The sequence below is a fragment of the Micromys minutus genome (assembly GCF_963924665.1).
Source record: "Micromys minutus genome assembly, chromosome: 2".
Taxonomy (NCBI): Eukaryota; Metazoa; Chordata; class Mammalia; order Rodentia; family Muridae; genus Micromys; species Micromys minutus.
This window is the reverse complement of record NC_137971.1, coordinates 71,603,202-71,663,441: the sequence shown is the minus strand read 5'-3', so window position 1 is coordinate 71,663,441 and position 60,240 is coordinate 71,603,202. Positions and strand designations below refer to the sequence as shown.

Sequence of the window (60,240 nt, the reverse complement as noted above, 5' to 3'; positions counted from 1 at the left end):
TTAACAGATCCATGTCTCGGCTTCTTCATCTGAGATGAAGGGATAGTTACACTTGGTAGCAGCAGCATGGAGTGCATGAACCAGGCAGGATACACTGGCTGTTAATTGATGAGCTGTTTTGGCTTTCTAATTTCTCTGGCACAGGCGCTGAGTAAACAAGAAAAAAAAAAGCAACCGCCGCAATCATCAGCCAAGCTGGTCTATAGGGAAAGGGCAAAGATTTGAATCCTGAAGTCTTGGGACTCACACGCCCCAGCCCTAGAGGGGTGCGGACGATTGGGGTGGGGCATGCAAATAAGCCGGTGATCAGGCAAGGCCGGGAGGACCGCGGGTGAAAAGGAGGTGGCGGGGGCGGGGCATGTAAATGACCATGCACGGGGCGGGGCGTCGCATGTAAACGAGGGGCACCAGGCTGCGTAGGAAGCGGGGCGAGGTCCTTCGCGCAGGAAAGCCCCGCGCGGCGCGTGGAGCCTGAACGCACAGGTAGGAACGGGCGGTGGGGAAGGCTGGGGACCGGCCAGTGGTGGCTAAGGAACCGATCTGGGCTGGAACCAGAGCCTACGGATCCTCGGGTGGGCGTGGGGCTCCTCTCTCGGCAAGGGTCGGCTGCCGTCGGGCGCGGGTCGAGCAAGTGGACAGCTCACGCGCTGGAACTCAGGCAGCCTTGGCGGTCCCCACAAAGACGGTCCAGGGATCTTCTAGAAGCCGAGACTACCAGGCTCCTCCCAGGTTCCGGTTCAGTAACCCAGGAACCTGAGTATTTATTGTGGCAAACTGGACGTTGTATAAGTCTGTGTTTCAGTCTGTCCCCAAACCAGCACTCCTGGGCCCTGCCCTTCTCCAGCCCTTTGGGAGGTGTGAGGCTCACTGAGTCCTTCCCCTTACAGGTAGTCTTTTGAGAGTCATCGGGCATTTTCTGGGGCATTTGTCCCATTCTGTAGTCTAATGGAGAAATTGAAACTTGAGGAAATATTTGGCCAGAAGAGAGTAATGAGATTCCACAGTCCTGGTAAGACCTCTAGGAATCAGCCAGAGGCGTCATGACCGCTTACAGGGACATTGAGGCCGAGACAGGAGGTGCCCACCATGTCATTGTTCTCCAGCTCATCTGTGATCTGCTTTCTGTTTTAGGCTATGCCCTCTGACTGAGGGAATCTCTCTCTCTCTCTCTCTCTCTCTCTCTCTCTCTCTCTCTCTCTCTCTCTTCTCTCTCTTCTCTCTCTTCACTCTCTTCTCTCTCTCTCTATCTATCTATCTCTCTCTCTCTCTCTTCTCTCTCTTCTCTCTTCTCTCTCTCTCTCTCTCTCTCTCTCTCTCTCTCTCTCTCACACACACACACACACACACACACACCAGGGAGTATAATGGGCAAACAGACACCTCTTTCTAGGTCAGTGGAACCCCTGAGTCAGTTTGGGGTGTGGGACAGAGACAAGAGAAGGCATGCTGAACTGTGGGTACAGCATGGGCAAAGGCTAGAAGGTAGGACAGCTCAGTATGTCACCTAGCTATCATAGAGGGGCTAGATATGTGGAAAGTTAGACAGTGCCGCAGGAGCCCCTGGATTCCCTGCTGTGGGGCTCACGGGGAAGTCACGGGACAGATTCCTAGTCCTGGCCCCACTCCTGGATCTTCAGGGTACAGATGGGGAAACCCAAGTGAGCTGCACAAATGACCACACTGGTAATTGGGCAGGGTTGCAACCATCTGTGAGCCTGCAGTATCTGGGATGGCACTGCCATCTTAGACTGAGGAAGGCCAGGTGGCCAGGGAGGGTGTCCTTTAGGCAGGCACAATGACTACTGCCACACTTGGGGGTGAAAGAAGAGAGTGCTCTGGCTCATTCACACCACACCCTACTTTTCTGCCTTTGGGACCTGGGGCAGGGACCTAGCTGGGGCACACATTCACACTTGGCATGTGTAAAGAGAAACTTACATGGTCCCCATGGCACAGGAGGTCTACATGGGAAGCGAGGCTTGGAGGTTGGAAGCCAGAGCTCCTGACCCAGTAAAGGCTTCATTTGTTGCTTATGTGTTCTAAGCTCGGTCTCTGACCTAAAGTTCTGAGAACACTCAAGCATTGTAGTGAGGGTCTGTGGAGTCATGTATGCCCTATTCAAAACTACACCTAGGGGCAGTAGGCACACAGGATTGTTAGATGAACAAATCTTTATTGTTATCCCCAAGGATTCATTTCAAGAACACTGACAACCAGGGGTGTGTTCAGTGACCTTTGCTAGGGGTCCTTTATCAGGGAGTGACAGAGGCAGGGGCTGCACTGTGACTGCGCCTGCCGTGACAGGACCCTGTTGAGCATTCCTCCGGTTCAGCCTCTGAGACCAGCCTAGCTATGTCTGGCTGGATTTTCATCTGCGTGAGGCTTGCCTGGGTGTGCACAGACTTGAAGTGACCCAGGTTCAGATACCCAGCGCGGATCAGAATCCATTGCTCTGGTTCTCAGAGCCTGAGGCAGGGGGATGAGGGCAGAACTGAAGATGGGGTTCCAGGTTCAAATCTGTGTGATCTCAAGAAAACCACTCCACATCCCCACACCTCCCGTTAGTCAGGGCTGCCTGGGATGAGAATGTTCATGAAATGGCTGTCCTAAACCATTGCTCATGGAAGGGCAGGGCACTTGGTATCTCCTCCCACTTAGGATGGCACTGCTTTTCCAAGCTGCCCCTATCGCTTCTTGCTCTGAGAGACTAGGAGTGCCAGGTGCTGCATCAGGCCAAAGATGAGGTATTTGATCTCTCACCACATTCACAGCCAGGCTCGCTGTCCTGAAGAGTGGCCAGGGTCATGCTGGAGGCCACCCTTGCAATCGATTGACCCTGCTGGGTCATGAATTAGCATCTTATACAATGAGGTGAGATAGTGTGTCTAAGCACCTGGGGTTTCACGGGCACCACCAGTCAGTGACGGGACCAGGACAGGGAGGAACACAAGGTTAGTAGGAGCCTCGTGGGGTGGTGACCCAGGGCTTCCTGAAGCCTGCGTGCTGCGGGTACGGTGCAGTCTCTTAAGCGGTCTTTCTAAGAAGCACTGATGTGAAGCAGTTCCAGGTGCTGCCACCACTGATTCACGCTGCCTCTGGGGCCCACAGCCTCCTGGAGACGACGGAGCTTAAAGTGGGGCCCCAGCCGAGGGACTTGAGTTTCATGAGGTTTGTGGGAAGGTCCCGCAGAAGTAGTTATAGAATGAATGGCAATACTCGGGTGTTGGGTGCCAACCAGTGTAGGCCAGGGTCAAAAGCATGAATGACACAGCAGTAGAGGTCCTCAGGAGGCTGACAGTCCTGAGGAGAAGGTGACTCCAAGGAGTTAGCCTTGGCGTTGAGACCACAAGTAGAGAGAGCCGATGCAAAGGCTCCAGGCGAGGGAACTCCTGGTGTTTTGCCCACGGCAAGGAAGCAGTGGGGTTGGTTGGGACTGAGGGAGCAGCGAGGAGCAGGAGTCAGGGGGTTGGGCAGTGCCTGATACCTGTATTATCTGAGTTTGTTTAAGCCCTGGGAGGCGAGGGCTGTAGGACACTCCAGTTTTCTACATGAAGTGACAGAGAAATCCAGTCACTTATTTAAGGTCACATGTCAAGCCTCCCATCGTCACCATTGGTTACAAAGAATGAAATTAGGTCACAAGGTGAGCCACCACCCCCTACGACTAAGATCACCTCTCTGCTCTGCCCAGTAGACTTGTGAACACTGCCAGCCTCCATGCCGATTGGCAGACTGTTGTTAATGAGCCCTTCCTCACAGTCCCAGAGAGTGAGGAAGGGAGGGTCAAGTACATAAGGAGCCAAGTGTTTGTTGGTTTGAACTCCTATCCCCAAGGAAGAAAAGAGGCTAGTGTAGAGACCTGCCAGGCGACACTCTGACACCACCGGTCACCCACATGCCTACATGCTTAGCTCCCGCCCAAGCTCCCTGACTGAAGAGGAGAGTCTAAAAGATTGTCTTGGCTGGATCTGGGAAGCATCATTCACAGGTCTGTTTTGGAGAACTTGGGCGGCCTGAGGTTTCCTAGGGTAGTCAGAGGGGTGTCTGCCTTTTCAAAAGAGGAAGTGAGACCATGGGAGGAGGAGATCCACGGCCGTGGCGGTGGGTTGGGTGTCCTCCCAAACCCAGAGCCCCGGTCTCTTATCCACTTGCCTCTGGGACAGCAAGATCCTACTCTGTGCTCACTCTGCGGATGATCTCTGGGACTGCCTTTTTGGGAACCTATGTTCCTGGCCTTAGCTCGTTCCCCCATCCCCCGCCCGGAGGTACTAGCCATTGCTCCACTCCAGCCCAGAGGTCCTCCAGGTCAGGCTGTTCGGCTACAGTTATTCTTAGGTGTTCCCTCTACCTATGGTGACTTTGGAGTTCAGTCGGGCTTCAGACTTGACTTGACTGGGGTCCTGTTAGAGCCAAGGAAGACTTTGGGCTCCTCGTATATTTCTGGAGTGTATCATATCCCGTGCTGTCTGCAGCCATAGTTTGGGAGACCGTTTGGCATTTGCAGTGGTTGACCTGAGGAAGCCTCCCGTCTTTCTCTTCAGCGTGTCGTCTCATCTGAAATGTCCTCGTCGAGGTAACAGTTGTTTTCAGTCTTTCTTGTTTGCCAGTATGCTTCTGGTGACTCTGTGCTGTCACTGCCAGGGAGTTGCTCATTTCTTATGTCTGCCATGGGAGCTTTTGGAAGTGGTGTGTGGTTTATTTTTGAGGTGGGTGGAATTTTCTGTTATCTCTGTCGCTGGATTCTATGGCCGTTCAGGCTGTTGTGGTAGGCACATGTGGCTTGTCTCAGTGGTAGAGAATGTGTTGCTCTTTCAAAAATGATTTTTTTCGTACATCCACGCATAACAGCTGGAATCTGAAATCCTCAATGGTCACCCAACTTGTATGCACAGGCAGGCTTATTCCCCAGAGTTAGCAGTGTTAGTCTCCCAAGCCAGCTTGACTTGTAGATACCCCGTCTCTGCGTTCCTTGTGTTAGGATTATAGGTGGGTCGCTACATCCACCCAGCATTTACATGGGTCCTGGGGATCCAGACTTCAGTCCTCATGTTTGCATCGTAAGCACTTGAACTACTGAGCCATCCCCAGCACCAACGAGAGGTGTAGCTGAAGTTCACCACACACACACACACCTGTAATCCTAGAACTTGATAGGCTGAGGCAGGAGGAGCCTGAGTTCGAGGCCAACCTGGATGGCATAGCAAGTGAACCTGTATTTTTTTAAAAGTGTGTGTTTTATTGAGAGCGAAGTCCTAGACAATGCAGCTGTCAGTGCGAGCCCACTGGCTCTGCCCCACCCCCACACAGACACCCCAGCTCAACACTCTTCTTCAGTTCCTCTGGGTCTTATCCTAGCTTTTGAAGCAGAGTAGTTAGATGTCAGCAAGCGGGCACCGCAGACTTTGCGCTGTCATCTTCCCTCCCTCTGTGTGAATCAACCTGGATTCCTCCCTGTCACATTTTAACTGTCCTATTCTCTGCCAGTCTCTGCTTGCCCCACCCCACCCCCAGTGACTTCATGTCACTTTGCTTCTAGGAGACTAGCACTCCACTGTGCTCAGGAAGCAGGATCCTAAGCATGTTGCTTTGCTGGTCAACAGTGGGGTACGGCTTGCCCTGCCTGTCTGTGGTAGGGTTGTACCTCAATGGTAGAACACTTGCCTCCAGTGTGTGCTTATGGGCCGGGGTCAGGTCCCTAGCATTACAGGGGAGTAAAGACGGTCCTGAAGAAGTCAGACATCACACACCCACTGAACATATGTTCATCCTCAGGCTCCTTGGCTGGAATCTCAGACAGGGAAGCTGGCCCAGGCACAGGCCCTGTCTCGGAAAAGCACCTGACCAGGATGAATGCTGTGAAACAGCACATCACTCAGTCTGGCGGCCTCCTCTTGTGGAAGACATGTGAACCTTGAGAGACCTTGGGGGAGAATTAGCACAGAACTAGCAAAGCTCAGGAAGCAGGAGGGGAAAGGCTGGGTAGACTGTGGAAGGCAGACTGAAGTGGGAGTGGCATCGCCCAGGGTGGTGGGGTGGCAGTGGTGAGGACTGTGCTGGGAAGGAGAGTGGGAAGTGAAGGGGACAGTGTAAGTGACCTAGCGAGTGGGACTGCCCAGGGTGTACTTGGAGACCTGGGTGGCGGGGGATGTAGGCCGATGAGGACAACAGTTTGGCTCCTCCTCCTCCCAGCATGGAAGATAGTAGTGAGGGCTGTAGACATTCTAGAATCTTCTCTGGCTCTTGGATGAGCAGGTGAGGAAGCATCTCCAACCCACCTCTCATCCCCACCTCCCATCCCATCACAGTGGAATCCAGTATTGGGATATGGTGGTAGTCATAGCAACAAAGAGGGTGGACTCTCCCTGGTGGGGCCAATTCTGGAGCAGGGACCCCTTCTACCGTTCTTTTCCTCTTTCTGGGGTCTCCTAGCATCTCAGGTCTGCTCTTACCCACTGGATACCAGCTAATGATGGTGGCCACATGGGGACCACAAGCTTAATTTAATTATTTATTAGTTATTTCTTTATTGTTGGGCACAGGGTCAGGCACAGGCTAGGCAGTGCTCTTTACAGATGTAGAGAGCCTACTGCTGTTCTGGGTGGGCTCTTAGGTTAGTACGGGGAGCCTGGGGTTCTCAGGCACGGTGGGGTGGCTGTACAGTGTAAGAGACCTGTATGAATGCTCGAGGGACCTAGACAACACTAAAGGGTTCTAGGAACCCCACAGGCCAAGCACTTTGCTGTGTGGTCTTTGTAGCCTGACCCTGGAGAACTGTTTGTTTTTCTTCACTTTGCTCATTTCTATGAGATCACTGTCACCATAAGGTTTAGGCTGGCCTCGAACTCCTGTCTCGGGATGTCCCTGTGGCTGGCTTCAGGGCACTCCCCTCATGGCCTTTCTTGTCAGCTCCCGGCAAACAATGCTCTGGCTAGTAATGTAGTTGGCACCTCCACAGCTGGTCACTCCATCTCCCCAGGACATGGTCCTGACTTCTCACCCTGAGACTCTTGCCCCACCCCTACCCCATGCTGTGTTCTATGGAACTGGAGGTCCTGTGCTTCTAAGTCCACAGTGGGAAGGAAGCCTGTGCCCCTGAGACTTAGCCCTGCTATCATGTTTGTTTGTTTGTTTGTTTGTTCTAAGGGGTTAGGCTTTTCTCAGTGGGTGGAGGTAGTAAACCTTACTCACTGCTCTGCAAACTGTCCCCGGGCCATGGTCAGTTTCTTTGCTTTCGTGAAACTGCTCACTGAGACAAGTAAACCTGTTCCCATTTCCCAGAGAAGGACACTGCACTCTGAGAGGACCTCAACCTTCAGGTCTGGGGCAGTCGGGGTGGAACTGCACTTTGCCCCAGAGTCATGACCTAGATCTTAGGTACTCTGGGGTCCCTGCCCACATGGGAGGCCCTCACTGCCAGGCTCATAGCAATACAGGGTTGAGACAGCAGGAAGAATGCAGACGTGTGCCTTTTGGCCTCACCACGCCTGTCTGCACAGGGGAGTTAATTATGCCCAGTGTCGCCTGCTGTGGGTGTGGGGGAGGGGCACAGAGTCCCAGTCACCACTAGACAAGTTGCCTGTTGAAGGCTCAGCAGTCAGCAGCTGTGCATCCTTAGACAGGTTCAGAACCTCTCTGTCAGGGTTCATGGTGCGGGCTTCTGCAGATCTCTGGCAGGAGCCTAGCAGAATCCAGACCACACTGGACAGAATTTAATCAGTGTTCAGGAGCCTTGCATCCTGTTTCTGGAACAGTAAGTAATGACCACAGCGGTGCTTCATCACCGCTCGCTGGCCAGAGACAGAAAGTTCTAGAAGAGGACGGGGCATCATGCACCCACACGTCTCCATGGAAACCCTTTACACCCACTGTGCATGTGCACACAGGGTGTTGGTGATGCAGAGGTCCTGGCTGCTGGGGGCTGCCATGCAGCAGGGCCAGCATGGCACAGAGGTGCCACCAGAGTTCACGAGGAAAGGGGTCCGCAGCCAGAGTGGGTGATGAAAGGAGCTGGATCTGGATGCTCTCTTGGGCTTCCAGAGTTTTCCATAGAATGGGCTTCGGGGATCCCATGGAACTACATGAAGGCCTCCCCGAGGGCACTGTTGTCTGCCTTGTGTTCACAACTGTCAAGTAATGCTTGCATTTGGTAACTCTGTCCCCACCATGGTTTCCATCTTCAGGGCCTTAGAGTCCTGGCCCACAAAGGGAGCCCAGGATAGCCCCGTCCCTTCTGGAAGAGGCCCTAGTCCTCACAGTCTTCCTGGACCTCAGCACCTCTCTCCTCAGCACTCTCCATCTCTCTCCAAACCACTAGAACATTCTGGCCCTAGGGCCTGTGATTCATGCTCACAGTTCATGACATTCCCTTGGCTCTTCCGTGTCAGGGTGCCCAAGGACACTCACCTCTGCACCAGGCATCATAGCCCCGCTCTTTCTCCTCCAATGGGGCCTGCTTCTTGCACTTCTTTAGAATCCCAGATGGCTCCCCACTGCCCGCAGACTGCCCCGGTCTCTCCCAACTGGTAGAAGGTGGTGCCATCACCTGGGCCTGCCAGCCTCTCTCTTCTTGCCAACCACACCTGCATCCCAGCACAGCCAAGATGCCCTTGCTGATGCCTGGTGGGTTCAGTCACCTTGAGAGTTTTCAGAATCTGTGTGATGGGCGTGGAACTGCGCTGCCTTCTCAGGGAGCTTTGAAAGCCTGTTTGGCTCACAGAGACCTGCCTGCTTCTGCTTGCTTCTGAGGTCAAAGACCTGTTCCTCCACAGCTGGCCTTCGTGTTAGCAATTCCTACTGGGGAGGTCCTCAGCTCTCCCCATCATCTCTTCACGCTGGTGGGAGCCTCGGAGGCTTTTGCTGGCACTGGTGCCGTGGCTTGCTACCTGGCCTAACATTCATCCCTGGCTCCTAGATCCTGCAGAGCCACAGCCACAGGATCACCCCTAAAATCTCATGTCTGCCTGAAACTCGGCACTATCTTCTTGTCTCACTCGGGTGTTTGTTAAAAGGATAACGGGGTGTAGCCAGCTGGTGGCGCATGCCTGTAACCTCTCAAGAGTAGGGTCCAGAAGGATCCCAATTTCAAAGCGTGCCTGGGTTACAGAATGAACTTCAAAGCCAGACTCGGCCATGTAGTAAGGCCCTGCCTCAAAATGATGCACACACACACACACACACACACACACACACACACACGCACATGAGTGGACAATACCTCAGATGTAGTGCTTGCTTAGCATGCACTTGGGCTCAGTCCCCTGGAAGGAAGAGCAGTAAAGGATGTGAACAGCGGTGTTTCCAACTGTAGATGGTATACAGTAGGTGGCTTGAAGTACTTCTGACGGGAAACGGTACACAGGGAGGCAGGTAACATCCATGGGCTTCTCGCTCCACTATAGGAGCAGGCGCGGGCTGTGCCAGCCTCTCCCTTGGCTGAGCCAGCACACAGATAGGGGCCCTGGCCTGCCCTGCCTCCCTGTCTGAGGTGGGGCTGTTGACGTGGCCATCATTTCTGGGAAACCCCAGTGACTGCTGCCTAGAAGCAGTGTGTCCTTGGCTCCCAGCCAACCCAGCTGTCTTGAAGTCGGGAGGCCGACTTAGACTGGAGTCTTGGGTCGGTCGCTTTAGAAGCCACCACACCCCTTTACCCTTGGCCTTTCTTCCTCTGCATGTGCAGCTTGTCATACTTCTGTTTGCCCCGTGTTTGGAGTGCATTTGCAGGAAGAGGCACAGTGGTCAAGCCCACAGATTGTGGGTCCCGTTCTAGCTCTGGGACCGCAGCAGGCATCCTACCAATTCTGCGCTTCAGCGTGCTTGTCTATGGATGGCACCTGGCTCGCAGGGTGTCTGCAAAGTAAGCTAAGGTAGCCTGTCACCGTCACGTACAGCTATGTAGGCAGATGTCAAAGGTCTGTGTTTAGATTGTTGAATTTGTTCTTGTCTAATTTTTACCGCTCACCCTCTAACAGTTAGTTACTGAACACCCACAACGTAATATGCCAGGCCGTGTTCTGGGCACTAGGGACCAAGTCATGACAAGGACAGACGTGAACATGACTTCTTATGATTAGCGCTCATGGGAACAGACCCTTAGCTCTGGTGACAAATGCATGATTGAAATGATCAGTCCCTTCTTCAGGGAAGGATCGAGAGTCTTGCTGTGTTGTGCTGGCTGGCCTTGAATTTAGGATCCCCCTGACTCCACCCTCCAGATGCTGGAATTACAGGCATTTACTGCCACGCCTGGCCACAGGTTACCCCTTACACTTCCATTTCTTAAACCAGGAGCGTCCTAAGGGGGTTCCACACCTTCCTTCTGTCCCGACTTCTTTGTTAAACCACTTGTATACTTTGCTTGTTTTTCTCAAAGCAGCGTCACACTGGCCTGTCTTTGTGCATTAATTAACACTATGTTTTGTATGTTGGCAGCTTCTTCCGATCTTGTTTTTATTCTTTCCCTTTGCAAGGTGGGGGAGGGGGATGGAACTTAGGGCCACATCTTCCAGCCCGTTCTTTTTCCATTCTCTCTCTCTCTCTGCCACCCATGCTGGAGCCAGAGACATTTTTGTTTAGCCTCCCATGTTGGGGTGGAGGCTGTGCCAGGCTGAGGCCGGGTGATAGCTCTGGTGACAAGACAAGGAGAGCACATGGGGAGAGCCAGATGTGACTCAATGGGGTCTTTCTGGGCTGTCAGCAAGAAGGGAGCTGGTGGCCATTGCTCAGATGGCCCTGGAGGCTGGTGGGGCCTTGGGAGGGTGAGTGGGGTCTCAGAGGCCATGTCACAGGGGCTTGAAATTTGCTTGTTTTTTTTCTTCTCAATTTAAATTTTATTTTTAAGTAATTGAAAATGTAATGCAGTTTTAAAAATAATAGAGAATCAGAGAGGACCCCTCAGCCCTCAGTTTCTCCCTGCCGTGTGTGTGTGTGTGTGTGTGTGTGTGTGTGTGTGTGTGTGTGTTCTCGTAAGCGCGCGCGCATGCGCATGGAGACCAAAGGTTGATATTGAACGGCTTCCCCTATCTTTTAATGATTTATTTGTTTATATTTTGTGTATGAAGCTTTTGCCTGCCTCTATGTCTGTGTACTTCATGCATGCCTGGTGTTGTTGGAGGCCCAAGGAGAGTGCTGGGTCCCTTGGAACTAGACTCACAGAAGGTTGTAAGTTGCCATATGGGTGCCGAGAACCAAACCCAGGTCCTCTGTTCTCTTAATGATGAGTGGTCTCTCCAGCCTATCTATCTATCTATCTATCTATCTATCTATCTATCTATCTATCTATATCTATATATATATATATTCTTGAGACAGGGTCTCTTACTGATCCTTGAACTCACACATTAAGCTAGACCGTCTGGCCAGTGAGCTCCAGGGAGGAGGTTTTCCCCTAGCTCCTCCCCGCTGCTGCTCCCTGCCCCCACGTCCCTGTACCAGACCTGGACTCGGGTCCTTATAATTGTGTAGCAAGTATAATTGTGTAGTGAAAAGCGCTGAGCCATCTCCTCAGCTCCTCCCTGTGTTGCTTTCTTACACATCTGTATAGCAACTCAGGCGAGCACTGGCCCTGTTGGTTCCCAGGTCTACTCTTAGCATCTCCATTTCCTTAGACACTTACTTGTGTCTACGCTTCTGTGACCTTGTCACACAGGCATGTGGGCCACAGTGGAGACCCAGGACATCACTCAGCACAGGAGTTCACATGTGACTCCTTCACCAGCATCTTGGGCCCCCTTTCTACCCTCATGACCCATTTCTAACATGATTTCAAGAGCAGTGTTCACAGTCTCCTAACATGCTCCTTCTGGGTGTCTGGACATGTCAGGTAGGCTGCTCTGAGGAGTGTGGCCCCAGGTGGAGCTGGTGTGGTCTGGGCTGTTGAGGGCAGTGATGGGACCTGGCCTTGTTCCTCATGTAGGAGCGACTCCGGCTGCAGTGTGCGGAGGTTGGCCCCATCCACATCAACTGCCCAAGACATCCTGCAGCTCCAGAATGAGTTTTTGAAACTGAGCCAATCAAAGACCCTCGATGGACGTCATTCCCTATTCGAGGAGTCTTTGCTACTGTGTCCACAGCTGGGATCTCAGAGCCCCTAAAATGGAACGAAAACTTAAGTGTGTCTACCTTGATCATGAGGGTTTGCCTTGCACCCATGCTCACATGAGTCAGTGACCCTTCAGACATGAAGGACTTAGGCTTCTAGAAAGTCAGGGGTTCCACGATGAGAGCAAATTCAAATTCCAGGGCTGCTTCGATGGCTGTGCAACCCCAGGCAAGTTACTCAACCTTTCTGTGCCTTTGTCCCTTCATCTGAAATTGAGGGAACTATAGTACCTCCTTGATAAGGCTGGTTTAAGTGGAGGGGGAGGAAGAGTTGGGGGAGGGGGAGGTGATCAGAAGAGAACTGAGCAGGGTGTTAATAGTGTCGGTGAGTACTGACAACGCCAGAGAGCAGAGGCTCTCCAGGACATCAGGCCACGGTAGATCTCCAAGAGATGCACAGGTTCCACTTGGGCACTGTCACCTCCCTAGGCCTGGGTCTCCGATTCTGTTACTCAGACCCGAGAAGACCGCTGTTCCTAAACAATTGCTCCGCCATCCGTCTCGAAGCCCTTTCTTGGCCTTACCACGGGTTAGACAGGCTTCAGTGCGTCACACAGGCTGTTGACATTCAATGTTGACAGGCGCACGGGTTATTTTCATGGCTCGTTCTATTTCATTGTTAGGTTCTGGCTGTAATTCTAGAAGCGGAGGAATGTACTTGGAGCTCAGAAGCAGAGGGACCTGGCTTCTGATGTTTGGCTGTGCGTGCTTGCTGGACAAGTTCCTATAACCTAGGACTCGGGGTTTGCACTCGCTGTTCTTTTGGAGGTGCTGGAGAGGGAGCCTAGGACCTTATGCAGGTGGACCAGGTTGGCTACCACGGGCTGCATTCCAGCCTCTCCCTGTATAGCCCGGGTTGGCCTTGAACTCACGATCCTCACGGTATCACAGCGTGGCATCACTTGAGGGCCGTGTCACAGCCGGAGTGCTGCAGGTACACGTGTGTGCATGAAGGACAGTTTCCTTAGGAATAAACACTTGGTGACAGTACAGATGTAGCCTCCGCCTTGAGTGCACCACAAGGACAGTGTCCGGCAGGGTTGTTGATGGCGTGAGCCACTGGTAGCTCAGACTGGATGTGTGTATAACTAGGTGTCCGCCTCGTGCCTTGCTTCCTCTCTACAGCTCTGACAGGCCCATGCAGCAGGAGGCAGAACTCCAGAGGCTGAAGAACCCAGTGTGGGCTGATAGCTGCTCAGGGGCGAAATGGGTCTGGGGCTACACATTTAGATTCAACCTCGAGATAGAGACCCAGACGGGGGGGGGACACTGGGGACTGACCCACTGTTGGGGGACACTGGGGACTGACCCACTGTTGGGGGATACTGAGGACTGACTCACTGCCGCTCAGAGAATAGCACACAGCTTCCCTCTTGCAGAGCTTCTCTCTCCCCTCCGCTATCCCCTCCCTCCAGTTTCTTTTCTTTCCTTCTACTTTGAGCTTGCCTCCTTCCCTCTGGCATGCTGGGGGTGGAACCCAGGATCTGGCACATACCAGGCAAACCTGCTGGATTTGTCTGTCTGTTTAAGCTGCCAGCACCTCTGAGATGGGGCTGTTATTGGATGGCCACTTAGCAGATAGGGAAACTGAGGCACTGGGTACAGCTTGCTCAGGTTCACAGCTGGTGTGGAAGGGATTGAACTTGTGAATGTATGCTACAGCTCTTCTGGGACAGGCAAAGAAAGGCATGGCCTCTGGCTCTGTGTGGGGAGGGCACAGAGACATGACGGAGGGAGGCCATGCCACAGTGGACCCCACTGACCTCATATCAGCACTTATCCACCCTTCTTTCTGCAGGCACCTTTGCGTCCCAAATGGGGTGGCTTTGCACCAAGTTCCTGTCCTCCGTGAGCTGTTTGATTTTGCTGTTGGTGACTAGATCTGGTAAGTCACCACCTCTCATTCATTCATTCATCAACCACTAACGACATGTTAAGGTACTCCTGTCCATCATAGAACAGAACAAAGCCACTGTGGGGATTGTCGGGGGTTGGGGTAGGACAGAAGCAGCAAGTGACAAATCACCATAACTAGTTATTTTCACTGACACTAATTCAAATTGGAAATTGAGGCTGTCCGGGAATTGAGTAGAAAATAATTTGACTTATATACCAAAGGTTATCAAAAGGTGGTAGGAAAAACACAGCTCAGGACTGAGGGAGGGGGGCTTGGGGGATGGGGTGGAGAGAGAGGGGGCATTGCACTTTAAAACAGATGCACAAGGGATGGTGGTGCCAGCTTGGAGGAAGGCAGTGTCTGCAGGGGCGTTCCTGATGAGGCTCCCAGGTAGAGCCTGCCTGGCATGGGGTAGGAGGACATACCACAGGGTCACTGAGTCAGAATGACCTTGCAGAGTCTGATCAGAGGAACTGAGTGAAGCCCAGGTTGCCTCAGAAATCTGGAAAGAGTTTCCAGATCCATCTAGAAGGTCAGCATGAAGACACATGGGAATTGACTAGAAGGTTTCTCATCCATGTGGCCAGGTGTGGCTTATACCTGTCAGCCCAGCACTTGGGAGACTGAGGCAGGAGGATTTTGTGAGTTTGAGGCCAGCGTGGGTTACATAATGAGTCTGAGGCTAGACTGAGGTAGCTATGGAGACACTGTAAAAAACAAACAAAAAACCAAATGGACACACAAATCCTCCCCCAAGCCCAGGCAAGGGCAGACTATTCTGTGTGATGGGAAAGCCCAGGGTGCTGTTGGAGGAGAGGGGTCAGGAGATCAGAGTTTTGTTTGCTGTCTGAACACTTCCTGCATGGTGGGCCACGCCCACTGGCATGTGTATTGTGACTTTGTCTGGACAGTGGCCATGTAGGGCTTGGGTCAAAAAGCTCTTGAGGGTCCCAAATAGTAGTCACTCAACACTTAGCAAACCTCCACACTCACTGGCTGTTACACACACACACACACACACACACACACACACACACACACACACACCCTGAATTCCCGGCAAGGAGCTGATAGATAAGTGCCTGCCCCTCCTCCGTCCCTCCTTCCTGCTCTTCCGTTGGCTAAGCCAAGTCTTAGGTACCAAAGGGCAAGAGCCCGAGCAGTACACACAGTCAGTCTCTTGCCTCAGTGGGGGAAGGAGATGTTGGGCAGTTGACAACAATATAGGGAATCACCTCTTCTTTCCTGTACTTTAAGATGGGTGCTTCTGAGAGAGAGTGGCACCTCTGCAGGTGTGTGTGTGTGTGTGTGTGTGTGTGTGTGTGTGTGTGTGTGTGATGTACATGTACAGGCATGTATGTCGTGATCCTGTTTGCACTAGCCTCCCTCTGACCTTGGTGGTAGGAGCCCCTGGTCATGACTCCTGTGTCTGCAGGGAGCATCAAGGTCCTGGGTGAACCCACCTGCTTCTCTGACTACATCAACACTTCTACGTGTGAGTGGGCGCTGGATAGCCCTGTGGACTGCAGTTCTCAGCTTCGCCTGGACTACAGGCTGCTCTTTGAGTTCTCAGTGTAAGTAGGGTAGTGGGGCAGCGCCCAGAGGTCTGTCCAGGCCTTTGCCAGGATATGCTGTGTCATTTGCTTGCGGCAGCTAACTGAGTGGTATTTGAGGTGGTCTGGGATAACATATCCTTTGTGATACTACAGTTGAGCGAAGCTTGATAGTGCAGATCTACAACGTGAGATGCTGAGGTAGGAGGATCACAAGTTCAAGGCCCACCTGGGCCATTTAGTGAGATTCTGTCACAAAATTAAAAGTGAAAGGGCTGAGGGAACAGCTCAGTGGTAGAGTGCTTGTCTGATGGATGACCCTGAGTTCTGCTACCAGCCCTCTACACCCCCACCTCCCAACACCCACAGGATACAGAGGACACTGTGGGACTCTGGATCCCTGTCACTCTGTCCTGTAAATGTTGGACTGGGCCAGCACTTCTCTAACTTTTGCATCTAAAGTTAGCCAGGGCTAGAGCCACATCCTGCCTCAAAAAATAAAAAATTTACAAATATAGTTGGTAAGATGGCTCAGCCAATAAAGGCATGGATCAGAGGGCTTGAGTTTAATCCTCAGGATCTACATGTTAGACAGAACCGTGGAACAGTTTGACTGGTGACCCCGAGCAAGCTTAGCTTTGAGACAAGACTGTGAGGAATTTGTTGTGAAGATGTAGACATGGCATCCAGGGGTGGCTCTGGGAAATTCCCTGGCATCTGGGTGCTCTGTGACTACTGTGCCTAGGTCTAAACCAAGTCCACAGAGTCAGCACGCAGTAGTACTGGGAGACACACAGACACTGCCCTATGCCTGTGAGGTAACCCTCCCCCTCCTATTGGCTCAAGGCAAGTGAGATTGACTTTTGCACATTGGCACAGACCAGGCACCGACAAACTATGGACCCCAAGGCAACTGGCCACCTTCCAAGGCAACTGGCCACCTTTTTTTTTTCTTTCGAGACAGGGTCTCTCTATGTATCCCTGGCTGTTTTAGAACATGCTATGTAGACCAGGCTGTCTCGGAACATTCTGTGTAGACCAGGCTGTGCTCACACTCACCGAGATCTGCCTGTCCCTACCTGTGCTGGAATTAAAGGTGTGCCCAACCACAGCAGGCAAACTACTGCTTGTATGAATAAAGTTTTATTAGCATACACCATTACATTCATTTATGTCTTGTCTAGGACTGCCTTGGGGCTTACACCAGCAGTTTTGCTGTAGTGACAGAAACCATATTGTTTTCAAAAGCCTTCAACTTCCTGTCTGGCATTTTATAGAAACTGAGTTTATGTGGCTGGCCTGTCTAGGTGGTCCTTTGGCAGAATTATATCCTGACGTGTACAGGGAAAGAGCATGTGGGAGGTGTGCTACGGCTTATCATAGCCCCCTGTCAACCAAGGGATGCTGGGACACATGAATTACTTAATGCTCAAGCCTGGGGTGAGCTAAGTCATGGGTCTAAGGACTACAGCCAGAATGGCTGCGTCCAGAAGTGTCCGGAATGAGGTGGGCAATGTCCGTGGCCAGCAAGATGCTAACCCCAAGTCATTTTCCCACCTGGTCCTGATTGCTCTGGCCTTCCTGTCAGGCAGGGGTAACCTGGGAAGCTGTGGGGATACTGGGGGTGCTGGTAACTATGGGCGGAGGTTCCCTGACAGAGTGTCCGTGTCTGCAGGAACTTCACATGCATCCCCAAGAACAGTGCAAGCACCATGTGTGTATGCCACATGGAGACAGACGAGCCAGTCAAAGCAGACACATACGGGCTCGAACTGTGGGCTGAGCAGCAGCAGCTGTGGCAAGGTTCCTTCAAGCCCAGTGATAATGGTAAGGCCTATCTGGGTGCTCTAGTGTGGGAGGTGGGGTACACACTGACTGCAGGTCGGCTGTTGGTCTGTCATATGCCCTGAGTGTGGAAGGCTGACCTTACTCTCCCAGAATCCCTACAGCGTTTCCTACTGCAAGCTTGCTCCCACATGGTTTGTATTCCTGAGGATGGAACCCAGGTCTTCCCAGATGCTAGGCAAACGCTCTACCACTGAGCTAAATCTCGGTGCAAGTGTGGTTAGAACAGGAATTGAAAGCAAGAATTTGATGCTGTGTGACCAAGGGCAAATCACATCACTTATCTGAACCTCAGTTTTCAAAAGAGACTGATTATTCTCATTTTAAGATCAGAGAAGGCAAGCAGTTTGCCTTAGGTCACACAGCTTCTCAGTGCCAGAGGCAGAATTGAAGACCACATATCTGAGACAGGGTCTCATGGTTTTCAGTCTGTCATTAGAACTGCTGCTCAGACCACTGGGCACCTACAAAATACTAGAATTAACCCACGAATGAGTTTAAAATCATTATTAAATTGACCTTAACATACTGTCTGCTGTCATGATCTTATGGGTAAGATGACTTCAGAAGTGATGAGCCTGGTGAGGTGGCACACTCCTGTAATCCCAGCATTCGGGAGTCTAGGAAGGAGGGTCAGGAGTTTGAGAAGATGGAGATGTTAATAACAGATCTCAGGGCTCAAGCCCCTCACTAAGTGCCCTTCCTCTCCAGTGAAGCCCCCCGCTCCAGGCGACCTCACAGTCCACACCAATGTCTCCAGTGTTCGGATTCTGGCATGGAGCAACCCGTACCCACCGAACAACTTCTTGCACAAAGGCCTCATCTACATGGTCAACATCTCCAGAGAGGACAACCCGGCGGAAGTGAGTGGGCACTGTGGATCCCCGCCATTGCCTGGGAACAGGGCTGGGAAGGCACGCTCCATCTTTGGAGTAGGGAGCTTGTTGGGGGGCGGGTTATAGTGAACTAGAGAGGTTGCTTGTGCCTAGGCTCTGCCCCAGGCATGTTTGTACCCTTCCTGGCCCGGCATTTGCACTATACAGTCATGTTGGCCAGTGTCCCATCATTAAGACAAAGTGCCGAGAAAAATCAGCTGTAAGAGGAAATGTCTGTTTAAATGCATAGTTTCCTGGAGATCAGTCTGTGGTCTTGTGGCCCCGTTACTCTGGGCCTGGTGTTGAGGCAAGCCTCATTGCAGAAGCGTGCTGAAGCAGGGAGCAGGAAGACAGAGATAGAGACAGAGACAGGCACACACCAGCATACACCCACTGTCATCATGTCCCTGAGAACATGTCCCCATGACTCCCCTTTCTCACACCACATGCCACCATTTCATAATAGCTCCACTCTAGGGACCCACAGCATCAGGAATAGGTCTTATCCTTGCCATCCTAACTCAGTAAGGGGACACATGAGATTATGGGTGGCAAGGTAGTCACTTCAGACTGGGCACACTCTTGGTCACATTTCCTCTTGTGTGTTATTCATGGTGACCTGTCCTCAGTGCACAGATGGGAAAGGAGTTGAGCTGGGTACAGTGGCCAGTGCCTGTAACCACAGCTCTCAGGAGACCGAGGCAGGAGGATGGGAAGTTCTTCACTAGACCCTTTCAAACAACAGCAATAACAAACAAAATCTCTCTACCCTCCTCCCCTCACCCCAAAATTTCTACACAGGTGTCATCAAACAGACAAAGGCAAGTGTCTGTAATGGCTACCCGCTTTAGAAACAGGTGGAAGTCATTTCCTGCTATCCATGTCTTCCTTCCCCTCCTTCCTAGCATTCCCACTGGTGGCATGACTGGAAACCGAAAGATGACCCCTCCGAGGTCACTTAAGCTCATACAGTTTAGTCTTGGTTTATGATGTGCTCAAACCCAGTTTAATCCACTTGTCCAGATAATGGTTGATAGCAGTCATTGGAGAAATCGGGGGAGGGGAGGAGCTGACAACCTCCATTTCATTTACCTCTTAGCAGTGGCACGGTTGTGGGGATGATCCCATTTCCAGCACCGAGGGAGCACCCAGGGCAGCAGCCAGGCTGGGAGCTGACACACATGCCTGCTGGGTCTACATTCATACGTCCTTGTCTTTCTTCAGTTCAGAGTCTTCAATGTGACCTACTTGAAGCCCGAGCTGAGCTTTCCGATCGACACCCTGAAGTCAGGGGTATACTACAGGGCACGTGTGAGGGTCTTATCCCAGAGCTTTGCTGGCATCTGGAGTGAATGGAGTCCCAGCATCACTTGGTACAACCGTAAGTATCGGGATGTTGGGCCGTGAGGAGCTCTACAGCTGTGGATATTCTCTGTTCAGAAATTCCCTCTGGGTGACCTCGGGGTTTTCGGTCCTGGGATGCCTGTAACTATGCACGAATGGCTGTGGGCTAGTGATCAGAGGAACGAAGTAACAGATAGGCCCACAGTTTCCATGGTTGTCACTGTTCAGTGCCACAGACTGACTGAGCCCCCTTTCTACCCAGCATGCAATAGCTACATAGTCAGGACTGAGGAAGGTTGTGTGAGGTTGACTCAGTGGTACTGCTGAGGAGGAGGAGGAGGAGGAGGGCCTGTCTGGAACAGGCATGTTATACATCACACATTTTTTTTTCCAGCAAGTCATGACAGTCTGTGACTGAATGACCTCGGGGCTCCAGTGGTGAGGAGAGCTCTCGGGAATCCTGGAGCAGTGTAGCTGTCATGTCAAAAGCAGAAACACGGGAGATGGGTCAGTGCCATGAAGCCCTGAGTTTACAAGCCTAGCACAGTAGCACACATGCATAATCCTAACAGAAATTAGGAGAAGCTAGCCTGTCCAGACGGTGAAAACAGAGCATCCGAAACAGTGTGAAAGGCTAGGATGGACACGCGTGTGGCTCACACGCTCTTGCACTCACATCCTCACATGCATCGTGAACAAAAGATTAAAAATCGCTTAAAAACACAAATATAAACAACAACAAAAACAACAAAAAAAAAAAAAAACCAAAAAACCAGGTGGATCTAGATGAAAGCAAATGCCAGGAAGGAAAGGAGGCAGAGTGCAGGGGTGGGGGAGAGGGTGGGAGACGGTTTCAGAGAAATCTCAGAGTCCGTGAACAAGGAAGAGATTCCTGTTTTAGCACTGAGTATGTGTCCTCTTAGCCTGGGAGGAAAGCTAGCCCTGCTGAACAGACGAGAACCCCCAAGGGAGCAACCAACTTATCTCGGGTCACACACCAAGGACTTAGTAGAGGCTGGCTTTGAACTCAAGGACCCTCCAGTACACTTGACCTCTGAGCTCTGGTCAAACAAGAGCGACAACTTCAAGCTGTTGTGATCTGGACTTGGATCAGGGACAGTGAGGACAGGGACCAGGACGGGTGTGATAAGGATTTGGTGTGTTAGAGGGAGAGCTGGGGAGACAAGTGGGAGACGGGGAACCCTGAGTGAGGGTGCAGACTGCACAGGACACGGGGCGGCCTTCCAGTTCACGACTCCTTTTCTCCTTGCAGACTTCCAGCTGCCTCTGCTGCAGCGCCTCCCGCTGGGGGTCAGCATCTCCTGCATCTGCATCCTGTTGTTTTGCCTGTCCTGTTACTTCAGCATTATCAAGTGAGTTCCTGCTTTGGCGGGTGCCTCTAGCTGGCTCTTCTGCAGTACCTGATGTGGGTCCCTCTCCTGACTGTCAGAGGTCATGGTCACTGTGCTGGCTGAGAAAAGGCTGGAAGTCTGCCTCACAGGGCAGGGCAGCCTGTGGCTGGAGGCTTGACCACAGTGGCTGTGCTCTGGAGAAAAGAGGGCCAGGTCGGGGGCAGTAATGGCACGTGCTCTGGAGAGAAGAAGCTGGCTTGGGGCTAAAGAAGGGTCGATTTTGGCGTAGAAGAGATGGAGCTGTCCCTCTGTCCCTCTCAGTGCCCATGGTATGGCCCAGGCACTGGGCATGTGGTGGGAGCAGAGGAATTTGAGCAGATGCTGTGACTCTTGCTGGCAGGGAACACTTGCAGGCAGGGAGCACTTGCAGGCAGGGAGCACTTGCAGGCAGGGAGCACTTGCAGGCAGGGAGCACTTGCAGGCAAGTGGCTGGCCAGCTGCCCTATAACCTGGGCTCCTCTATAGGCTCACAGTGACCATCAGAAAAAGATATCCAGAGGAGCCTGGGCAGGGCTAGTAGATAGGGAAGATTCACTTCTGGTGAGTTCTACCTTGGAATCTCAGGTCCAGCTCCACGTTCTTTGAGAAATGAGATCAGAAGTAGCTTCGGACTGGTGCTGTGCAGTGCCCGTGCCTGGCTAAGTGCAGGGAAGGCCACATCCTCTGTTGTCAGTCGCTCGGGGCTAAGCTCTGCTGCTCTGACGCTGAGTCTCTCTGTGTTCTGTTGCCCTCTCCCACCTGATGTCCCCGCACCCAGTGGCTTACAGTTCTCAAAGACACATGGCATGTTCTTCCCATGGAGTCTTGGCCATGTCCCCTGAGTGTTCTGTCCCTTGACCTTTCCCAGGTTATCCCTTGCTACCTTCAACCCTGCTTCTCTCTCCTACCTTCCTCTCAACACTTCTTGTTTGGCTTTGAGTTGTTTTGGAACCCAGGGTCTCATGCATGCCAGAGGGTCTCAGAGCTCTCTACTCTAGCCTTCTGCTTACTTTCACCTGGAGACGGGGTCTTGCCAAGTTATCCAGATTGGTCTCCAACTCACTTCAGCTCAGGAAGCCCTGGAACTTTGACTCTCTCCGTGCAGCCTCCTAAGTGGCTAGGATAATTCCGGATCACCATGCCTGGTGGCCTTTGCTCATCGGCACTTGTCGTGGTAAATGAGTGTCACGTGATCATCTCTGCATTTGCTTCTTTCTCCTCTTGAAGGCCACCCACAGGGGCTTCTCCTTTGGCTTTTTTTTCTGGCTTAGTCCCTGTGGCCCTTGAACAGTGATCTATGCATAGAGTAGGTGCTCAGGAAATACTATGGGAAGATTGGTCGAGTGAAAGCCACAGTGGCCAGTCAGTTCAGGAAGAAAGGGAAAGCCTGCTTCTCCATGGCCCCTGACCTCTCAGGCCTGTTAAAGCCAGAATGGTAGAATGCTTCTCCCGCTCCCAAGAAGGGACCCTCGGAGGAGCAGGACCCTTGCTGCACAGCTTGAGTCTTTGCTTGTGCCACAGGGGCCTCCTCAGAGACTGCCGTAACGTAGGTCTGCAAAGCAATCCTGCCGGTAACACGCTCTCCCTGGGCTCCTGTGACAGTTAGTATCAAGACTGTCTCACGTCCAAAATGGAATCAGTGTAGCCTTGGTGCCCTGCCAGGACACCTTGGCCACTGTAGCTTTCGGGGCCCAACCCTCTTCCTTCCCACCCTCAGGATTAAGAAGATATGGTGGGACCAGATTCCCACCCCAGCACGTAGCCCCTTGGTGGCCATCATCATTCAGGACACACAGGTAAGAGGGTGCAGATGTTTCATAGTGTGACTCCCAGCCATGGGTAGGGTGGCTGGAGGAGCGAGCGGCCAGGGATAAGAAGGGTGGTGCACGGGTTGCTACACAGCGGACGCTTGCAAACCCCATGCCCATATCCATGTGGGCCCCGTATTGTTTCTGCCATGTTCTGCTAGTCACAGCGAGTTCTATGGCCAGATCAAAGTCAAGGAGGGCACAGGCAAGCTGGAGTATCTGAGGACATTTGCCATCCCTGGTGTCCTTTTACTCGGGTGACAGGGTATGGGGGACCGAGGCTCCCAGAGCTCTGTGGGGCCTTTGTGGATCTCAGCTGTCTTAGGCAAGGCTGTTGTCTGTGAAAACACCAAGCCTTTTGTAGCTGGGTTGGGCTGACAGGCAGCACCCCACTGATTGGCTGTCTATTTTAGGTATCCCTGTGGGAAAAGCAGACCCGAAGCCAGGAGTCAACCAAGTGCCGGTATGTGTCTGAACTTGAACTTGGGTCATAGGTTCTGTGGGTTTGTGTGAGAATGTGATAGATACTCAGCTGGTAGCCATCAATTCCCCTTCCCTGGCCCCCACACAGCTGACTTCTCTCTTCCTGGCCCCAAGGGTGACGGCGGGTGTGAGGGAGCAATTGTGGGTGGCTGAGTCTCCATTCTGCAGTGAGAACAGGTCAAGTGTTGATTTTTAAAGTCAGAATCCCATGTCTGCAACACCCCAATATTGATAAAGGGTGATTCCATGCAGGGTTCTGAAGGATGACTAGGAGTTTTTCAAGTGTTGCAGAACTGAACCCTAAGCTTTGCTTCTGCAGGCGCTGGAAGACTTGTCTAACCAAGCTGCTGCCCTGCTTGCTGGAGCACACAGTGAAGAAGGAGGCAGAATCCCTGAAGGCTGCCAAAGCCAAGCCTCTCCCCAGCCCTGGAAAGGCAGGCTGGTGTCCTGTGGAAGTCAACAGGAACGTCCTCTGGCCAGAGAATGTTAGTGTCAGTGTGGTGCGTTGTATGGAGTTGTTCGAGGCCCCGGCACAGAATGTGGAGGAGGAGGAAGAAGAGATGGTCAAACAGGACCTGAGCATGTCACCTGCAAACAGCGGAGGTGGCTTCCAGGAGAGTCAGGCCGACATCATGGCCCGCCTCACTGAGAACCTGTTTTCGGACTTGTTGGAGGCCGAGAATGGGGGCATTGGCCCCTCGAGCTTGGCAGAGTCATGTTCCTCTCTGCCTTCAGAAAGTGGGCAAGCTTCTACATCCCAGACCTGCTTCCCCACGGGGCCCAGTGAGGCCACGTGCCCAGTCACAAGGCAGCAGCCTTCACACCCAGGCCCTCCTTCAGGCAGCCCAGCCCAGAGTGAGCCTAACCTGGCCTGCACTCCGGCCCCGCTTGTCATTGCAGACAATCCTGCCTACCGGAGCTTTAGTGACTTCTGCAGCCCGGCCCCAGATCCTGGAGAGCTGGCTTCCGAACAGAAGCAGGCCGGACATCTGGAAGAAGGGGACCCTCCAAGCCCAGTTGACCCCCATTCTTCAGGGCCACCAACGCAGCAAGGGGAAAGCTGGGAGCAGATCCTGCACATGAGTGTCCTACAACACGGGACAGCTGCCTCCACCCCAGTCCCTACCAGTGGCTACAAGGAGTTTGTGCAGGCAGTGAAACAGGGCGCTGCCCAGGACGCAGGGGTGCCTTGTGTCGGGCCTTCTGGAGACACTGGTTACAAGGCTTTCTCGAGCCTTCTGGGCAGCAGTGGCGTCTACACGGGCACAGCAGCAGCAGGGACTGACAGTGGACATGAAGGGTACAAACCCTTCCAGAACCCTGTCCCTAACCAGCCCCCTGGCTCCATGCCCTTATTCACCTTCGGACTGGACGTGGAGCTGCCACCCAGTCCTCTGAACTCGGCTCCACCCAACAGCACCCCAGAATGCCTTGGTCTGGAGCTGGGGCTCAAAGGAGGTGACTGCTTGAAAGCCCCTCCCCCTGCAGACCAGGTGCCCAAGCCATTTGGGGATGACCTGGGCCTTGGCATTGTGTACTCGTCCCTCACTTGCCACTTGTGTGGCCACCTGAAGCAACACCACAGCCAGGAGGAGGGTGGCCACATCCATGTCGTTCCCAGCCCTAGCTGTGGCTGCTGCTATGATGACAGGTCACCATCCCTGGGGAGCCTCTCGGGGGCCTCGGAAAGCCGTCCCGGGGAAATGCCACCAGAAGCCAACCTCACCTTAGCACTCAGGACACCCTCAGACGTGTCAGGGGAGGGCAAGGGCCCAGCTCACTCTGTTCCTAGCCAGACTACTGAGGTGCCTGTGGGTGCCCTGGGCATTGCTGTTTCTTAGGTGAGTGTGCTACTGTTGCTGAGCTCTGCGCTGAGGCCAGGGTTCCTCCAAGCCAGGGACGTGCTTCCTGGGAGACAGCCCAGCTGGCCGGTTTCCCAGAAATCGGAAGAATGGTGAACTGAAGATGTGAACTTGGCCTGACCCTGGAAGCGCAGAGCCTGGCTGTCTCCCCTACCACTGTCCTGGGCTCACCTCCCTCCCAAGGGATTCAGGGGCTTACTGTGCTTTGTCCCACGGCAGTGCTGACGTTCCTAAGCCCTGGGCTGTCCTAGCTGCTGGTGCTCTACCTGCTCGGGTCCATTTTGTCCACCAAATAGACCTGTTGCCCAAGGCTCACAGCAGGCCTGGCATAGCTGCTGGACTCTCTCAGCTGGAAACTGGGCCTAGACACTCAAAGCTGGCCAGGCAGTGGCTTGGGGGCCCTAGTGGAAATTTTAAGTTAAGGGAGGGCAGATACTGCCTCAAGAAGGCCGTTCATTGAACAGCTCGGACTCGCTCGGACTAGAGGCAGAGCCTGCTGTCCCAGCTTGGCTCAGTTGTAGAAAGCGGGAAGAACACAAAAGTGATTGCCCAAAGTCACTGCCAGTTACCCACATGTGACCAGAAGCCAGGGCTCCTGGGATGAGGAAGTGGGTATCCCAGTAAACAAACACAGCTGCCGGGTGGCAGGTCCCAGTGGACAAAACCGTTGGCAGCCAAGGCAAGACCACAAGGGAACTGTGGGGCTGGTTCTGGTTGGTGGCCAGGTGGTAGGGATGGCAGATGGCAGGCTGCCGTCGGGCTGCGTTCTGGAAGAGCAGGCTCAGCGCTGTCTGCTCATGGCCCTACGTAGCATGTATGCAAGGAGGTCAGGACAGGTCATGGGGAGCTTTACGTCAATAAAGACTCGATCTTGTCAGTTCTTTATCCCACACACACCAGGCCCACGGAAGCTTTACGGTAGCTCACAGAGACCTGGCAGCCCGAGCTCGACAGCTGAAGTGTGCAGTCTGAGGGAGCCTGAACGCGGTCCCAGCGCTTGGTTTAAAGGGATGAGTCGGGAATGGGGTGGAGGGGAGTGAGGGACCCTTCTCCAGCTCCCATAGTCTTTAGTGAGGGCCATTTCCGGGGTAGGGGTCCTCCTCTCTCACCTTTAGGCAGAGTGCTAAAGATGTTGGATGTTCCTTAGCACACGGAGGATGTGGCACTGGCTGCTAAGTGTTGCTGAATGTGGCAAAGCATTGACATCAGTGCGCCCCACATCTCAGGCAGCGGAGTTGGGGTGTGGCAACCTGCCAGGCCAGCCAAGAACTTCCATAGTCTCTATTTTGAATATGATGTTTGGAAGGAAAGACCAGAGACAGGTCACTGAGGGAGGCTTGAAGGAGGACACCTTTGAGATGAGCCTGTAGTATTTGCAAAAAAAAAAAAAAAAAAAAAAAAAAAAAAAAGCCAGGAAGAACTCGGAATGTGCAGCAGATGGCTCGTGTCTGAAGTTTAAGGCACAAGGATCTGGTGTGGTCACAGCATCAGAGATGAGAGAGTCCTGGCACGAGGGGTGGTGTGCAGTTGGATACTGGCATGCCTTCGGTCTGCCTGCTTAGAGGTGGTCCAGAAGAAGCCAGCCTCAGACTTCCACTTCTCAGAACAATGTTTTAAAAGACAAGGTCTCTCTGTGGCTCACACTGGCCTCTAACATCACTGCGTGCTAGGACTTCAGATGTGTGTCACTATACCCAGCTTCCCAGCAGTCTCACCACACCCCTAAGCAGGAGTGGAGAGGAAATGGAGCCTTCCAGGGTCTGCCTCCCGTGGGTGTCCCTCCCACCTGGCTGAAGGAGAAGTCTGGGTTTGAAAATCCCCACTGCTCATATCTGCATCCTGGAGGGAAATGCCTCCCACAGGAATGAGCTGACTCTCCCCCGAAACTGTTCCCAGAATGCCCTTCAAACTTCCTCTCTAAAAACACCCTTCAACTGGGCATGGTGGGACCTGTCTTTAACAATGGTAGAGATCCAGGCAGTTTAAGACTAGTGTTAGGCTTTTATAGTGAGACCCTGTTTTGGAAAAATCCAGCTTCCCAGTCTGACACTTGACCTTCAAGCTCAGATGTCTGGATTCGCCCAGGATTTCTCCACCTTCTCTGTCTTCTCTCCCCTTGCACTGCCTGCACCTGCACCCCCTGGATTGCAAACCAGGAAGCTACTAAGATCTCTGTGGGAGTGTTGGCTCCATTACCACCCCCTTCCCATCTCCTGGGTGTCCTCTGGTAACCAGACCCGAGGCACTTGGGATTCCCCGCTCTACTGTGACCGTGCCTCCTGCCTTGGCTTCATCCAGATTCTCCTGCTGAAGTCATTTAACATCGAAGGGGCCAGCCTGTGCCCTCCTGGCTCCCATACTCACTAGCTAAGGCTACCCACGGTTATTTCCAACCTTCACTAGTCCTACCTCTTCATCCTGTTTAAGTATTTATCAAGGCAACTTCTCCCTGAGAGGCAGTTAAGTTTTCTCAGATCATGAGCACAAGTCAAAGTGTTGATTTCAAGTTTGCAGAGAGAGAATCGGGGCACGCGGAGACACGCATGTGATAGCTCCATTTCTCAACTAGCAAGTGACCCAGAGAAGCAGCCTACAGCAGAGGCCTGTTTTGGCTCATGGTTGAGGATATTCCTTCCACCATGGTGAGGATGGCCTGGTTACCTCAGTGGCTTTCTGCTGTGGAAAGAATTGCAGTGGGGGGGGGGGGCTGGAGAGATGGCTCAGTGGTTAAGAGCACTGACTGCTCTTCCAGAGGTCCTGAGTTCAGTTTCCAGCAACTCCATGGTGGCTCACAACCATCTGTAATGGGATCTGGCGCCCTCTTCTGGTGTGTCTGAAGTGTACTCACAAAAATAAATGTTTAAAACATGCAAAAAGAATTGCAGTGTGGCTTGTCCACACCCTAGTGTCTGGAGGTGGCCATCACCTTCAAGGACCCCTGGTGGCCGTCTTCTGCTAGAAAGGCCTGATATCCAAAAAGGTCTACTATGTTCCGGAACAGTGTCACCAGCTGGGGACCAGGTATGCAAACACACGGGCTTGTGGGTGTACATTTTATATCCAAACCGTAGGACACTGGCTCAGTCTGAAGAAGGGACTGTACGAAGTGACTGTGTACAGCAGCTCTACCTCACAGAGCTATGCGCTGAGTTAGAAGCAGCGAGGCGGCTTTCTGTGCTCCCCCCGCCCCGTACCACATACGAGTGGGTTATAAAGAAAAGGCTTCTTTCAGTTCATAGTTCAAGAAGTGGAATCGAGAGAAGGCCTTGTTGATGAGGTGAGTCAGGGCATCCCATAGGGAATATGTGTATGTGCTTGTGTATATGTATAATGTGTGTGTGCTTGTGTATGCATATGGTTTGTGGTGCATCTGTGTGTGGTATGTGTATTGCATATGTGTGTGCTCATGTATGTGTGAGTATGTGTATGTATACTTGTACGTGTGTGTGGTGTGAGCATGTGTCTGGTTTCTGTGTACAATCATTATGATTCCAGGGTCTACTCTAATGAGCTTACTTAACCCTGATCCCCTCCCAATGGCCTCTCTAAATACCACAGTGAGTAATTTCCTCCTCTTAATCCCTCTCTACGGGCAGGGCATTCAAATCCAGCCAAGTTTCCCAGGGGACACACCAAATTCAAACCACACAGGAAACACTTCCCAGTACTTAGTCAGGCCTCTTGAAATGTGGCTGGTTCGACTGAGGAGTTGAAATTTTCACTTAAAATGAACACTTTTATCTAAGTTGTTTATTGTCATCTAAGCTTTGTTTCTGTGTTTTTTAGTCAATGGTCTCCACCTAGAAAGGACAGGGAAAGATATAGAAAAGTGGAAAAAGAAAGGACTCAAGGGTTGGTGTGACCTCTGTGGAGGGTCTCGGCGGGTGATGGGTGCAACCACCAGGGTGCTGTGGGCTGGGATTTTCCCAGCAGCCCCCTGCTGTGCTGGATGCCATGGAACAAACGCATCTTTAACGCGGTGGAAGAAAAACACTGTTTGGGGCTTATTCTGGTTCTGGCCTCGTGGGCGGCCGCAGAGCGCAGGTGTCCTGTTCAACCTTTGTGACATAAATTTCCCACTTAAGTCATTAAATAAAAACCAAAAAAGCCCAGACCGCCCCCAAATCACGGCACGTTTCTGCTCACCGCGGGTGCACTGCGCGCTGTGGGTTTCCAGCGCTGGTGACGTCGCGGACTTGCCATGATACCACAGTGAGCTCAAGCGACGTCAGTGTCCGTGGGACCGTGGGCATGGCGTGTCACCACTCTAGGATGAAACGCGGGAAAAATGAAGACAGGAGGAAGGGATACCTAGCAGCTCCTGTGTCTAGAGGGCTCCTTGTCGATAGGGAGAAGGAAAGGGCCGTGCCTTGGTCCTTGCTGCCCCCTAGTGGCCTGCACTGTCCCAGCACCAGCCTGCGTTCCTGGAGCTCCCCAACTGCAGCCCATGTAGGTATAGCCCAGCTTCCTCCTCCTTTCTCCCAGAAATGCTCCTGCTCTGGAGAAGAGCACAGACATTCAGGATACCTTAAACCCAACTGTGGTGGCGCCCGGATAGTCTGCAACGTCTCTGAGCTCACATACACATCTGTAAATGACACCTGTCCCAGGAGCCTGTGGTGAGAACTAAATACATCATCACCAGTGAGCCCTTGGAATAGCTCTTGCACACGTAAATCTTTAAAAAGCATTTGCTAAGCTTATTCTTGACGTCCTACTGAGTGTCTCTGCATGGTGGTGCAGGAGTGGGGCAGTAAATCATGCCCAAGGAGAATGGCATCCTTAGTTCCAAGGACAGCACAAGTCCAGGATAAAACGTGCCCCTCTGTCACCACCCTGTATCTGTCCCCAGCTCTCCATCGGCCATGTGCAGAGTGACCCTTCGATGGGGTGATAAGCAGAGGGCCTCACAGCAGGCAAGTACTCCACTGTGGAGCCACCCCCCGCCCCCAGACACTGTATAGCTTCAACTTCTCAAAGGTCCAGGTCCTCTGCCCCAGCACCTCCCATGCAGATCTAGACCCACCCCGTGATGTTATTAGTGGGTGGTCCAGGTTGCGCACACCTGTATTGCACACTGTCCTTTGAGCCCGGCCCTTGGTCCTCTGATGAGCTCTGGTTCTGGCTACTCTGACTTACTCCTGTTTGCCACAGTTCTGTCTTGATTTCCAACTGGCCATCTCAGCCTAAGTCATTCTACATGGTCGTCCTTTGCTACCGTGAGTCCACAGGTCACACTGACAGTTCTCCCTAATCAGGAAAAGCAGCAGGAGAAAGGCCTTGGCCACATTCCTTCCACTCTGTGTGTGGTGCTTTGTCGTCCACACTGTGATCATGAAGAGAGGGTATAGAGATGGGAGATAAAGGCAAATGCAGCCCCATGGAGAGGGAAAAGTCCTCGAACGCATCACCCAATCATCAAACCTGCCTCCCAAGGAAACCAAAGTTCTTTTGCAATGCTAGAGCAGTCTTCAGTGTTGTAGCCAATGGAGCAAGGAACTCTGGAGGTAGGCATGCCCTAGTTCCCGGGACCCGTGCACATGTTTATTCTTGCAGGGAAGCAGAGAATGTTACAGTCAGTAAAAGAAATTACAATACCAACCCAGGGGCCTCTTCCCTGCAGCCACTAGGGCAGGGGCATGGGGGTGGGACTGAGGTTCATCTCGGCCTCCTCCTGCTTCTCCTTTGGATTTCTTCTTTCTCTCTCTTCTTTTACTACCCTATTATCTTCCCCTTCCTTTCCTCCTTTCTCTTCTGCCCCCTCTTTGCCTACTAAGTTAATTATAATTCTTTCTAAATCTGGTCCTACAGAGACAGGCACCGTGACCGACGAGGGACTGCTGTCTCCCGCTGTCTCTTCTCAGTGTAAATCCTAGAGCCACCCACAGCAGTGTGGGGCATTTGTACAACCAGTGTTCAGCCGTGTCAGCAGCTCAGCTGGCGCAGGGCACTATTTCATGCCACAGCCGTACAACCACATATCATGGGCATTATAGACCTTTCCTCCTCCCCTTCCACTGGGTCTTCTCCTCCGAGGTGGGCTGCAATGCTGAGGTTTATGGTCATGGCTACCCTGCTCCATCTGCAGCCCAGAATCACGGAGCCTGACACAGTGGCTGCCCACCAAAACTGTCTTGACGCAGTACCGGGCATCTGGTGCAGCGAGTGCAGAACTGTGGCTCTCTTGAGCCCTCTCTCAGTTCTCCTCGGCTGATTACCCACCAGCGTGGTACAGCAGCCCACAGCAGGGAGTGTGGGTTTCTGTTTCGTTGTCTGTACTTCCCTCCGATTTATGGTAAAGACGCCGTTTTTCCATCTTGGGGAGACAGGGTTTCTTTTGAAAATAAAGCTAGTTAAATAAAACACTCAAAACATTTTTTTCTTTAAAGTCGAGAGACTAATAACAGGAAAAGTAAAACTAGGGGGTTGGGAGACAGTTCTTTGGGCGAAGTGTTTGCTAAACAAGCCAGAGAGCTTGAGTTCGGATCCTCAGGACCCATGTAGAACTCGAGGTGGTACCATGCTCCTGTGACACCCCCAGCCCCCCCAGCCCCCCCATGGGGAAAGCAGGCAGCAACAGGAGGTTCCTGGGGCCACTGACAGCCAGTTTCGGAGTCAGTGAGCTCCAGGATCAGTAAGAGACCCTGTCTCAAATAGTCAGTGCAGAGTCATTGAAAAAGACAATATTGACCTCTGGCCTTCACAGGAATATACAGGGGCGTCTACACACGTGAGTGTAGACAAGAACAGCCACGGGCACGCACACAGGGGGAGGGGAGGGAGGAGGAGAGAGTGCACACACAGATACAGCATGTGGCTGTGTACACAGGAAGCAATCCACAGCCCGGTCTCTCCACGCCAAGACTCCATTCCTTCACTGCTCCCTGCTTCCTACTCTGTAACTCTTACAGCCTTAGCCAGGGTGACCCAGCCACATTACACAGTTTCAGAGCCCAGCCTCTCTGGTAGGCCTCCCTCTGCCCAGCTTTCCCACTTCTGCTTCACACCAACACATCGTAGTCTGTCTTCTTGATGACAGAATGGCCTTCTTGGGGAACAGCTTGTTACTTCCAGTTCACGGGTTTCTGTGGACCTGATCAACTCCCCTCAACGCTCCATCATGTGACTCACGCTCAGCCAATCAGAAAATCCCTTTCTCTACCTGGTGCGGTGGTAGGCGCAGGGAGTCACGTGATTAAAGTTGACCATTAAGAGCATTCTCAGAACTAGTACTGGTCATACTAGGTGTGTTCTTTGGGCTCCACAGGCTTGTAGGTGACAAACCTAGTCTTCTGATACCCCTACAGCCACCACTTTCTGTTCCCACTGAGGTCTGACTGTCTATGCAAATGAAACGCATCCCACTCTGAAGGAATTCATTCCCCTTGACCCGCCCATGCATAAAACCGCAGCCTTAAACGTTTAAAACAATAAGCCAGTAAATGCACTTGTTTATCTTGGTTCAGGGTCTTATCATGAAGTCCAGGTTGTGCTTGGAAATCTGCTCTTGCTTCTGCCTCCCAAATCCTGGGATTGCAGGCATGCATTAGAATTCACCTCGAAAAGCCAGTTCTGCACCCCGGGAGGTGGCTCAATTGACAAGGCGCTTGGTTGGCATCTGTAAGGACTACACCGATTCTGGCACAGTGTAGGAAAGTCCAATGTGGGGGGCGTGACGGGCAGATTCCTGGGGCTTGATGAGGAGTTAGCCCTCCTCGCCAAATGGATGTGCTCCAGGTTCAGTAAGAGACTCTGCCAATAAACAAACAAACAAACAAACAAAGTGGAGAGTAATTAATGAAGGCATCTCCTATCAATCCCTGGTCTCTGACACATGTGCACACACACATGCACACGTATACCTGTACACACATTTGAACACCAGCATATACCTACACACGTGTACACGCACACACACACACACACACACACACACACACACACACACACCATCCAGCAGGATTTAGTATACTTACCATGAACTTCCCACCGCCGCAGAACTCCAGGACGGCTCGTCAACAGCCCTCTTCCAGATGCTTCACCCACCCACCCATGCCCATCATCTTCTCAGGCTCAGACCCCATCGCTCCCTCCTCTGAGGCTTTGAAAACAGGATGGAATTGTTCTCTTCATGCTCCCATCCATCTCCTATCGTGTATTAATTATTTTTGCTTCTCTGCTTGAGACAGGGTCTCACTGTGTAGTCTGGGCTAGTCTGGAGCTCTCTGTTCTTAATACACCGTTTGTATTAACTCTTTGAGAATATCACACATGGATGCTCACAGTGTATTTTGATCATCCTTAATGCCTTCCCCTGACTCCTCTCAGATTTACCCCTCACCCCTACCCATGTTCTCTCTCTCTTTTATAATAACTCATGGAGTCCACTTTAGGCTGTCCATACATTTGTGGGTGTTGGATCATCCAGTGTGGCCACACCTTCAAAGAAAACTGATCCCCCCTCAGACGTCATCAATAGTTCCTCAGCTAGGGTTGGGAGTTCATGAAGCCCTTCTGACTCCTTGCTGATGTGCCACCTGGCTGTGGCACAGTCTTCTGTAGGTGGCCACAGCTGCTGCAGCGATCCCGTCACACCCCAGAGACATGGTTCACGCTGGCTCTCCCCAGTCGTTTGGCTCTTACAATTTTTCCTTCTCATCAGCCTCAGTGGTCCCTTAGCCCCGCGGAGGAGATGCAGCATAGATGTCCCATGCAGCTGAGCGCTCTGCTGACAAGCCCCGCGTTTTGATCAATTCTGAGTCTTTGCATTAACCACCATCCACTGCTACGACGAAACTTCTCTGATGAGGTCTGAGGGCTGCACCCGCAGAGAGATGTGAATTCAGAGCTCCGATCGAGACTATGTCCACTTAGCAAAATAATAGTAGTGGGCTCGCCCTGGAGGCCGGTAAGTCTCACAGATTCGAACCCCCATGCCAGGCTTGTTCAGACTTGTAATAGAGGAACCTTTTAAACAAATAAAAGGCACAATTCCTGCTCACTTCTTAGTAATGTCTTTAATGGTGGGTTGAGACCCATTTTTTCCCTTCCATCCTGGGCCCCAGCCCCAGGCCAGTCTGGCATAGGTGTGCAGAAATAAAATAAAATAATAGAAACAAGGCCCCTCCAGCTCATCCCTGGGTCAGAACAAGACATAAAAATTCTTGTCAATGTTTGTTGATTGGCCGGTTGACTTACATTGTTGGCAACCCAACCTTATTAGACAACACTTGGATTGTGTGTGAAGAGCTGTGGAGGGAGGGGTAGAAGGGGCTTTAGTGGAACCGATCACTTTCCACACTAACAATTAGACAAAGAACTAAATTGACAGTTACTTGCCATGGTTGGGCACCTTGTAAAACCATCCCCAGGCTGAATCTGCTTCAGGTACTTCAAGGCAAAGGAGTGGGCAGACAGAACAGAGCAGGTATGTGGGTATTGACTTTCTCATGAGGCCAACAATATCGGACATGTCCAGGGGATCCTCTGGGGGTTTCTGTGAATGGGTTCTTGCAAACCCTCTAGTGCAGCTCTGGTTCCTTTAAGTCCTCCACTAACTGAGGCTGATGAGGCAGCCCAGTGGGGAACAGCGCTTGCTTCCAAGCCTGCCAACCTGGGACCTGAACAGTGGAAGGAGAACCAACTCTTACAAGTTGTTCTCTGGCTTCCACACATGCACCATGATAAACGGATGGACACACTTGCATGCATGCACGTACACACACACACACACACACACACACACACACACACACACACACAGCTAACTGTAGATGGTTCATGTGAGGCACATGCTTCTTCCTGGGGCTGAGAGAATGGCCTCATCACCTTTCAGCTCCATGTCAACACCTTCAGGAGGCTCCGGGGCCTTGATCGAATGTCTCTTTTCTGGGTCTTCCAAGCCTGCATCTTTATTAGTCCCAGAAGGAGGCCAGCACAATGAGTGCCCCTCAGTGAGAGACCAAGTCAGTACACCACCAGCCCATCCAGCTGGACACAGTCCTATCCTAGGTATCAAAGCTCTGACCTTGTCCCCATCTAGTCTACCAAGAGGAAAGAAATGCCAACTCCTCGGATTAAGCCTCCCTGTGGCTCTGTGTCTCTGACCCCTTTAATGTTGACAATCAAGTGACAGTCAACCATCACAACACCAGAGTCAGGTTCTTTTTTGGTCAATTACCAACTCATGGCACAGCCCAGTTATGACCAGGAACTTGGTTGTTTTGGTTTGCTGGTGGCATGTATTCCTACTGTCTGGCCTTGTGATAGTTTCTATATGCTCTGCTCAGGGGGTGGCACTATTAGAAAGTGTGACGTTGTTGAATTAGGTGTGTCACTATGAGCATGAGCTTAAGACCCTCATCCTAACTGCCTAGAAGCCAGTCTTCCACTAGCAGCCTTCAGATGAAGATGTAGAACTCTCAGCGCTTCCTTATACCAAGTCTGTCTGGATGCTGCCATGTTCCTGTCTTGATAACAATGGACTGAACCTCTAAACCTGTAAGCCAGCCCCAATTAAATGTTGCCCTTATAAGAGTTGCCTGGTCATGGTGTCTATTCACAGCAGTAAACCCCTAAATTAGTCCTCTTCTCCTGGTTAACCACGGCTCTATCTTTGCTCTAAACTTCTAAAGGAACTCGGCCTGGGCTTGTTCACTCTGATCTATCCTCAGAGTGTGAGTGACAACTACAGTAACTGCTTGTCGATTGACAGTTCTCAGTAAATATTCTTGTGAGAGTCTGACCTTTTTGATGTGGGGAAACCACAGTAGCCAGTGCTTTCAGTAAAGCAGGGCCTCTATGAGGAAGGGAGTCTCTGCCGAAACTCACCACAGTTGCCTGGAAGCAGAGTCACCACATCCCCTCCTCCCCGTGGGCACCCATTCTCAGGAGACTCAGTGTCTGTGAACCATGGCAGAGCATAGGAAGAGTAGGCGGCCCTGGGGGTGGGGGTGGGGATACTGAGAAGCTTGCAAACCTATGCATACATGGTCATGGCCCTATGTGGCCCTCATCTCTATACTACTGTATGCTTGTAAGAGACTGATGGATGCTCAGGGTCCATGGGTGACATGGGGAACTCAGAATAATGCTGGTCTCTGTACAGTGCATCCCTGTGTCTCGGGGGATAGCTGGAAAGACTGTGCTGATGTGTTCACTGTGCTCAATTGTGCTATATGCCTTCTGGGAGAGGGCTATGCATGCTCATGTGTGTGTATATGACATGGGTGAGTTTGATATGGCTACTTGATACACAGCAGAGTCAACTCTGAGCAGAGGAAACGTGGGAAGTGGGGGCTCTCCCAGATTTGGTCATTGTCTGTGCATGTCCTCTCAAATGAGATTATGCTTGGGATATGATCTGATCCATTCTTAGCTCCTAGCATAGCATGAGGCATACAGTAGGTGCTCCATAAATATCTGTTCTTATGTTAAAATGTATGTGGGGGTGTGGTAGGGGCAATGGGATGATGAACTTGGGGAGGGGGAACCAAAAAGGGGGGCAACCTGTAGAATTTAAATAAATAATATAATTAAAATATTACAAAAACAATTTAAAATGTACACACGTGCTCCTCTGCATATTGTCACTTTCTTGTACATGTGAACCAGAATGGATGGAGCACCTGCATTTTTTATGTAGGCGTGTAGACCGGGATATGTTAACCTATGCATCTCTGCCACCCTGTTAGGCATGTGTGATGAGCCTCATGTTCTGTAGGGATCTATGTCTGTGGACACTGGGTATGTATACATGTATACAGATAGATACATGAGCAACAGGATGGCATTTGCAGGAGTGCCAGCATGTGACGTTCTTAAACATAAAGCTCATGTCAGGGCCCCAAGACAAAGATGGACTCATGTAGTTGCTTCTGTTTTCATGCTAATTAAGTTTCCCAAAAATCTGTTTGTAATGTTCCCCATGTAAAACTGAGGAACACTTCTCCCAGTTGGTTTTGATTGGTAAATAAAGTTACCTTTAACTCAATGGCTGGGCCACTTCCTAACTTCCACATGGCTGATCCAGTTCCCTCTGATATCCCTGAGTTATTATTTGCTAAAATCTATATTCCATCTTTGCTGCCCTAGACCCAGACCTGTAGCGCTCTTGGGCCACGATCCCTGGCACCTAATGACGTCTGTGCTGTCTGCCCTCTGCACCACTCAGTGGTGATGTCTCCCTTCCTTCCCCAGCACAGCAGGTGTCCATCTTCTGCTCTTCCTTGTTACCTTGCCCAGGAATCCTAAAAGTCCTGTTCTGTCTTCCTGACCATTGATCACCAGCAACCTTATTTATCAATCAAAACCCACTGGGGGCAGGGTCCCTCAGTCTTATATGCAGGGGACTGAAAACAGGTTTTTGGGGGAACTTAATTAGCATGAGAATAGAAGCAGCTACATTTCCCCTCTTTGACCATTAAAAAGGCCTTTTCTCTCAGCTATACATTGAACACAGTTATAACAGTTATGTAAACTATAATGCATGATATACACTATTAATGTCCAGTCTATCAATTTTGTCAATTTAGGTACATTACTTTAACATCTATCCTAACTTAAAGAGTTTTCAATTCTATACATGAATTTTGGTTTGATTTTAACTTGGATTGCCATCTGAAAATCATCCCTTCAAATCTAGATCATCTTCTTTAATACTAAACAACTTAAGTTTGATTATAAAACTTTCACTAGTCTTCATCCCCGTCAGAGAGCCAAGAATGAATTAAATAGTACCTGGATATATAGGAAGCACAAAAACACAGCTTCCAAAAACTTAAACAATTTGTAGAGACAGCTGACTGCTTGGACAGTCCCCTATATTCCTCATGTCTTCAGCTTTCTGGCCCAGAATCAACTGACAGACCTTAAGTAAAGCAGGAACTATGAAGGACTAGCTTTCCCTGCCTTGGCAGAGTTAAGCTGTTTGCTATCCTGCGTCAGGCGTACTTTCCTGTTCCCCTCCTTACCTGTTCCTCCTCACACGGACGGATCTCTCTTCTCTGCTTGTTACCACTACTCATCTCTGTTAGGGAGGAGTCCTGGAGGTCTGGGTTCATTGGCACTAGTGGGTGAAGGTTTGTCCTATTCTGGTGACAATGTAGTTACTAGCAGATACGACTCAGAAGCCAAATGGCAGGCCTCAAATCCCTGCTTCATGTCTTCTTATGTGGGTGACACAGGCGAGTTACATATTCCGTGCCTCAGTCTCTTTGTCTGTGAGGTGAGCCTGTTGTAGCATCTGCCTTCCAGAGCTGTTTGCAGAGGGGATACAGTAAGTGCTCAATGCATGCTCTCTGCTCTGGTCACGTGAGTGTTCTACATACTGTATACATGTTTCGAATACTAACTAAAATTTTTAAAATAATTTTTTCATTCTTATGATCATATGGACATGCTACCACATAGCGGCAGGGGTCAGAGGATGGCTCTCTGGAGTCAGCTCCCCTTTTCTCCAGTGGGTTCTGGCACGTATACAAGTCACCAAGCCATTTGGCTTAAGCAGCCAGTGCTTATCTGCCGAGCAGACCAGTTTTCTTTCTTCCTTGTCTCCTCATTCTCCTAATCATTTTAACATCTGGCTCCACCTCCCCGAAGTCTCAGAGATGAGTCCATTTGGGGAGGTGCTGGGGTACCCATTGCTGAATCTGTTCTTCCACTACTGGTGATAAAACTGGAAGAGCCAGGAACATTTGGAAACAAAAAAGGACCCAAGCTGCTGAGAAGAGAACCCAAGAGTATTAACCCTTCACTGATTCTTGCAACTCTCCTGACTTAGCTCTGTGCCCTGGGCTCTGAGGCTGGTCCCTGCCCATTTGGGCCTTGAGATCAAGGGGGGTGAGCAAGGAGAGCTTGGTGCATTTATAACAAGATAGGGGCAGTGTAAGAATGGAGGAGGACAGACATTCTTATGTGGGGACCAGGAAAGCTTCCCAGGGGGAGGTGGTATCTAAGTAGAAACACAAAGAGAAAATCATCTTCCAGGAGATAGCTGGGTCGCCCACTGGGAAGAGACACAGTCTATGGCCAAGGAAGTTGACTATCGGACACAGAATGCCAAGGGGATTAGCAGCAAGGAGCTGGTGGCCACACATGTGGCTGGGAACTAGAAGGGTCTTGTCACCTGTAGGCCAGACTGACTCAGATCTGTCAGGAGCAGCTATCTCCCAGATGAGTGTTAAGTGGAGATGGGGCAGGGCAGAGCCTTAGACAATTATGTTCATTCCATAAGTGTTTAGTGAGCACCTTTGGTACCAGACACCACTATGGGCATGCTTCCACATGGGACAGAAAAAAAAAATAACCCTGTTTGAATGAAATGAGTCAAGTTCAGTCAGGGATGTCACAGGGACACACAGTGTGGCTTATATGACCCTGGTGCCAGGCAGGTCTGGCAGAGAGGAGTTAGAGAAACACCTAGATCTCAGTTGGTGTCTGGGAAGACCATAATGATGAAGGGACTCATCCTTCACAGGATGAATGAAGTAAAGGATCAAGCCATGCCAACACCTAGTGTTGAGGGAGGTGGAGGGACAGCAGCAGCCTGTGTAGGAGCTTAGAGAAGCATGGACAAGGAGAAGGGAGAGAAGGGGAGGAGGCTGGGGACCCCAGGAGGGATGCGTGCTCAGTGTGAAGATGCAGAGCAGACTTTGGAAGCTCAGCAGCCACAAACATGCACCGATCCCACATCTGCTGTAGAAACAGCACTAGCTGCAGTGAGAACAGTACATTTTGGTAGAGAGGGCCCAGAGGTCAAAGAGAGCCCATTTCTGTCACCTGGGCAGGCATGCTGGTGTCTTGGCTCAGGTGATGGTTGTGGTTTTGGGGTATGTGCTGTCTATAAATCGAACCAACCAATTGTAATTCTTAACAAGTCAGGTTATCGTGGTGACAGAAAGCAGGCATCAAAGATGGTGCCATGAGCATTCTGGCGACAGTTTGGCCCTCGTTTGGTACCCTTTAGCCTGGCCCCAAGAGCAGGTAAAGTACTCATCCCTGGTCACAGAACTCTAGCCACACCTCTACTGTTCCTCCAGCCTTTCTGCTGTCCGAGCACCATCATACTTACTCTGGGGGAGTCTCCATAGAATCTGTGGTCTTTAGCCTGGGGGATGTTTGGGTGTCCAGGAGACCCTCAGATATTTGGAGACACTTCAGTTTCTCACAGCCTATGGTGGGAGTATGGCCAAGGGAGGGTAGACCTGAGGATGCCCAGGATAGCTTCATGGTGAAGGTTGGCTTGCAGGCTTGCCTAGGTAGAGTGGCCTATTCACAAGGCACTACCAAGTGTAGAGAGGCTGAGCCCCACCGCCTCCAGCAGGTCCTCTCAGGGACCATTGAAGACTCTGGCTCTTTTAAAAAGGAAGCAAGTCTGCCGCCAAGAGGCAGTGGGCAGCCATGGTGAGAATTTTACTCCACAACACAGGCTGGTTTCTGGAAAACTGAACTTGGCATTCCTTCGTGGTTCCTCTCCCTTTCATCACCTTCGGCCTTCTTTGACTGATGGTCTCCAGGAGCCTCGGGTCCTCAGTCCAGGTCTTCCTCCTTCTCACTAGAATCACCACCCATGGTTACTGAGTCCTACTCCTGTGGGAGGCCCCTCCCAGCTCTCACCTTAGCACTTCTTCCCATTCTCATAGCCACAGGTCCACCCACACTAGGCCCTCATTATTCCCAGAATTGGCCATTGAGTCTGGGCTCAGCCTCTGCCCTCTAGTCCTCCATATCGTTCTTCCCAGGTAGCCCCCAACCCCCATCCTTACCACCTCCTTTCTCCTTCTCCTCAGTTGATTTCTTATCACCTCTCAACTTCTCACTGTCTCCTCCTCTCTGTATAGACTGCAGGGTTGCTGCACCCACAGACCCACCCTTCCCATGGGCACCCCAATTTCCACCTTCTCTTTGTGAATCTGATCACCCCTCACTGACTTAGAAGTAGAAATCCTAGGTTCTCAGCTGGAATGTTTGGGGTATCCATCTTTTCAACTGTTCATTGTCCTTCCAAGGAACTGTCCGGTGCCCCTGTCTGCATGGCCTGCTTTGGATTCTTTGACTTGATGTGGTCATAATTAGCAGTGGCTTCTCTTCCATTTCTATTGTCCTTCATACAGACTGCCACCATGGAGGGCTGCTCAAGTGCACAAAGTCAAATGACCACCAACCCAAAACTCCCTTTCCCACACAGGTCTCACCTTCTTTGTTTGTTTAAGATTTATTTATTTCATATATGTGAGTATACTGTAGCTGTCTTCAGACACACCAGAAGAGGGCATTGGATTCCATTACAGATGGTTGTGAGTCACCATGTGGTTGCTGGGAATTGAACTCAGGACCTCTGGAAGAGCACTCGGTGCTCTTAACCATTGAGCCATCTCTCCAGCTTTGTAACAGGCAAAAAAAATAGTTCAGATTTCTTATTCCTCCTTCAGGACAATCTGCAAGCATGGTCTACTGTCTCTTAAAAGTACCGGCTGGTTCAGCTCTAGTTGCCTAGAGCAATTACCTACTCTTTAAAGCGCTTTGATTGGCTGCCCTACCCTTTCCTAGTACCCCACAGCTCCTTTAGTAAAGACTATTGAGAGATGATTGAATCATGACACTTCTGACCTAGTCAATGAATTACTACTCCATGATTACACTAAGACTTGACTGGACTGCTGGGAACTTTTGAGGGTGTACTGACAGGAGGTAGTGGGTCATTGCACACATGCTTTGAAATCTCTCCTGTCTTAGTTACTGTTCTATTGCTGTGAAAAGACACTACAATTAAGGCAACTCTTTTATAAAAGAAAGCATGCAATTGTAGGCTTGCTTACAGTTTCAAAGGGTCGGTACATGATTGTTATAGCAGAAAGCAGACAGGCATGGTGCTGGATCCACACATACCACACAGACACTGGGCCTGGTGTAGGATTTTGAAACCTGAAAGTTTATCCCCAGTGACACATTTTTTCTATAGTGGCTATTCCTAGTTGTCAACTTTACTATATCTGGAATGAACCACAATCCAGAACTGAACTGCTCACCTGTGATCCTGATCATGAGGCTGGAAGACACAAGTTCCTGACCTGGATCTTGGAATGGAGATCTCGAGACATGGTGGCTATGAATCCCAGGACACTAAGGCAAGGAGATTTCCGAGTTCAAGGTCATCTGGAACAAAGCAAGTCCCAGATACAGGCGTGGTGGTACACAGCTTTAATCTGGGACACACCTTTAGTTAGAGACCTACATAAGGACACTAGAAGAAGGAAGGCTCTCTTTGCCTGCTTGCCTTGTGGGACTGAGCATCTGCTAGATCCTTGGACTTCCATTAGCAGCTGCTGTTGACCATTGTTGGGGAGTTGGACAACAAGCTGTAAGTTAATAACAAATTCCTTTACTATATGGAGACTACCCATAAGTTCTATTACTCTAGAGAACCCTGACTAATACATCTTCCAACAAAACCATACCTCTAAATCTTTCTCATCCTTCTCAAACAGTTCCACTCTCTGGTAATTAAGGACTCAAATAGGAGCTTATGGGAGCCATTTTCTTTCAGACCACCACTCCTACCTTCCCCTCCCTATTCCACCATGAGGTATAAGCAGTTCTTTTCTCCCCTGCCCTCTCTGGCATGAAGCTGTGCCTCACTGGAAGGCCCATAGCAATGGAGCCACGAAGCCAAGTAATTCAGGTAACCTCTGAGCCCAAACAAATCCTTTGTCCTTTAGAAAAGCTTAGACATGGTCTGCTCGGTGCCATGTAATTCTCCATGGTTCAGGGTTTTAACTCTTACAGTCCCTTTTGAAACCCAAAGCTGCAGAAACGTTCTGATAGACAAAATGGTCTCCTGAGGAACACTTCTAAGGAAGAATAGGAGACACTGCACTGGAACAAACCATAAGAGAGGGGAAACCTAGGAACCCAGGAGTAAGGCTAGACTGCACAGCATGTAACTGATATTGGGAACCCTCTCTTCAATACCCCAGTTGGTGTGATGTGCTTGTTTTATGGGTCTATTCATTAATGGTCAGGCAGAAAGGAAATAGCAGTACATGGCAGTACTGTTAAGAATGAGCAGAGGGACACAGTCGTCCTGCTGTTCTCCCCTGCGCCTGGCTCATATGAGACACCATGGATGTGATTTGAGAAGATGATACAAGTGCCTTGGAACTTTGAAAACCTCTTCCCACAGTGGACTCTCCAGTGGGCTGGCTCACCAAGATGCTGGTTCATTTGATGAATGTTTGGTAAATTCATCCAGGATTAAAATTTAAGTAGAATAGTAGATCTGAACCTTGAGAGAATCAGAAGACAGATATAACTTACACAACACCATCGAGGTCTCACTCCAGCTCATGCTGGTCGGGAACTCACTCATCACCTAGGCTGTCCTTGAACTTTGGATAATCCTTCTGCCTCAGCTTCCCAAGTGTTATAGGTGTGAGTAACTATAGCTCACTTTGTATTTTTTCTCAATCGCCTTTGTTTCCAATATAACTTAAAAGACAAATGCATAAGCCAGGTGAGAATGCTCACACCTTTAGTCCCAGCCCTTGGGAGGCAGAAGCAGGTGGATCTCTGAGTTTGAGGCCAGCCTGGTCTACGGAGTCCAGAACAGTTATAGCTACAGGAGAAGCCTGCCTCAGAAAAACAAAACTAGAACAACAGAAAGCACGACCCAATGGTGTGTTGTCTACAAGACACATATAGTTTAAAGTGAAAGAAGTTAAGGGGACATTTTATGAAAAAAAAACTCAAGAGGACTGAGTAGTTACACTAAGAACAGGCTTAAGAAAAAGAAAATTTCAAAAGATAAACGAGGTTATAAATAAACTCATGGAGAAGTATAATATCCATAAGCACATTCACCCAGTATTGGAACCCAAGGTGTTATACCACAATAGTTTGCAGCTTCAGTGCCACTCCGACAATAATAAGGAGATCAACTAGGCAGAAAATGTTGAGAAAAAAAAATTGGAACGATATAAGAAGCCAGTTTTAGCAACAAACAGACATAGCACCCCATCAACATCAACCACCACGGCCAGAGAGAACAGAAAGTGTGTTCTACGAGGCAGATCTTACGTTAAGCCACAAACCAAGGCTTCGGGAATGAGGATGGCCCTGTGGATTCATACATTTGAGTGATGAGTCACCAGGGAATAGAGCTGTTTGAGAAGGAAAAGAAGAATTAGGAGGCGTGGCCATGTTGCAGAAAGTGCATCACTGCTGGGTGTGCCGTGGCTCCCCCTCCCTCCCCCCTCCCTCCCTCTCTCCTTCCTCCCTCCCCCACCCACCTGTGCTTTCAGATCAGCTGTGAGCTCTCAGCCACTGCTCAGGTTCCATGCCCTGCCTACCCTCTGCTGTGCGCCCCACCAATGTAGTTATGGACTCACCCTCTGAAGCTTTTAGCTCCAATGAACTCTTCTGTAAGTTGCCTTGGTAGTCATGTCTCTTCACAGCAATAGAAAAGTAACTAAAATAATGGACTTAAGAAGATTGAAATGTCTAGGTGTGGTAGTACCCACTTTACTTTCAGCAATGGGGAGGCAGAGGCAGGTAGGTAGACCTCTGTGAGTTAGCGGCTAATCTGATCTACTTAGCAAGTTCCTGGACAGCGAGGAGAAACTCTGTCAAAAAGAAAGAAAGGAAGGAAGGAAGGAAGGAAGGAAGGAAGGAAGGAAGGAAGGAAGGAAGGAAGGAATTACACTGTCTTTTCTGACCACGGTGAAAGAAATCTGGATATCAGCAGCAGAAAGAAAAGTGGAAAGGATATAGCTGTATGGAAGTTACAAATCACACTCCTAGTCAGCCAGCAGGTCACAGAAGGACTCACAAAGGAGACCAGAAAGCAAGCAAGAACGAACCAATGTTTGGATTTGAATGTCCCTCCAGGCCCATCTACTCAAGGTTTGGCTGTCAGCCGCTGGTGCTACTAGGAGGTGGCAGAGCTTTTAAGAGGTGGGACCTAGTGGGAGGAAGTGAGACAATTGGAGGTATGTACTCTTGAGGGAGACATTAGAATTCCCACCTCCCTTCTTGGCCACAATTAGGTAAACAACGTTTCTCCCTCCACACACTTCTATTACGACACATTCCCCGGCTAAAAGTTTAAAAGCAACTGTACAGTGAGAGTTCTGAAACCTTGAGTCAAAATAAACCTTTCCTCTTTTTATACTGAGTTCTCTGGTGTTTTGTCATAGTGCTAGAAAGCCAGCACCTTAGCAGACCAAGAGAATCATAACTGCAAATGCCCTCATTAAAATGACAGAATAAAGAACCTAACTGTATGACTCTTTTACAGGATCGTCAGGGTCTCTGACACTGGGATCGTGGCCTTTTGTTTTTAATGTTTTCATTGTGTGCGTACACTTGTGAAGAGGGCCTGGGTGTCAGATTCCTCAGCAGCGGGGATTAGAGGCAGTTCCCAGCTGACTAACTTCAGCAGTTCACTGGGAACTGAACTCTAGTCCTCTACAAGAGCAGTGCACCCTCTTAACTGCTGAATCATCCTTCCAGCCCCTTAACTGTACTCCTTAAGGAACTAGAAAAAGAAATAGAAACCCAATAGTTGCATAAGGGATTAACTAATAGGTGTTAGAACGGAGATAAATAAAAACTGCAAAGACAGCAGCGAGGATCAAGAAAACCAGGCTATTTCTTGGAACAAAAATCGGGAAAGCGTACCAAACCTTTAGCTAGGCTAAGCAGAAAAGACATAAAATTAAAATAAGATCAGAAATGGAAAAAGAGATAGTGCCTCCTCTTGCACATAAAACTTCTGTAAGCGGCCATCATCACCAAAACCGAGTCAAAAAGAAAAAGAAACCCTTAGTACATAGGAGAGTAGCACAGGGAGTTGAACTTGTGACCCACAAAAATCTCAGCAAACACAAGTCCAGTCTCTGCTGCAAAATTCTGCCCAACATGGAAAGGATTAACTTTATTCCTCCTCACATTCCTCTACAAAACAGAGGAAAAATAATTCCTAACTCACTGTGATGCTAACCCAAGACTAGGATACCATGGGGGAAAGTTAAAAAAACAAAACCAAAAAACTACCGGGTAACAGTCCTCATGAACACAGTGATAAAATCCACATCAAGGTGCTGGAGAAAAATGAGTCTCAAGTTAAACAGACTGTATAACCCCACAGCTGTTGTGGTTTGGGTGTGGGTCTTGTTTGCAAGCTGCCTGGCTTTGTAAAGCAACTGGCTCGTGAGAGCTCTGAGCTTACCAACAGGGCACCCACTCATAGACTCATAATCGGATGGCACTGTTGGGAAGTGGTAGAAAGCTGCATGTGAAGCCTGCTTGGAGTAACTGGATCGCTAGGAGTATGCCTTGAGGAATCTGCACACTCCTCATCTGTCTCCCTCTGCTTCCTGGCCAACATGAGGTGAGCAGCCTTGTTCTGTAACACCATCTCTTCCACGATGTTCTGCCTCACGATGGCCCCAAAGTAAGGGACCAAATAGACCGAAGCCACTGCAACCTTTGGCCTCCCTTATCTTTCTCCCTCCCCCATGGTCCTACCAAGAATTTATCAGTGATGAAAATGTCTGATTGTGTAGAGTTCTCTCTGGGATGCAAGGATAACTCAGGGCAGTGTTAGCGACTGTGGTCCATGTGGGTATCTGTTCTAATGCAAAGTAGGAGTGCAAGGGACTTCCCTCGGCCTGGTAAAGGCCATAAGCAAAAGACTCACAGCTAAGATCACACTCACAAGCCCCAAAAAACCCTGAAAGTTTCCCCAAAGGTCAAGAGCAAGGTCGCCTACTTTAACACCGCTCTTCAACCTTGCACCGAAAGTTTTAACCAGACCATTCAGCAGGAAAAAATAAATAAATAAACAATACAAAACAAAACACCCCATAAAACAACACCAAAAACCCAAAGGTAATACTATCTTTGTTAACAATGTCATGATCCTAAATACATAACGTCGAGACGTCTGTGGAGCAATCAGTAGACACAGTGAATGGTTCAGTGGGACAGTGGTATGCAGATGCCAGCGTGCTTCTGCCCATGTGCACCTATGTGAGCATGGAAGGCCAACGCCTCAGAGGTAAAGGTTTAGCAACAGAGAGAACCAGGGTAGTGCCAGGTGTGTTTCATGAATACTGCAGGACACCCTGAAAAGAATTTACAGAGACTCAGGTAAGCTGCAGGACATCCTATACTCACAGAATCTAACCATTAACATTGTTAAGATGGCAGCCTTGCTAGAAGCCATCTATGGGCTGAATGTAATGCCTCTCAAATCTCAATGACCCTCCTCCACTTTTATTCTGAATGGAGAAACCTGTGTTTGCAAGTGGGCCAGGATGGCCGAAACCTTCTTTGGGAAAATAATAAAGTTGGAGAACATAAACTCCCAGTTTCAGAACTTACCACAGATCTTCAGGGTTTAAACTGAGTGTCATCAGTATGGGGTAGACCTGCAGAGATCTGAGGGCAGCTGGAAATCTAAAAGGGAACCTCACTCCTGTGGGCAGCTGATTTGCAGCCGGAACACCAAGTACTTGCTGTGCAAGCAAGAGAACTGGGGTTCAACGCCATAGAACCTGTGTAAACGACAGGTGGGCATGGGGTCCGCCTGTTACTCCAGGCTCAGAAGTGGGAGATGGAGAATCTCAGAGCAAGCTAACTAGTATGACTAGCCACAGAGATGAGCCCTGGGTTTGACCCAGACTCAGTCTTGATGAATAAGGTGGAGTGATTTTCCCCCTCCTCCCACAAGGTGGAGTCATTAAGGAAGACTTTTGACACCATGTAAAGCCTTCACACACCCATACACATATGGCACACACACAGGAAAAGGAGGAAAAAGATCAGGCTCAGCAAGTGTACGGAGAGTGAACCCTTCTAACTTGCTCCTTGGTTATATAACACAGTGCAGCCCTGGTGGGAGATGGCTGGCCAGCTCTCTAAGTTAAACACAGAGCTGTGACCCAGCCCAGCAGTTTAGCTCCAGGTATACCCGTGGGAAGCCTGAGGATTCTTGCTTACACAAAGGTTATATCATTAAAAATCAAGGGGGGTGGGATGGGAAAGACCATCCATCCAAATGTCCACCCATGTACAAAAGCACGCTTGGGGTAGCACTTCTGTGTTGCAGAATATTATTCAGCAAGGAAAAGGAATGAGGTGCCAATGTGTACTACAACACAGCCGAGTCAAACCCTATTCTGAGCGGAAGAGGCTAGATAAAAAAAGATAGAGTATTGTCAACTTATATGACATCCCCAGAAAAGAAATTGAGCTGGAAGACATGGCGAAAGTATGGTGTACCCGTGAACTCAGATGGGGCCCGACATCAAGCACAAGGGACCTATTTAGATGATGGAATGTCCCACAAACTTAGCTGCAGTCATGGGTGTCCAGCTCATCAACTTTACTTCAAAAAAAATCACTGAATTGTACACTTGCAGTGCCCAAAATATATGTTAAGCAAATCCCTCCTCAGTGACGTAATTTCTTTTTAAAAAATTAAAAAGAGGAAATGGGTAAGAGAGGGCTTATTCTGCCATGCCTTCTCAGAAGACCCCCTGGGCAGAAGGGCAGAGTGGCTGCTTCCTCCACTTGGCCAGCTCTGCTATTTGTAGTGATAGGGAACGGTCTGAGGGACTCAGAGATGTCTCCAGCGCTAACAGCTACTCTTTGTTGACTATTCCAGAGGAGCCCTCACCTTAGCACACATGTGCTTCAGAAGTCAATGCTCCTTCCCCAAGCTGGACATGGTCAGCTCCCGTTCACCCACCTAAGTACCAGAGGACTAAGCAGCCCAGGCTGTGTCCCCACCCCGATGTCTCCCGGGGCACTGTGCCTTGAGTCAGTATCTTAGTTTGTAACCAGGCTGGTCTTGAACTTGGCATCTTTCTGCATTATAGTATTCTGAGTGCTGAGATCTCTAGCTATTTGTTCACAGATGCAAATCGGACTGAGTTTCTCCTCCACCGACTCCATAGGAATTCTCATATCCACCCAAATCCCATCTGTGCCCAGAGGGGAGCATGCTGTTTGACTGTGATTCCCCCATGTTCTCCGTTCTTTACCATCTTAGTGCCTTTGCCTTGAACAATGACATCATGCTGTCAGTTTGTCTGTCATCTCTACCAGAAATGGACTCCATGAGGGCCGTTGTCTATACACCTTTCTGTGGTACCTCCTCAGGACATATCCACTGGACAGGAAAGGATGGAGGGAAGGAAGAAGGGGCTGGCTGAGTCAGGAGTGAATGAGTGGGTGGGGGTGGGGAGGGGTAGAGAACCAGCTTCCTCCTGAGACTTTCCCTCCTCAGACATGAGGTCCAGGTCTCAGGGAAGCCTGGAGCAGACACCAACAGGCACCGGTCTACAAGGCAAACACTCTTGGATCAACCATGACAGACAATTGCAGAAAGCCCAAACACAGGTATGAAAAGGAAAGATCAAGACAGCCACAAAAAGCAGAATGCTTTCTCTTAATCCAGTCAGTCAGTGAGCTGCTGTCAAGCCTTTCTGAAAACACTGGTCAGAAAACACTGGTCAGGTGAGGTGGCATGTGTATCTGAGCCAATCAGGGCCATGGAGACAACTCAAAGCAACCCCCATCCTCCCTACAAACCCTGGTCTGGCCTGCACTCTTAGATTCAAATACCAGCTCTAATGCCTCATATCCCAGGAGCTGGTTTGCTCTCCTGAGCCTCAGTCTCTTCATCTGTGAAATGGGAACAGGTATGTCTATCACTAAGGGTCTGTGGGCAAATGTCTAATATCACGCCTTCTCTTGATCTCTCACTTGCTTCAAAACAAGAAAAGTCTTAAGAGTTTCTTTCCGGGGCTGGAGAGATGGCTCAGCGGTTAAGAGCACTGGCTGCTCGTCCTGAGTTCAATTCCCAGCAACCACATGGTGGCTCACAACCATCTGTAATGGGATCTGATGCCCTCTTCTGTTCTGTCTGAAAATAGCTACAATGTACTCACATAAATAAAATAAATAAATACTTAAAAAAAAAAAAAAGAAAGAAAAAGAAAAAAAAAAAAAAAGAGTTTCTTTCCGGGGCTGGAGAGATGGCTCATCTGTTAAGAGCACTGACTGCTCGTCCTGAGTTCAAATCCCAGCAACCACATGGTGGCTCACAACCATCTGTAATGAGATCTGATGCTCTCTTCTGGTGTGTCTGAAGACAAAGACAGTGTACTTACGTATAATAAATAAATAAATCTTAGAGAGAGAGAGAGAGAGAGAGAGAGAGAGAGAGAGAGAGAGAGAGAGAGAGAGAGTTTCTTTTCTACTCCACTGGTCAGAGAAGACTGCTGTCCACACGCCAGCTTTGTTGTTTCAGGAATGGAAGTTCTCGGAGCTCTGTGCTCTCTTGGTTGCTAAGAGCAGCTGTGGACCCTCTTAGCCCCTACTTTCTCTCCCAGGCCAGAGGAGCCTGGGGTTGGCAGAAGCAAAGTCTCTCCCAAGGGTCCCCATCTGGGAGACATGTCGTCCCTGTAGAAGACTTAGTTCACAGTAGGAAGGACTCTGAAGACATGCCTTCTCCAGAAGTGGGAAGTAAGCGACTTGAAGAACTCGTGGGACTGGCTGTCTCCTTTGCTGAATGTGGGTGAATGCTTCCTGCTCATGTTATGTTTAAATTGTTGAAACATAGACAAAGCTTGCTTTAGGTCCATGGGAGTGCCGTGAGGGGAGTCCAGGGCACTGGACCAGCACAGCTCTCATCAACAGAGTCTTCAACAAGTCATTTCCTCTCAGTGGTAGACTGAACATTGGGTGCAAGCATGGGGTCCGAGTGTCAGTCTTCACAGGACAGACATCATCTTATAAACAAGCTTGTAGACTCTGAAGAGATGAGTCTCAGAGGCAAGTCTTAGAGGATTCTAAAAGCTGCCCTAAACTATGAGAAACACCCTTGGACTGATAAGGGAAGAGGCAGAGACAGGGGGTCATCTGTGGGTTGACAGGAATGGTGACAGCCTCAGTGTGGTCAGAAAATGAATGAGAACCTTACTGCCTATTTGAACTTTCAATAATAAAGTCCTTTTTTTATGAGAAAAGGAATGAAAGAAAATAAAAAAAGGAAGGAAAGACCAAGAAAGAAAAAATAATTTATTTTCTCTGTTTCTTGAATTCCCATCTGTGTACAGCTGCCTTGCCCTCCTGGCTGAACAAACAGGTACGGCAAAGCCCCAGGAGGTGTGTCAGGGTTCTTTTCTCCAGGGTACCAGGGAAGGTCCTCCCACGGTGCTGAGGCTGGGGACTGGATGGTTACAGGCAGTGCTTAAGGCAGAAAGTCTGAATGTCTGGGTCATTCTGAAGTCAGAACCCTGGGGCAGGCAAGGGACAGACAAAATAGACCACTTAGTCACCTCCAGAAGAGTGTTTATGGGGTAGGCATCCACCTTCAGTCTCTCCTGTCTGAGCTGAGGAGTTCAATGTAAATGCCAGGGGCTTCCGGTGGGATGTGCTACCCTGTCACACCTCCATCTCAGTTTCTACGTCTGTGAGAAATGGCAAGTCCCACTTTACTGCCTGTCTCGTAGGACATGACTGTGAGGTCTTTGGGATGGCATCATCTGTCTGCAAGATGTCACCCTTCAGGCCCCAAATATCGTGTTAAGGGTGACCTTTGGGGAGTCGTGGGCGCTTGCCTGTAGGCATCTTAGTTTTTCTTGCCCCTCTAGAGGATCTGGCTGGGCTGGGCGTGGCACTGCTTACCACATCCCCTTCCCCACCCCCTTGCCTAGCCTCAGAGAGACACCGCAGCCTCTGCTGGTGGCCCTGTGCTTCAGCCGAGCACAGCTGTCTGCCCAATTCTGTGGTGTGCCTCACGGTCACTTGCCTGTCTGACCACAAGTCTGTCCATCCCTGAGGCAGCCAATTGCCCTGTCTCTGGCTGCTCCAGTCCTGCTGTCTCCCTCTGTGTAGGCTCTGTCCAGATACCTGGCTGGTCCTCAGCTTCAGGACAATCTCAGTGGTGACGCCCCTAGATTCTGGACTTGCACCTGGCTGAACTCCTTCCTACCTTCTCAAGCCTACACTGCCCGCCACCACTCTGAGTCCTGCTGTGACTCCCACCCTCTAAAGGCCACCCGATTGCCCCAAATCTGAGGAATGGCTTTCTGAGGAAGACCCTGAAGAAGTAGGTAAGTAGCCTCTAGCCCTGGTTCTCCCTGAGTCTGGGGTCCCTTTCTGTCTTTTACATAACACCATGGTGGAACACAGGCACAGAATGCTATGCAGTTAGGCTGGGCAGAGTCAGGACTGGAGTTCCTTGTTCAGCTAAGAATGACTGGGGTCCTTGGTGTGTGCTTGCAGAATGTTGGAGGGTTATGGAGGCAGGAGCATGGCTAACAAGATCCCTTGCCTATGCAAAAATGTCTGCAAGAAGTGGTGGGGGAGAAAAAGCGGGACTCCCAGTGGTGGACAGTGTGCCAGGCAGAGATAAGCAGCAGGCAGGGACATTAGGAAGCATCCAGGGGGACATTTTGTAGAAAGGGCATCAGATACTACCAGCCTAGTATGGTTTATTATTTTAACCCCATCTAATCCTTCCAGGCAGATGGGATGCCTGCTTCACAGATAAGGAAACCTGGCTCCACGGGGGGAATCATGACTTTCCTTATGGGACTTGCCATGATATGGGAAGGTAGACAGTCCAACCAGGTGTCACCACCCAAATCCAGGGCATGGGTCAGATGATAAGAAGTAATGCCTCTTCCATGGGAGGAGAGGGAAGCCTGGAGGTTGTTGAAGGTCTATTCTGGAAGGATGGAAAGGGAGAAGAAGGCAGATGGGTTGATGGCATAGGAGATAATGTCTGTGCTTAGGACTTGTCAAGGGGACCACGCAGGTCATAGAGGTATTAGAGTGCCACAAGTAGTTCCTAAGAGAGTATCTGTGTTCTCTGAGGCAGTTAGAGCACATGGTAGCCTTTCCGAGTCTAGCTGGTGAACTGGGGCAAGCCTTTCTGCTTTTTTGAGCCTCCTGGGTCCTTACTTTCTCCATCTGTAAAATGGGGATCCGGGTGGCTCTTTCTTTGTGAGACTGTTTATGAGAACTCCAGGACATCAGAATGTCAAGACTGATTTCAGGAGCTTCCACCCCTAGGCACCTTGCTTGACCTGTGGAGAAGGGCTATCCATTGAGAGTCACCGAGAGTACAGGGAAGACTAGAACCACCCTATCTGCAGAATTGTAGACATTTGGGACCCTCCCAGAATCCTCAGAGTGAGGCTGATGGACTGATGCAGCTCAGTGCATAGCTGGGTGGTCTCTGTGTGGACAAACCTGTCCTTGGGTTAAGAGTGATAGAGAGAGGCAGAACAGAAATTGGAACCCAGCCTGTATGGCAGGACACCCTTCCACGGAAAAATTCACAGCCCCGGAACACTGTTTAAGGTCATTCCTCAGAGGGTGCATAGCCATGTGATCCCCACAGTGGGGTGTTTTTAGCAGTAACCCTGCCCTAGGGCCCAGTGTCCGATCTTCAGTGGACCTCATAGAGAGAACGTTAGAACCCCTGAGTGGCTGGAGAGATTGGACATTTGCCCAAGACTTCAAACTTTCCCACCTCCAGAGGCCACTTCAGGCTTCTTTGGCTTGAGAGAAAGAGAGAGAGAGGCAATTGTGGCTCCATAAAGGGTTTCTGGCACTGGGAGGTGGGAACTTCCAGAAAGGAGAGCAGTGTGACAGATGAAAAAGACCCTGCTGGGGAAGTCATTTCCTTACTTCCAGGGCCAAGCAGCATCAGATGGGCATGAGAAAAAGGGGTGGGTTTTCTCCCAAAGCCAGGACGGGGCATCATCTCTGGTCCCCACAGGACTCAAGATCCTGGGCCTCTGAGCATGAGGCGTGGCAGCCATAGTCAGTCAGAGTCCTCAGTAGGAGGAGGGTTGCAGGGACCCACTCATGGTTGGGCAGGGGCAGCAGCTGGTTTTCTTTAAATACTGGATGTTGGACTTGCTGCTGCTGACTAATGGCAGTTTGTGTGTGTGTGGGCTGGGGAGTTCTCTCCATGCAACCCAGTCTGGCTCAAATCTGTGATCCTCCTGCCTCCGCCTCCTGAAGGCTGGGATTGCAGGCACGTGCCACTGTCCTGTCCCACGATGGCTCTGATGGTGCCGCATCACTTGCAGATGAGAGTGCAGAGACTCAGAATGGGTGGTCTTCTGGGACCACCCAGAGAGCCACTTAGAGGGAAGAGAAGGAATCCCCGAGGAAGGTGGTCTCACCCGGGCAGCCTTTTCTTCAAAAGCTGATCCACAGCCCCAGAAACATGAAGTGGGGGGAGCTGGGAGAGGCCCCACCCACAGCCTGCAGATTGCAGGTGTCACCTCCCCTCCCCCACCACCCTAGCCCAGGCCAAAGGGACTTTTCATGACAAGTCAAACAGGAGTGTTGAGTAAACTTGGAACTTCTGAACCAACCTGAGAATATTCCCTGGCCGGGGGCCCCTAAGGGACATCTGCACCAGGGCCTTGGTCTGCTGTCCCTAGGGTCCCAGAGAGGATCAGAACACTAGAACTGCCCCCCTAGGAGGACGCAAGTGCAGGTGCATGGTCTGGCTCCCCCTCAAACCTCAGCCTTCTTCACTGAGTGGCTTCACCGATGGGGCTCTGGGCCTCTCTGGGCCTGTTTCTTGATCTACTAAGCAGGTTTGCTGTGACAACCAAGACTGGAGTCTCTTATTTTCTCCAGTGCTGATTAAAGGCTCATGCTTCAGCTAGGCCAGGATGGGCTGCTGAGAAGGGTAGAGGGTGATTGTGCAGACACTGGCTTGGCCCCAACTTTCTGCTGTAGCTTCAGAACAGCCCTTGTCTGAGAGCCCCAGAGGGAGGCTGCACACCGGGGCAAGAATGGAAGCACGCTCGAGTTTGCACAGGTGAGGTGGGGCTGCTGTTACTGTGGAGGTTGTCCAGGATAGAGGAGGTTCTAGACTGCATATAACATAGCCACTGGGGCAGGTCCTTCTTCGTGTCTAGCTGCCACCCCACTAAGCCATTGAGTCAGAGGTCCTCAGCTGTAACCCAAACCACCTCACTGAGAAAAACAAGACACCAAGAAGCACACAGCTGCAGCGCACCTGCCTGCACACAGCTGCATTGCAGAAGCACCTACACCCTGGCTCCTTGCTGACACATAGCCGCTGAGCCAGGTCTACAGATGTATAGAGCTGAACTCAGACAAAGCAGAAAGACGCCCTTGGCTGGCAGGAGTTGGAGCCCTCTCCTTCTGGCCCAGGCCTGCTAGTCTCATCCATCCACTCAGAAACTGCTCAGTTGAGAACCTGCAGTGTGCCATCTCATCACACACTCTCCTGTCACTAAACTGAGGACAGTCCTCTCTAGCAGATCCTTGGAGCCGGGATTGTCACCTGGGGTGTGGGGAGGGTACCTGCTGGAGGTAGTGACAAAGCGGATGGGAAACCTGAGTCTCCAGGGACTGCTCGGTGACTGTTCGATCCACGTGAACCTCATTTATCATCAGCCCTCATTCGCAATGCTTTTTGTCTCCTCATTAGCAATGCATTCTGCACCCATTGTGGCCACTAGGATGTTGTGGTGAACAAAGGTGGTGATTTATCAACCTCTGGGACCTGATGCGCCCAGACAATGATGACTCAGAAAGACAAGACAGAGATGATCACCGTCCCTTATAGAAGGGACCAGAGAGTGGACCCACTTGAGATGAAGTGGACAGTCTCTCTGGAGGGTGACATTGAAGTTGAGCTCTGAGGACGAGAAGGCAGAGAAGCTGGGGGAGAGTCTTGGCAGAACAACGGGGTGTGCCAAGGTTCAGAGATAGGGAATACTGGAGAGCTGGCGTTCTCATTCCCACAGAAGTCTTTAAGAAACAGGAGCCAAAGAAAGCCAGACTTGACTCTGAAGTGCACATGGATTCATCGCCAAAGAAAGAGGTCCTTGTATTTAGTCAGTTGTGCGACCTGTGTGTGAGCCTGCTTGTGTGCAAGGCAGTGCTTAGCCACAGGGGGCTCAGCAGGAGCCGAGCGCCAATGGATCGTGCTGGACAGTTGTTATGAAGTTGAATGGAGACATCCGGAGCTATGGGCTGCGGTGGAGGGACAGACCCCAAAGGAAGATGTGACTCATCTTCCTCGGAGAGATCAAAGACAGCCTTGACATCTGAACTTTAAGTGTGAAGACCCAGTAGGAGGCTGACAGTCTGCTAGAGAGCACAAAAAGTTCCCGAGGCTGAAAAACTAGGTGTGAGGGGTGGAAGCCAGGTGAAGGCAAACTGTTCCCCAAAAGCCATAAAGCCGATGAGGCAGTCTGGTGTGCCTGGAGCCCAGAGCTAGCAGGGAAGAGGCAAAGAGGGATACACACTGGGCAAGTGTAGGTGGCACTGTTAGAATGATGTGGAGGGAGAGAGGGCTGGAGGATGCAACCAGAGGCCAAGGCCCATGAAGAGCATCAGCAGGTGGGACAGTTCATGCCTGGGGGACCTAGAAGCCCTTCTTTCTGGTTCCCCCTTGGGAAGTCCCTGAACAGATACACTTCTCCTTCTGGTGACCTGCAGGCTCTTGTGCATGGCTCTTCTGGGGAGTCCCGCTGTGCCCGCCTCATTTCTTCTCTGTCCCAGTCGGAGTGGGACATTTTACTTTCAAAAGCTTCTTAGTCTTTCACTTTCAACCCCGTGGCTCCCACCTGGTCTCTACTGAGGTGACCATAACCTGGATGGGTCAAGTAGGTTCCACTCCTTGATCATTAGTCGGGGCAGGATACGGATGCCAAGAACTCATGGTCTTTCAGAGAGGTAGGTAGAGTGAACCCCGTGAACACGCTTGGTCTGGTTAGATCCACAAGGGGACATTGCTCATTGTCATAGAACCTTGAAGTAGAGGGACTGGGACCCATGTGGCACATTTTCAAAGCAACCACATCCCTAAAGAATGAAGAGAAACCATGTCACGGACTGACTGCACCTATTCCCCGCGCTCGCTCAGCATTGCCTTTCTGTTTCATGTGTCAGGTGTGCTGAGCGGTGTGCATGCACACATGGAGACCAGAGGTCACTGCTGAGTGTTTCCTCTGTTACTCTCCACCTCGTTTGTCTCTCACTGAACCTGGAGCTCGCCACAAGACGCTCTCTGCCTCCCAACACTGGATTGCAGATACCTTGTACCACTGCTGGCTATTAAGTGGTTGCTGGGGATCTGAACTCGGGTCCTTGTACTTGTTCAGCAAGCACTGTACTCAATGAGCCATTTTATCTCCCCTTCTGATGGGTAAAATTTCTTAGTGAAATACAGCATATCCCTCTTTTTCCCCCTTTCATTCCTGAGTTAGATGTACGTTTAGGAGGTGTGGCTGGTGCCAGGAGAACTTCACCACAATTTTCTTCTGGGTCCGTTATCATCTTACTTTCTTATTAAGCCTATAGTGTGTTCTCAATTGATACTTATTTCCTGACAGGTCTGGGTGATGAAGCTCGTGCATGCCAGACAAGTTCTCTACTCTTGAACTATGATGGCCCCAGCCCCAGGAATTGGCTTTTGTGCTGTGTGAAGTAGGGACCAAGGACTACTTTTCCTGTATAATTACACCATCTTGGTTTTTGTTTATTTGTTTGAGACAGGACCTCTCTATGTATCTCTGACTGTCCTGGAGTGTGTGTGCCACATAGACCAAACTAGCCTTGAACTCACACATTCTCCTGCCTCTGCCTCCCTGGTACTGGTGTTAAAGGCATGCGTCACGCTGCCTGGCTTTGCTACTGTTTTGAGATGGTAGTCTTACTATGTAGCTCAGGCTAACCTAGAACTTTCTATTCCCCTGCCTTAGGCTCCCCAAGTACAGGGCTTATAAGTAGCATAAAGCCCCATGCCAGGCTCATCATAAATGCAAGGGCAATTTTGTTGCTAGGCCAGAGGTTATAAGCTAGCTTGTAGCAGCGCCTCCCTCTTTCCCCTCGGCAGTGTGGTTTCCTTGCAGCAGCTCCCTATGTTTGTCACTCCATAAGCCTCAGCCTTCTTTAAGTAAAGCCACAAATATTGGAATAATCTTATCAGTTTTCCCAGGGAAACCTGCTGGAGACTGTGTGCACACCAAGACCTCTTTACAGCCTGTCTGGCCACTTATTCTTCTATTTCTCTTAGTCATCTTTGTGATTCTGACATCCTTTGAGCCATTCTTGGGGGACTGCCTTTTTGTTGCTAGTGTAAGTTACACCATTCTGGAACTTTCATTACATTTTTATTTATTTACTTGAGAGTGTGTGTGTGTCTGTGTGTCTGTGTGTGTGTGACACATATTGTGTATATGGAGGACAGGGGCAACTTCCAAGAGTCGATTCTCTCCTACCTTGTGAGTCTTCCTTAGTTAGGGATTCTAGCTGTGATGGGGAAAAGGCAACTTTCCTGCCTGCCTTAATCCAGTATCACATGGAGAACTCTGGCACGTTATCAAGTTCAGCTGCCCGCAGGAGATGTCAGCCTTAGGCACCACTGAAACAAGGCTTCTGTGTGCAGACTCTGAGAAAATATTTCCAAGATTTCACTTCAACCATGCTGGTATCTTCTTTTCTTTCTGTTTAGTTTCTGTTTGTTTATTTTGAGACAGGGTCTCTCTGGGTAGTCTTGGCTGTCCTAGAACTCACTCAGTAGACCAGGATGGTCTTGAACTCAGAGATCTGCCTGCCTCTGCCTCCCAAGCACTGAGACTGAAGGCAAGTACCACCACCTGACTGCTAGTATCTTCTTAATCACAAGCAATTCTTCATCCTCAGCTGACCAGAACCAAAAATTCTCCATTCAAAATATTGAAACGCCTCAGCAGAGTCTTTAAGGGACTCTCAAACTTCCCTCTGAGCTTCCCAAGGCAGGCCTCTACTACCTTTCAAGTTCCCACAACTCATTACGCTCTGGTCACTCAATGGCTTATCCTTCCCACCCTCAAAAAAATAAAAATAATAAAAATAAAAATAAAAAATCAAGGTCAGGTCACAGCAATAACCTATAACCGGGTACCAATTTCTGTCTTAGGGTTTCTATTGCTGAGATAAGACTCCACGACCAAGAGCAACTTGGGGAAGAAGGGGTTTGTTTCCGTTTATGTCTTAGGTCATGCTCCCAAAATGAGGGAAGCCAGAGTAGGAACTCAAGAAGGAGCCATTAAGAAATGCTGTTTACTGGCTTGACCCTTCTGGCTCACTCAGTTTGCTTTTTCGTACCACCCAGGACCACCTGCCCAGGGGTGCCTTCCTCACTGTGGCTGGGCCCACCCACACCAGCAACACATCAAAAAAATGCCCTGCAGACTTGCCTACAGGCAATCGGGATAGAGACATCTTAATTGAGGTAACTGAGACACAAGTTAGATAAAACTAGCTAGTGTCAAGTTGACAAAAACATTAACCAAAAAAACCCCAAACTAGCCAGCACAGGGTCTCAGGGATCAATCTCAGGTGGTCTGGCTTGGTAGCAAACACCTTTACCTGCTGAGCCATCCCACTGGCCTAGAATGACATAATTTCACATTTCCCTTGGTACATGAGAATAGGCTTTTGTACATTTTATTGTTATTACCACACGTATCATGCTGAAGTTCCAGATGTAGGAAGAAATAGCTGACTGTAGCTAATGTAGTTCACCACCTCACCAGGTCCAGCCAGACAGCTCTCCCCCCTCTCCCCTCCCTCCTCGATATCTTTTCTTTCTTTCCTTTAAATAGTAAAATCGTAAAGTCACAGGCTGACCTGAGAGTCAGGACTGAGGTGTCTTTCTTCTCTATCTATCTATCTATCTATCTATCTATCTATCTATCTATCTATCCATCCATCCATCCATCCATCCATCCATCCATCCATCCATCCATCCATCTATCTATCTATCTATCTATCTATCTATCTATCTATCTATCTCCTTTGTTTTTAGATGTTATCTTGTTCTATAACCCTCCAGACTGGCCTGAAATACATGGCATCCTCCTTCTTCTACCTCCTGAAAGCTGGGTCACAGGGTAGAGTCTATGTAGTTTGCCTTTGCTTTTGCAATGTGTTTGGTTTCTGCCTTTGAAAATCTATTTTTTTTTTTAAAGCTGTGGTACTAAGAAGAGTTCCAGGCTTGGGGTTTGGTGTGGGGTGTATG

General features: G+C 50.4%; 1 protein-coding gene across 2 annotated transcripts; it reads left to right on the top strand.

Moving 5' to 3' along the window:
- Positions 1-414: 414 nt before the first annotated feature.
- Positions 415-27,848, top strand: IL4R (interleukin 4 receptor). Of its 2 annotated transcripts, none has more exons than XM_080912828.1 (10): positions 415-483; positions 13,895-13,981; positions 15,429-15,567; positions 17,222-17,373; positions 18,103-18,254; positions 19,491-19,647; positions 20,884-20,983; positions 22,719-22,797; positions 23,223-23,272; positions 23,612-27,848. In XM_080912828.1, the coding sequence occupies exons 2-10, from the start codon at positions 13,912-13,914 to the stop codon at positions 25,131-25,133; spliced, it is 2,421 nt and encodes an 806-aa protein (XP_080768954.1). In that variant the 5' UTR covers positions 415-483; positions 13,895-13,911; the 3' UTR covers positions 25,134-27,848. The 2 variants fall into 2 exon arrangements, with proteins under 2 accessions (XP_080768954.1, XP_080768955.1); XM_080912829.1 differs by lacking the exon at positions 415-483 and adding an exon at positions 4,480-4,573.
- Positions 27,849-60,240: the final 32,392 nt, after the last annotated feature.

Coding starts and splice junctions, on each gene's coding strand:
- IL4R (XM_080912828.1), top strand. CDS start 13,912: ATGGGGTGGCTTTGCACCAAGTTCCTGTCCTCCGTGAGCTGTTTGATT. Junction 17,374..18,102: donor CTTCAAGCCCAGTGATAATG/GTAAGGCCTATC, acceptor CTTCCTCTCCAG/TGAAGCCCCCCGCTCCAGGC. Junction 22,798..23,222: donor TCATCATTCAGGACACACAG/GTAAGAGGGTGC, acceptor TGTCTATTTTAG/GTATCCCTGTGGGAAAAGCA.